The 60,948-nt window shown below is 40.2% G+C and overlaps 1 protein-coding gene across 1 annotated transcript; it reads left to right on the top strand.

Moving 5' to 3' along the window:
- Positions 1–438: 438 nt before the first annotated feature.
- LOC126215265 (inositol polyphosphate 1-phosphatase) lies at positions 439–37,094 on the top strand. Its single transcript, XM_049941944.1, has 6 exons — positions 439–838; positions 933–1,055; positions 8,565–8,715; positions 21,569–21,737; positions 31,871–31,958; positions 34,993–37,094. Exons 1-6 carry the CDS (start codon positions 632–634, stop codon positions 35,398–35,400), a joined length of 1,146 nt encoding a protein of 381 aa, XP_049797901.1. The 5' UTR covers positions 439–631; the 3' UTR covers positions 35,401–37,094.
- Positions 37,095–60,948: the final 23,854 nt, after the last annotated feature.

Below are 60,948 nucleotides of genomic sequence, written 5' to 3'. Positions count from 1 at the left end.
ACGGCCGTAGTTTCCCCTTGCTTTCAGCCGTTCGCAGTACCAGCACAGCAAGGCCGTTTTGGTTATTGTTACAAGGCCAGATCAGTCAATCATCCAGACTGTTGCCCTTGCAGCTACTGAAAAGGCTGCTGCCCCTCTTCAGGAACCACACGTTTGTCTGGCCTCTCAACAGATACCCCTCCGTTATGGTTGTACCTACGGTACGGCTATCTGTATCGATGGGGCACGCAAGCCTCCCCACCAACGGCAAGGTCCATGGTTCATGGGGGGGGATGAATTCAATAGTAAACATGAATTACTATTCTGAATAGTTAACATCTCAATTGATCGATCTATCGATACTCGCATTATGTGTTTGTTGTAGTATCTTTGCAGTAGAGCTTTTAATTGGTTTATTTGGAGTGTATAGTGATATTGTTTGTATTTGAATGAGTAAAGGTGTTTTTTTTTTTTTTTTTAGTTAGAGTAAAATTTGTAGCTGAAAGTAAGGCATTCTACGAAGGACATCAGCAACACTTCATTTTTCCATTTTAAGCATTAAATGCATTATATTTTGACAGCTGCGGTAGAGCGAAGAACGTCGTTGCGGTTTGGAATAGGTAAATAGTAGATCTGTATATAATCTTACGCTATGGAAAGGAATGTGTTAAGTGCATTTATTCAAGCATCGGAAAAAGCAGCTAATATAGCAAGAGCGTGTCGACAGAATGCACATTTATTTGAGCTCCTTGTGCAAGAAAAGGTAGATGACGAGAAAAACCCTAGATTTGTACACGATTTCAAGACTCTGGCTGACGTTCTGATACAAGAAACGATAAAACATGATATCGGCGAACAGGTAAACAATACGTGCAATTTGTAAACACACGAAAACATTTGGTTTAGTGTCTGGAGATGTCAGCAAATGACAAGCCGGCTTGTGTCTCTTGCAGTTTCCGGAATTAGCGCAGCATATAAAGGGAGAAGAGAGTAATAAATTTCAAAACACTCTGGGTGAAAGTATAACGGTTGAAGTAAAAGCTGACAAAGATTCTACAGCAGCGCTGTTGAGTAAGGTAATGTCAGTACTTATTTAAAGTTTGTACCTTTTATTGATAACCAAGCCTTAGGCAAACATTTAAGTGGTTATGAATGAGTTTGTGATGAGTTCTTCAATATAAAGTCTTAAGAAAGTCGTCTGTAATATATGTAAGTTTAATTACTACATTTTACACTCCTCCATGGAATTCATGTAACTTAAATATTTAAATGTAGTTTATTTATAATGTTATTTGTACTGTAAGCTGAAGTTGTTAAAATTTGCAGTGAAGGTGTACGAGGGTCTACCAGTGCATGCTGCTGTTAGGAATTTTTCTGTTTGTCTTAGCAAATTGGGTGATAGCATAGCTAGTCAATGAGAATTGCTGAATCTAATCATATTTCTTTTGCTGCAGTTTGGGGATTGATTTGTTTCTGAGACATGGAAGAAAATTAGATGTGCTGACAGACGAACCTGTGATGAAAGCCAAAGTCTACTTTAGGTTGAAATTTGACAAGTTTGTTGCCAGCAGTGTTGATGAAAGACATCTGTATGTGCTGACAGCCTGACCTGTAACGTGCCTGAGACATAGTTTATGTTGGAACATGACAGTTCGGATGTGAATTGCTGAAGCGCACAAATCTCAGCATGAAAATACATCTGCATACATACTCTGGAAGCCACCACACAGTGTGTGGCAGAGGGTGTGCTGTACAACTACTACTTGATTCCTTTCATGTTCCACTCGAGATAGAACGAGGGAAAAATGACCGTCTATATGCCTCTGTATGATCCCTAATTCCTCGTATTCAATTGTTGTCATAGATTGATGTGTGTCATAGCCCAAGATAGAGATTCATCATTGCAAGAATGTACTGGTATCTCTTACGTATGATTTTACTGAAATCTGAGAGTGTGCCTAAAAATTCTGACCTAACTGGACAAAATACCAGCTAACTTTATTTATGAATCATATGAAATTACAACCAACCATTCTGATTGGCTACCAAAAACTGACTCAAAATGTGTCACGCTTACTTCCCTTCATTTATCTTACTAAGAATTACCATCAGCAGCATGCAACGGAAAGGCCACAGTACACTGTAAATGCATTTACCTACGTTTTCAACTCTTGCACTACAGATCAGTTTGTCATCACCTCCTCAGTTTGTCGTCACCTCCTGGCATTTCTACAACTGTAGAAATTAAATCATGGTCAACGTGTCATCTCCCATTGTGGCGCACAGTCTTGAACTTCATTGTCATATCAATAATTAACAGAAAACAAAACATAAAATGAAATCTCAGCATACAGGCTCCACAGGCAAATGGCGAATGAAAGCCTGCAAACAGCATCTACTGTACCTCCTGCATCGTTATAGGGAATAGAATGGGGAGCAATGTAGAGACTTGTGCAGACGAGGAAACCAATCCTGAAGGAAATGCTTGGAAAAATCTAGGTTGCCTTTGCATTCCATCACATTACAAATAAATTCCTTCAACCTCCAGATGAGTGCAACTTGAATACTGGAAGCTTTTTTATGCACTGAGAATCCTGAGTTGTTTCCCTACGTGGCTGGCACTCAATATGTAAACACACAAACTAATTAATTCCATGGGAAAGCTAAATTTTTTTATACTTTCTTCAAAGCTGTTATGAATTTCACATACAGCTGTAGACCTGTGATATCTACCTGTTCATAGATTGCTAAAGAATGTGCAAGAAACTCTTTGCATAGATTTTACAAGCTGGCTCTGAATGGTGTCTGCCATAATCTGTGTGGGACACACGAATAGTTGGTTGGCTGGCTGATTTGGGGGAGAGGACCAAATAGTGAGGTCATCAGTCCCATCAAGTTAGAGAACGATGGGGAAGGAAGTTGGCCATGCCATTTCAGGAATTTGCCTGAAGTGATTTAAGGAAATCACTGAAAATCTAAATCAAGATGGCCAGACACAGGTTTGAACCATCATCGACCTGAATGCGAGTCCAGTGTGTTAACTACTGAGCCATCACGTTCGGTGACACGTGATTTTCATGTTTGATAACTGCACCGTGTGAAACTGTTCTACCAAAATGTTCAGCTGCATCTACCAAGCATTCATTTATAACCTCATCTGCAGATGATTTCATGCTGTTAGCAAAGTATTCACATTGGTTGGCTGCTGTGGCTACTTCACGGAGTGTTGGTTATCTGTTAGAACTAATAACTCTATGCAAACGCTGCTGCTCTTCGTCAGTGAGTGAGAATTGTCAGCCACTGTGTTTTCCATGGTGAGAGGTAATGCTTGAAATTTGGTATTTTCAGCTCACTCTTGACTCTGTGGATATTGGAATATTGAATTCTCTAATGATTTCCAACAAGAGATGTACCATGCATCTAGCTCCCAACTACCATTCCGTGTTCAAAGTCCATTGATTCCCCTCATGTGGCCATAATCATGTTGGAAACCTTTTCACATGAATCGCCTGAGTATAAATGACAGATCCGCCAATGCACTGCCCTTTTATACCTTCCAGAATGGGAATTTCATTCTGCAGCAGAGTGTGCGTTGATGTGAAACTTCCTGGCAGGTTAAAACTGTGTTCTGGACTGAGGCCTAAACTTGGGACCTTTGCCTTTCACGGGCAAAGTCCATTGATTCCCCTCATGTGGCCATAATCATGTTGGAAACCTTTTCACATGAATCGCCTGAGTATAAATGACAGATCCGCCAATGCACTGCCCTTTTATACCTTCCAGAATGGGAATTTCATTCTGCAGCAGAGTGTGCGCTGATGTGAAACTTCCTGGCAGGTTAAAACTGTGTTCTGGACTGAGGCCTAAACTTGGGACCTTTGCCTTTCACGGGCAAGTGCTCTGCCATCTGAGCTACCCAAGCACAACTCACAACCCGTCCTCACGGCTTCAATTCTGCCAGTACCTCGGCTCCTACCTTCCAAACTTCACAGAAGCTCTTGTTTGAAAAGCACTTGCACTTGCTCGTGAAAGGCAAAGGTCCCGAGTTCGATCCAGCGCACAGTTTTAATCTGCCAGGAATGTTTATACCTTATTTATGGAATACCGCATCCATCCGTATATGTGCGTATTGTTATTCCAAGAGTTTAGTCATCTCAGAGTATGTTGATGTTCTTCTGGTCTTCAGTCCGAAGACTGTTTTGATGCAGCTCTCCATGTTACTCTATCCTGTGCAAGCCTTTTCATCTGTGAATAACTACTACATCCCATATCTATTTGAACCTGCATTCTTTATTCCTCTCTTGGTCTCCTTTCACAATTTTTACCCCCCCCCCCCCTCCTGTATTTCCATCCAGTACTAAATTGACAATTTGTTTTGTAATGTGTCCTATCAACTGATCCCTTCACTCAGTCAAGTTTAGTTTTTTCCCCAATTCCATTCAGTACCACCTCATGAGTTTTGTGATATACTCTCTAATGTTATGCTATTTATATTTTTGTTGTGCTGTTATAACAATGGTGGCTCTCATTTGTCAATAAAAAATTGGACACTAGCATCTCTATACTGAACAGAAGAGAATGAATCTTAAAGAACTGCTGCTTCACACAGTCCAATTTAAATCTGATGATTACCTTCAACAGATCTCCACCCATTCCCACTTTAGTGACCTGGAATCGTTTCACTTTGTTTCTTCTTCTCCTCCTCCTCTACCTCTTTTTCTTCTGACTTCTCCTACTTTACCCTCCTTCTTTGCTTCTTCGTTTTCCCTTCCTCGTGGTTTTCGCTTGTCAGAAAACTGTGCCCCCGTCGAAATGGTGTCCAGGGCACATAACCCACCTATTGTCTGATTAAAGTTACTTGATAGTTGACTCTTCATGCATTGTAGCTGGTTCCACCAAACTGGGTGCTCAGCGTCACATCTGAACCGTTCGCCATTGCCGCAACAATTCGTTACCTTCTAAGCCCTTGTCTGTCTTTCTTTCTTGATGTTTTTGTATCCTGAATCATGGGTCTGACCCTTTTATTTCATATTTCTTCTCTCTCTCTCTCTCTCTCTCTCTCTCTCTCTCTCTCTCTCTCACACACACACACACACACACACACACACACACACACGCACACACAATATTAATAATGTAAACTTTACACAACGTTGCATGAGGCCAAATTTTCGAAAGCTGTCAATTAATTGTTGTGACTGGGACATCACAGTCGTAAACACAACAGCCCTTTGTAGTGTAATGGCATAGTGTAGTGGTTAGCACATAAACCTGATGTGTAGAAGGTTGAAGCTTCGAATCTCATCAAATGCAGCACCATTTTTATTTTTTCTAAATCTAATCAAAAGATTTTATCATTTTTGTTCAATTGACTGGTTCAGATTTAATTTTTTAATTTCTAATATGTTACTGCATCATTTTCATCATCTTATTGACTTTTTTTATTTGCTGTTATTTTTCTTCCTTTCATTCTTTTTTCATTTGGAATCTGCTTGTGTCACCTATAATCTGTAATCAAGTGCCAACCAGGACTGCTCATTGGTTTGTAATGCAGCATCTCGTGTAGCGAGTGCGAGGATAGTTTCAGGTAACCAAAGACAGCGAGAAATAATCTTGCTTTTACCACTAAAGCTGACTTTTGCTGTTGAAGGTGTCTATGCAAACAAATAAATTATGAAATTTTCTTGTCTTGAGTTTGCTGGTAGAAGTTAGCCGTCAATGCCATGAGCAAAGTGATTGTGATTTTAATTCTGATGCAATTGATTGATCACTGTTTTCAAGGATACATTGCACATCACGAGGTTGTAGTTAGGTTAGGACATCAGTTTAAATTCAGACTACAAAACCCATTGTGTGCCACAGTTCAGTCATTCAGTCACTTAAAATCAGTTGTCAAAAGAGCATCTCCCATTTCCGTCCCACCTCTCAGCGGCCGCTTTCGACATTGCTCTGCGCTGCACATTAACAGCATTTGTGAAGTGACCCTTTTGTGTATGTGTTGGCTATAACAGAGCAGCAGCCGGCAGCAATTGTGGCAACACAGTAGCAGCAAGTGACAGACGTCAGCTATAATGTAATTTTAATCGGACTGTAGTAACGCCTCTGCCTTGATGCCTCTGTATGTGTCCTATCAACGTATCATTCCTTTCAGACAAGTTATCTTATGAAGATCTTTTCTTCTTCTTCTTCTTCTTCAGTTCAAGTATTAAGCCTTTGCATCCTAAGGAGCCATATCTTCATTGAGCTTCCCAGATTTCTTCGGCCTGCTGGATTATAATCCCCAACATTGTAAGGTATCCTGCCACTGTTCATTCTGTCGAGATGTTCACTCCCTTTTTTTGTGTTGTCTTCAGTTTTGTTTCTTATTTTAAATAGTTTAATTCCTTCGTAATGCCTTTATTTTTTAATCTGTCTCCTTTGATACATCCTTTTACAGCACCAAGAAATCTCATTTCTCATGCCTGGATATTACTTGTTGTTTTTAAACAACCCACAACTCATTTCCATAGAATAGTGTGGAAACGGCTATTACTTTATTAAACTTCATTTGTGTTATTTTGTGTGTTTAGTTTATAATCATGTGTTTATTGTTCCACGTAAGTTTCCAGACTTAGCTACTTTCTTGTCTATATCTTTATTGTACTTGTATGTGGTGATACCATATCCCAGATAATGAAACTGACTGAGATGTTCTACTACTGGATTGTTCACCACTGTATTTTGTCCTCGTGGGGTCATATCATATAATATGCATTTCTTTTTAGTTTTCTTTGTGGGTATAGTCGTATTACAGTTTTTGGCTTTTTGTTTAGAAGGTAATTTGCTTTTTGCAGGTTGTACTCATTCTCTGCTGAAATTGTTACACCCTCTGCATATAAAACACAATTCAGATCAGTCAGTTTGTCTTTTCTGATACCTGCATAAAACTTAGTTTACCACTTGGGCATAATGCTCTACACCCTTGTCTGACTCCTCCCGCCTAGTACTGATGGATGGTGCTGCCAGCTCTCCATTTATAATTAATGTGATTGTTGTGTTTTTGTATAGACTCCTTATGGTGTGTATTAAATGGAGTGGGCATTCTGTTTTCTTTGTTGTGCTGCATCATTTATCGTAATTAACTTTGTGAAAAGCTTTTCTAGATCAGCAAATGCTAAAAGTCTCTTGATTAAATTCTGTATGTTTTTCAGTAATCTGTTTCATCACCATGCATTTGTTCTTCACTTAATAAAAACTCTGATACAACTTTTAGTCTGTTGTTCCGGTTCCTAGCATAAAGCCTTCCTCACAAGGGACGAGGTAGCTAACATTGACTTGGACTTGAATTTGGATGGAACATCTGACCCCACGAGAGCCAGCCACATCGGCACATGGGTTGAGCTGTTTAATGTGACATTTACTCTGGTGTTGACTGTCGAAGAAGAGCAGAGAAAATTACGAAGAAGGTTATGAACTTTTTGATGGTTTGAAGAGTGTATTGTTTGTAGAGGAGCACTAAATAACGCTGTACAATGATCGGAGATACATACTAGTAGAAATTATTTGTTAGTTCATCTGCATTTTCATCTCAGGTTCACATTCGTCCATTTGAAGATGCATAATACCTATATTCTCTGTGTTACACAGACTACCAACACTCTGAAATAATGTACTTCATCACATACATTTAAAGATCGAGATTAGTTTCATAATTTTATTTGAATGGAAGGGAAAATTTTTCCGAAGCTGCTCACCATCATTGAAGAAGATATTAATACTTATATCAAATGAATAAGAAAGACCTAGAACCTTTTGGAAAGCGAAGGATAGGGGAAAAAAACTGGAAAGAAGAGGATGTGAACCCACTGCTTTATTCTTCACAGCTCAGGAGCTCACAGCGCAACCAACTACGCTACAGCTCCGTTGCAGCAGTCATCTCTACATATGTCTAAAGACTGTATCTTTGGATGTCTTTATTTGATACGTAATATGGAAACTGTACCAAAAAGGTGAACATTTGACAGATGATTATCATGCCATAGCTTTGAAATTGTATACTTTCGTAGCTCACAAGTTATAACATAAAACATCAGCTACAGGAAGCCTTTACCTACTGGTGTGTAGTTCTCTGTCATTTTGTTATAATGAATTTTAGCTAAAAAGGACTCTGGTGCTTTGAAACTGCTTACATTCATACCTCATACCCTATGAGAATGAAAACCCACGAAATATGATCCTTAACACTATATAATATGACAGAGCCCATGTTCTGCTTGTTCTGTAAAAGATGCCATGTTTAATTGGCTATGTTCCTCTCCACGGAGCAAAAATCTGATATGCCAGGTCGTTTCTATGCTGTAGCCTTCCTCTTTTTCAAGAGTGTCATAGTGTCCACTGACACGTCTTTGCAGAAATTATCCAGACCTCATGAGTTTATATATTCCATTTGCCTGTGTTCTGTCTGCCTGTCTGCATATCAAAGGGATATCTTGTGTTTCACTCATTGTCATTAGCTTTTTCCTCCGCAGTTTAGTTTGGTGCCTCTTCACTACTTACATAGACTATATCTTGTCTGCACAGGAAAATAATAATAGTTTGTGTGGTAGGTTCTGAATGGGGATACAGTGGCTGCAGGTTTGCTGGCTGATGAAGTTCATAAGGTGGTGCCACTGGAGGACGTGAACCTCGCCAACTCCACACTGCCTCACAAAGTTGAGCTGCCTGTCGAGCATTTGGGTGTCTGGATAGACCCTATTGGTATGTTGGCTTAGTGTTCCATTTTAATCAGCTACAGTGTGAACATATTTATGAGTGTTTGTTTTAATCATACGTTATACTGATTCTTATCTCTCTTTATCGCATCACCTGATTGAACTACATGATTGAAGTGTGTTGCTTTTTTGCAGTAAAGTCTTTTCTCAAGTGTAATTTTGTTTTATTTGTTTCTAAGAGATTACAAGTAAACCTTTAATGAGAATAAAAAGGTAATTGAATGTAGTTGAATAATGTCAGGAATAGTGGAGGAATTAGATGCTGAAAGTACACTGCTTGACAATTGCTAAGGAACAGCTGACACATGCTAAATAACAACTGCTGATTGCTATGGAACAACCAACAGTTGGAAGGGATACCTGACCAAAGACAGCAAAAGGAAAGGTAGAGGATGCGATGTGTTAACTGGAGTGAAGCCTTTTGACAAACGCTCTGTACGCATTCGACAGTTCGTGCAGTGCGGTGTGTAACGAATGTTGTTGTTGAACCAATTAGTGCAACATTCTGTGTGGTAAGGCAACACATCTGCAAGACATCACTTACTGCTTATGGATTGTGGACGAGCAGTTGGGTGGCTGAAAGCCAGCCAAATTAACACTACTGTGGCCACAGTAATGGTTGTGTCCAAAAGTCTCATAATTAAAAACCGCTACTGGAAATGGAAATGCTATACAAAAGCATGCCAGTGGCTGTAGATGGACCACCACATCCCAAGAGGATCAATATGTAGCCCCAGCGGTGAAAAGGAACAGACATCTCACCCCTAGGCAGATCACTGTTGACCTTGCAGCTACTACCACTACATGTGTCTCTGCTAGAATCATTTTGCAGCTGTTAAATCAGGCTCGTTTGTATGATCGGAAGCCTATTAAATTCATTCTACTTCAACCACACCATCATCGAGAAAGCGTACGTTGGTGTAGTGAGCGTCAGCCACTGTGGCCCAGAGGGGTGCTCTCTGATGAATCTTGCTACACACAGGCAAGTTATTTTGGCCACCAGCTAGTGTGGAGAGAGAGAGGGGAACACATTACACACCACAGAATGTTCAGTATGGCCTAGCCCTTATGGTGTTGGTAGCCATTATGGACAATGGCCAAATACTGCCGCATATCTTTGTGCGAGGTACTGTTACGTCACATCAGTATTGCAGGGAGATTATTCTGGATCACTTTCACCTGTTTAGGGGTGCAGTAGGTCCCAACGTTCTTATGGACAATAATTCCCACCTACACAGGACTGTTGAGATGTAAAATACACTGGAAAGTGAAGATGTTGCATGTATGGAATGGCCTGCATACTCCCCAGACCTGAACTCTAAAGAACATGCCTGGAATGTCTTGGCAGATGTTTCCCCCTCCCAGAACCGTGCAAGAACTGAAAACTGCTTTGAAAGAAGAGTGGACAATATCCCCAAAGGACTCCACAACAGTTTGTTAGACAAAATGAATAACAGGTGCAAAATGTGCATTAGTGCCCAAGAATGGCATATTCCGTACTGAAACGACCTTTATTACATGTGTATTGTTTTTCAAGTCGTCCATCATTGTCTGCGATTTTTCCTGTCCAACAATGACTCTGTCCCTTAGCAATTGTCCAGCAGTAATAGCTGAGTTTTGCTACTTAGTCAGCAAAAGTAAAGGGAATATAAAAAGTGTAAATGTAGTATAAAGAAAAGCGTTTTGAAAAAAAAAAAGGAAAGAAAAGAAAAAATAACAAGTATGTTCACATCAAATACAAATTTAAATTTTAGGAAGTCTTATTTGAAAATTTTCCTTTGTGGTGTAGCCTTATAAATAACTGAACTGTAAATGATAAACATTACGTATAAGAAGAGAATAGAAGTTTTTGGTATGAGCTGTTCCGAAAGGTTAGATGTGTAGATGGGAGAACTAAGGAAGGTACATTGCATCAAATTGGAGAGAAAGGAAATTTATGGCAGAACTTGTCTAAAAGTAGGGATAAACTGAAGAAAACACATCCAGGGTGTTAGGTACCCCTTGTTTGCAGATGAGAGTGCATTTTACAGTGTTTCCAATTTTGATCTTCCACATACCTGAAGAGGCAGATAGGATTTGCGAGAGAGAGAACGAGAATTAGAGAGGAGTTGGATTTACGAGAGAGTTCAGGAACTGTAGAAAGGCTTCCAACCACATACAGTATTCTGCAGAGATAAAGAGGGAAATTTTATAGGAGGAGAAAAATAGTTTCTGGACCGATGGGCCGAATATTTCAGTGAGCTGCTGAATATCACTACAGAAAGAGAAGTTCTGGAAGAAAATGAAACAGAGGGTCACCAACTGTGGCAGAATGTTAGGATGAAAGACCTGTACCTTCACCAACAATAGAGGAAGTTAGGAAAGCAATTAAAAGCTTAAGGAATAATAAGGCTCCAGGTAACAATAACATTTCAGCAGAGATGACCAAGGGTGGAGGTGAACGTCTAACAAGATTGGTACATCAGCTGATAGTGGAAATATGGGGAAAGGAAGAGATGCCAGACCAGTGGACCATGGCCATTATATGTTCGATTCATAAAAAGAAAGACAAAGCAAACTGAAAATTATCGTGGTATTGCTTTAGTCAGCGTGGTGTAAAAAGTATTAGCCAAAGTCATTGCTATAAGACTTATACTCAGAGACTATCAGTGTGTTTTTTGACGGGGAAGATCTTCATTATAAGGCAAATAATGGAAAAGTGTTGTGCATGTGGATGTACACCAACTTTTTGTAGACTTTAAATGGGCAAGTGTTAAAAGGAAAAAGCTATGTGACACCTTAATGGAGATGGAATTCCCAAGCAAACTTATCAGACCGGTACAAATGACCCTCACCAGCACAAAATGCCAGGTAAAAGTAGAAGAAAACTTCCTAAAGAATTTGAGATCAACCAAGGATTAAGACAGGGTGATGTATTATCCATGCTACTCTTCAACATAGTGTTGGAGTGAGTGACGCGAAGGGTGGAGATTGATAACCGAGGTGACACTGTGTTTAACCGTATGCACCAAAATCTAGCTTATGCTGATGATGTGTGTATGCTGTCTAGAAGTTTGAAAGAAATGGAAGGAGGATTTGACAGACTGGAAAAGGAGGCAGAACAGTTGGGACTTAGTAAACAACACAAAAACACAGTATCTGTTTGCTTCCAGGAAAAATGCTGCTGTTAAAGAGAAATGCAGTAAGTTGAAAGCAGTCAATTATGAGAGATATGAGAAGTTTCAATACCTGGCAGTGCTGGTTACGGAGGATAGCAGAATAAGAAAAGAAATAAAATCTAGGATTGCTGCAGGAAATAGAGCTTACTGAGCCCTGATAAATATCTTTCAGTCACGTAGCCTGAGCAGAAAATCGAAGGTGACTGTCTATCGAACAGTCATAAGACCGGTGGTAATGTATGGCTCAGAAACATGGACAATGACTGTAGCAGAAGAAGAGCTCTTGAGAAGACGAGAGAGGAAAATATTAAGAAAGGTTTTTGGAGCTGTGTGTGAGGCGGGGCAATGGAGGATAACGAGAAACAAGGAATTAGAAGAACTGTATAGAAATCCTGATTTGGTGACTGAAATTAAGTGTAACAGATTAAGTTGCTGTGCCATGTAGAGCGAATGTCGGAGGATCGAGCTGTCAAATAAGGTTTACACACGAAATTCAGGTGGCAAAAGGAGCAAAGGGAGACCCCGGAAATGATGGCTGGAGAATGTGGAAAATGATTTGAGAAAGATTGGAGTCAGGAGATGGAGGAAACGAGCAGAAAATTGTCAGGATTGGGCTGTGACCATCAGAGGGGCCAAGGCCCTACATGGGCTGTAGTGCCAAGGAGTAAGTAAGTACATACCTGAAGTGAATGTATCAGCACTGCAGTACATGTGGAGTAAGGAGCGAGTGGCAGGTTCCCATGCTGACTAGCAGAGGTGGTTGGCCACCTGGCACTTTCACATCCAAGATGAGGTGCCGATCCAGAAATTGCTCGTGATGTCATCAAAGACATACATAGGGAAAGTACATTTATTCTGGAGCAAATCAAGTAATTGTTATTAATACACTGAAGTACCAAAGAAACTGGCATAGGCATGCATATTCAAATACAGAGATATGTAAACAGACAGAATACGGTTCTGTTTCATGAGTCTACTGTGAATATCAGGAATCCGCTGAAACATCAAATCTCCTACATTGTTGCAGCCAGAAAAAAATCCGTAAGAAAGGGACCAACGTCGACTGAAGAGAATTGTTCAACGTGTCAGAAGCGCAACCCTTCCACACTTGCTGCAGATTTCAATGCTGGGCCATCAACAAATGTCACCATGTGAACCATTCAACGAAACATCATCGATATGGGCTTTTGGAGTCGAAGGCCCACTCGTGTTCTCTTGATGACTGCTCGACACAATGCTTTACGCTTCACCTGGGCCCGTCAACACTGACATTGGACTGTTGATGACTGCTCAGGCGAGTCTCATTTTAAATTGTATAGAGAGAATGGATGTGTACAGGTATGGAGACGACCTCATGAATCCATGGATCGTACATGTCAGCAGGGGACTGTTCAAGCTGGTGGAGGCTCTTTAATGGTGTGGGGTGTGTGCAGTTGAAGTGATATGGGACCACTGATACATAGATGAGACTCTGTCTGGTGGGCATCCTGTCTGATCACCTGCATCCATTCATGTCCATTGTGCATTCCGACAGACCTGGGCAGTTCAAGCAGGATAATGCAACAACCCACATGTCCAGATAATACAACACCCCACATGTTCAGAATTGCTTCAGAGTGTTTTTAAGCATATCTGGGATGCCTTGCAACGTGCTGTTCAGAAGAGATCTTCACTACCTCATGCTCGTACGGATTTATGGACAGCCCTGCAGGGTTCATAGAGTTCAGTTCGCTTCAGCACTACTTCAGACATTAGTAGAGTCCATGCCACGTCGTGTTGCAGCACTTCTGCATGCTTGTGGGAGCCCTACATGATATTAGGCAGGTGCACCAGTTTCTTTGGCTCTTCAGTGTAAGTATTTGCTAAAAAAACTTGCCTTTTGTCACTCGGACATTAGGAAGGGTCTACAGGCTAATTTTACAATGCCAGGGAATGTTGATATTAATAAATAAATGAATAACTTTGGCATAATCAATAGATCATGCCCTTGTGCCATTGATAGTTAGCTTACAATCTGTGTGAACAAGTTCATTTTATGGTTTTTCTTAAATAAATGCTCCATAATGGCATCCAGTGTAAAAATTATTTGAACAAAGAAAACTTCTTCCCGCTTCAATACGTAAAATTTAGGCAGTAGTATTGTACTTTCAGAATCCTATGGCTCTGCAAGGGACCATAAAACTACAAGAGCTTCTCCACATAACAAGTATGGAGAACTCCTACATCGTGGCTAACTAAGTTCAAGGACAGACTGACGTAATTATCACAAAACTTGGATGGGAAAGCATGGCCATTTGTTCTGTGTGCACCTTATACCACCATCTAGGGACTCACCAGCCACACTGGGATATTTCTGAAAGTTTAGTACGAGTGGGGGGGGGGGGGGGGGGTTTCTTACAAGAGGCATCAAGATTAGTTATTTTGGTAATGGAGGGATAAGTGCCACGTGACAATTTAAGAGGGTGACCAAGGCTTAAATACTCTACAGAATGGATGTAGGCTGCTGGATTTATGCAGAGGTGAAAAGATTTGCACTGGATAGACTGTTGTAGAGAACTGCAACAACCCAGTCTTCAAACTGTCTGGAAGTTAAGAATACCTATTTGCTTAAAAATAAAAACGGCAATATATTTATGAAAAATTTTCAAATTCACAGGTGTACATGAAACACCATTTTTCAATGCAGTTCTACTTCCACATACATAAATCAACCTTTTTTGGTCCTCATCCTGTCCAGTATGTCTTCCTTGACCCAGGTTTCTCTGTGACTTTTCCAAACTCTCCCTATTTTTTAAACCTCACCAGTTCTTATCCTTCACCCCCTCTTCCTTCCCCTTCAACCCTCCTGCTGGAAGAAGGAACCACTGGCTCCAAAAGGTTGCAAATTCAAATGCCTTCATATGTGTCTTCTCCTCCCGCTATTTGATGAGTAGATTTTTTAGCCATCCAGTTACATTACATTTTCAAAAATGATTATTTTCATTGGTACACATATGTACATACATACTTATGTACGTACTTACCCCACAAGCTACCGTACAGTGTGTGGCGGAGGGTACCACTGCTAGTCATTTCCTTTCCTGTTCCACTCCCAAATGGAGTGATGGAGAAATGACTGTTACTGTGCCTCCATATGACACCTAATTTCTCATATCTTATCTTTGTGGTCCTTACCGCGAAAAGTATGTTGGCGGTAGTACGATCGTTCGGCAGCCACCTTCAAATGCTAGGGTACTCTTGACGATAGTTTTGTCTCTGATAAACACTCGACATTGAAGAAAACATGTTGGATTCTATTACTTAAGAAGTCTTCGATCTACTCTCATATCTGGGAACCTATTCCATGTGTATTTACCTTTGTTAACGGTCTGCACTGGGGCACTGTGTCAAATACTTTCTGAAAATCTAAAAACACGGAATCTGCCTGTTGCCCTTCATCCATAGTTCACAATACATCGTGCAAGAAAAGGGCAAGCTGAATTTCACACAAACAATGCATTCTAAAACCATGATTATTCATGGAAATAAATTTGTTGGTCTCATGAAAGTTTATTGTATTTGAACTGAGGATATGTTAAAGGATTCTGGAGCAAACTGATGTTAGGGATATTGGTCCATAATTTTGAGGGTTCATTCTTTTACCCTCATTATTTACAGGATTCACCTGCACTTGGGACTTTGCACTGGGCAAGACATTCATGGTAGATGCTAACTAAATAAGGGGCCAATGATGTAAGCACTCTTTGTAAAATCGAATTGGGAATCAATCCAGACCTGCAGCTTATTTGTTTTAAACTCTTCCAATTCTTCCTGTACACCAGGGATGCTTATTACTATGTCATCCATACTGTAGTCTGTTCGATGGTCAAATGACAGTGTGTTGTACGATTCTGTTGCATGAACGATTTCTTAAATGTAAAATTAAAAACTTCAGCTTTTGTTTTGCTTTCTTCAACTGCCACACCAGACTGATCAATGAGTGATTGAATGTAAGTGTTAGACCCGCTTAGCGAGCAAAATAACTGATGACGGTCGAAGTAGAGAGGATATAAAATGTAGACTGGCAATGGCAAGGAAATCGTTTCTGAAGAAGAGAAATTTGTTAACATCGAGTATAGGTTTAGTGTCAGGAAGTCGTTTCTGAAAGTATTTGTATGGAGTATAGCCATGTATGGAAGTGAAACATGGACGATAAATAGTTTGGACAAGAAGAGAATAGAAGCTTTCGAAATGTGGTCCTACAGAAGAATACTGAAGATTAGATGGGTAGATAACATAACTAATGAGGAAGTATTGAATAGGATTGGGGAGAAGAGAAGTTTGTGGCACAACTTCACTAGAAGAAGGGATCGGTTGGTAGGACATGTTCTGAGGCATCAAGGGATCACCAGTTTAGTATTGGAGGGCAGCGTGGAGGGTAAAAATCGTAGAGGGAGACCAAGAGATGAATACACTAAGCAGATTCAGAAGGATGTAGGTTGCAGTAGGTACTGGGAGATGAAGAAGCTTGCACAGGATAGAATAGCATGGAGAGCTGCATCAAACCAGTCTCAAGACTGAAGACCACAACAACAACAACAGCGATTTTACGTAAGACCATAATTTTCTCAGGTCTCGGGCAGATATTTGCTAAGTTACAATGGTTCTCATTGTACTTTTCAAGCCGAAGGATGAGCTTCATCAAAAACATCTCCTGTCACCTCTTTGGCCCATTAACAGCCGTGTACCGCAAGTCTCTAGAGGAACGGAAGGTTCCAAATGATTGGAAAAGAGCACAGGTAGTCCCAGTTTTCAAGAAGGGTTGTCGAGCAGATGCGCAAAACTGTAGGCCTATATCTCTGACATCGATCTGTTGTAGAATTTTTGAACATGTTTTTTGCTCACGTATCATGTCATTTCTGGAAACCCAGAATCTACTCTGTAGGAATCAACATGGATTCCGGAAACAGTGATCGTGTGAGACCCAACTCGCTTTATTTGTTCATGAGACCCAGAAAATATTAGATACAGGCTCCCAGGTAGATGCTATTTTCCTTGACTTCCGGAAGGCGTTCGATACAATTCCGCACTGTCACCTGATAAAGAAAGTAAGAGCCTACGGAATATCAGACCAGCTGTATGGCTGGATTGAAGAGTTTTTAGCAAACAGAACACAGCATGTTGTTCTCAACGGAGAGACGTCTACAGACGTTAAAGTAACCTCAGACATACCACGGAGTAGTGTTATGGGACCATTGCTTTTCACAGTATATATAAATGACCTAGTATATATATCTATATACTCCCGCGTGGAGTGTTTCCCTCTATTATATTCAATCATTAATTTGACCTAGTATATAGTGTCGGAAGTTCCATGTGGCTTTTTGCGGATGATGCTATAGTATACAGAGAAGTTACAGCATTAGAAAATTGCAGCGAAATGCAGGAAGATCTGCAGCGGATAGGCACTTGGTGCAGGGAGTGGCAATTGACCCTTAACATAGAAAAATGCAATGTATTGTGAATACATAGAAAGAAGGATCCTTTATTGTATGATTATATGATAGCGGAACAAACACTGGTAGCAGTTACTTCTGTAAAATATCTGGGAGTATGCGTATGGAACGATTTGAAGTGGAATGATCATATAAAATTAATTGTTGGTAAGGCGGATGCCAGGTTGAGATTCATTGGGAGAGTCCTTAGAAAATGTAGTCCATCAACAAAGGAGGTGGCTTACAAAACACTCGTTCGGCCTATACTTGAGTATTGCTCATCAGTGTGGGATCCGTACCAGGTCGGGTTGACAGAGGAGATAGAGAAGATCCAAAGAAGAGCGGCGCGTTCCGTCACATGGTTATTTGGTAAGCGTGATAGCGTTACAGAGATGTTTAGCAAACTCACATGGCAGACTCTGCAAGAGAGGCGCTCTGCATCACGGTGTAGCTTGCTGTCCAGGTTTCGAGAGGGTGCATTTCTGGATGAGGTATTGAATATATTGCGTCCCCCTACTTATACCTCCCGAGGAGATCACAAATCTAAAATTAGAGAGATTCGAGGGCGCGCAGAGGCTTTCCAGCAGTCGTTCTTCCCGCGAACCATACGCGAGTGGAACAGGAAAGGGAGGTAATGATAGTGGCACATATGGTGCCCTCCGCCACACACCATTGGGTGGCTTGTGGAGTATAAATGTAAATGTAATCATTGGTGTAGAACCTTTTTCCACCCGTAAACAACTTCAAATAGATGAAAAGATGAAAACCAGGGCAGCCATTACCAAAATAACTATTCTTGATGCCTCTTGCAAGAACCCCCCACTCGTGCTAGACCTTCAGAATTATCCCAGTGTGGCTGGTGAGTCCCTAGATGGTGGTATAAGGTACATACAGAATAACTGACCATGCTTTCCCATACAGGTTTTGTGATAATTAAGTCAGTCTGTCCTTGAACTGACTTAGTTAGCCGACATGTAAGAGTTCTCCCTACTTGTTACGTGGAGATGCTCTTGTAGTTTTATGGTCCCTTGCAGAGCCACAGCAGTGCCACCGGATTCTGAAAGTGCAATACTACTGCCAAAATTTTACGTATTGAAGCGGGAAGAAGTTTTCTTTGTGCAAATAATTTTTACACGGGATGCCATTATGGAGCATTTATTTAAGAAAAACCATAAAATGAACTTGTTCACACAGATTGTAAGCTAACTGTCAACGGTATGAGAGCGTGATCTACCACATGATTAGATCGAAAGGTAGCTTGCAGACTACGGCGCCCAGTCTGTAACTTGAGTGAGGGCAGTAGGTTAATGTCCCAACCGAATAAATCCAAGAGTTGGAGTATGGGGATATGCATTGCCATGCAGAATGCACTTCCCTTTGTTAGCAGTCCCCTTCTTTTCTTTTGTATTACCCTTCATAGCTTTTTGGGGTTCCATAGTACCATTCAGTATGAACTGTTTCTCCCAGGAGCAAATTTTCTGCGAGGAGACTCCTTTTACAGCCTCAAAAGAATGAATGCATGATTCTTTGAGCCAAAACAATGGTTCGAATTGTTTACGGATTGTGAGAAAGGATGTTGTTGATCATGAAAATTTGTTCTGCCAGCTTTGAACTCATGAAACCACTTGCACACATTAGTATGATTCATCACACCATCCCCATAGACAGCTTTTATTTTATTAAAAATCTGGAATGGCACTTTTCCCTTTGCTAGAAGAAGCTGGATTATGCCCCTTGCATTGCATTTCAATATGGCAATACAACAAGTGTTTTCTGCTGACTGACACAACTTGGCATTTGTTCTGTTGTCAACACCTTGTCCTCAAATGCAGCGCTGTCACCTCTGTAAAGAAAAAAAGAAAAGAAAAATATTGCTACGAGCTTCATAGGCTCAGTACTCTTACTTTCTGGACATGCCTCATATATAAAATGAAACATCACTAGATTGCTGTAAAGAACTTCTGTGGAGAGCAAAAGGAGAGCACCACTAAAAAGTCTTCTCACTTTATTTGAAAATGTAGGGTTTCTTATTCACAGGTTTCTAAAGGAACCTGCAGGACAGTTCACACCGTTGTATACAATGACTTGAATACGCTTTGCAGATGGACAGAGATTTACCAGTTTCTAAATGAAAAGTTCTACAACATTGTCGGCTGCGAGACCTGAGGGGTTCTTTGTGCACATTGGTACCTTTCCTTAGGACGTTGTGAGAGCTGTGTATGAAGTTCATGTGTTGTGTTCTGGTCACTGTAATGGATGTCTGTATTGTGAAATGAAATGAAGTGAGATACTATGGAATTAGTATTGTGGTACAAACATCAGGTATATTTGGCAGCATAATTAAATATTTCATCGAAATAAAGATGTCGGTCAACCTAGTAAACCCAGATGAAAGTTTCAATATAAATATGGCACTAGGTCTGTAATTTGATTTCTTAGGGTCTTATGGGCAGTATTCTCCACCAGAGCTGGGAAATTCTGAGAGAATGTGTGTGATGGTGAGAGCTCTGAAAAACGAATGAGCAAGGGCTTAGCAGGTGCCAGGAGTTGAGCTTGGCTACAAATAGTGGCAATCTGGCTTGAGTCCAGGCAGCGAGTGCACCAGTAGTTGAAGATGACGATTGGATCAGTGGTTGAAATATTGTGCAGGGAAAGGCAATCTACAATTGTGGGCCACTGGGGGCAGGTGTGTCAGAATATGTGTGAATTAATTCACGTCTTTTATTAAGGGGCATTCAAATGAAAGCTGAACACATGCCACAATGGGACCCTTTAATGGTTCTATTCAAAAGTAATCACCACAAGTGTTGAGACATTTAACCCACTGGAAGATAAGACCACTAATTCCTATTTCATAGAATACACTTGGCTACTGACAGATCCACAACTGCATTCACTCTCGGACTTCCTCGTCTGACTGAAACTGACGTCCACGCACATCTTTCTTCAGGTCACCAAAGGTGTGAAAACTACACAGTGAAAGATCCGCACTGTACGGAGGATGCTGCAGGGTTTCCCAAACAAATCGCTGAAGCGTAGCATTTATCCTACAGGCAGTGTGGGGGTGAGCATTAGTGTGGAACAGGATATTCTGTCTGACAGCATTCCTGGGTGTTTTGACTTTATGACGTATCACAGTCTCTGCAAAGTGTCTTCATAGTGCTATGCATTGATTGTGTTTCCATGCACGAGGAACTTGATGCGCAGAGGGCCCCTGGAGTCGAAGTAGAAGGTGGTCATGAGCTTACCGGACCTTGTGTGAACAACTTTGAATTTCTTTGACAGGAGAGATGCAGGATGTTTCCACTGTTGCTTTGCCGTTGGCCTTCAGGCTGTTGTAATGGTGTCGAATGGAATCATCCTTTTGCACCATAACTCTCACCCCCACACTGCCAATCAGACAAAGACTACATTTCAGCAGTTTGGTTGGCAAATACTGCAACATCCTCCGTACACTTCTGATCTTTTATCATGTCTTTTTCCTATCTTTGGCGACCTGCAGAAAAACGTGCATTGACGTTGGTTTCATTCGGGACAAGAAAGTGCAAGAGTGGGAGTGGTTGTGGATATGTCTGCAGCTAATCGTGTTCTACAAAACAGAAATTGAGTGTGTCTTCTCCCAGTGGAAAAAATGTCTTAATGCTTGTGGTGATTACTTTTAAATGAAACCATTTCATAGCCCTATTGTGGCAAGTGTTCATTGTTCGTTCGACTACCCTTGATAGCGTTCACACGGTCATCTTCTGAAACCACAGAAGTACTTATTCATAAGTTTTAATATTCCCTTTGCTTTCTGGTTTGTGGTATCTATCCATACATATTCGCATTCTGATGTATTTGAAATAGTATGATTCACGTTTTTATTTTTGCAGTCATAAGTTTCATGTTGCGTAGCCTTCAGTATTTGGTATTGTCATCCTTTATAATGTGTCTTTCACACTTCGTACTGGAGATAGTCGAAAATGGATACTCTCTTTACATGTTCCCATACTTTGAAATAAAAGTAAATAATCTGCAGCGCAGGCACAAGAATAATGACGATCTATAAATACGTGTTTTGCGCAATGCCTGAGATATACAAGACTGATTTATTCTACCCCACCACTTTTACAGCAATGAAACTACAAAGTAGTAGTAGGATTATATTTACTATGCTGTGAAATAACTGCAATTGAGAAATATTTGTCTCCGTTCTCTTTTTATGTAGATGCGACTTCTGAATACATCAGGGGCAAGGAGACCCCATCGACCATTAATGGTTTGTACTGTGGTGGCTTGCAGTGCGTCACCGTTCTCTTGGGAGTGTTCGACAGGTCGACCGGTTGTCCAGTGATGGGTGTTGTAAACCAGCCTTTCTTCATTCACGATGATGACAGGTACCATTGCTATGTACCATTTTGTGTGTGTGTGTGTGTGTGTGTGTGTGTGTGTGTGTGTGTGATGGGGAGACCTTACAGACTGCTGCTGTTCCGCAAAAGTGCTAAAAAAGGTAACTTGGATGATCAAATAATTTCTGAATTGATGTTGTAAAGTACAGAAAGTGAGCTTTCATAGAAAGCCTCTTGCAACAGTTCAGTTCTCACTACCCACAGCTTTGTTCTTTTATTTCACGTATTAGATGTTGATTACAAAATATTGGACCATAATTTTAGACTTTGGCTGAAGCAATAGCAAGGGACATGTTGCATGTTCTGAGAAATTGCTCAGTAAAGTTTTAATAAATGCTCATAAATAAAATATTTCAAGGACGTCCATTGTTTTATTCAGATAAGCCATTGTTGTCAAATATTTCTAGAGTAGTGACATACAGTGTACTCCCGATTGTTTGTGTGCATGTTATCCAGTTTGCAAGTAATTCTTGCAGAGAAACGGATGTGCAATATTTTTATCTAGCAGACTGCAATAAACAACTTGCTGCTTGACAATAAGTGCCATTCCCATTGTTTAAATGACTGCTGCGTGACAACAGAGTACTGTTTCCGTTGTTATCGGCCAGCCTGTTCCGCGTAAACTGGAAACAAATCCAGTTTTCTGATGTCGGTTGGTAAGTAAGTGTCAGTGAAGCAAGTTAAAAGAAATTTGTATGAGAGATGATGGAGAAATGAAAGAAACTTGTTGACATTAAAACAAAAATTAGAATTAATTGAAAGATTTGAGAAGGGGGAATCTGCTGAAAAACTGCATGCTGATTATGGTACTGGAATGCAGACTGTTTGGGACATTAAAAAGAACATGCAGAAAATGCTGGATTTTGTCAGGAAATGCAATTTCAACTCTGGACCATTTGTACAAAAAAAAAAAAAAAAAAAAAAAAAAACATGAAAAGATCTACACTGCTCTTTTGCAGTGGTTTAACTAAAAACGAGCAGAAGACATCATTGTTTCAGGTGTGATGTTTGTTGGAAAAGCTAAATTTTTTTGTGAAGCTCTGTATGGTTAGAGAGTGAATTTAATGCCTTATCTGGACAGCTAACTGGATTCAAACATCATCACAGTATTCACAAACTTACTATGTGAGGAGAGCGGCTTAGTTCAAATGTTGTGGCTGCTGAGCCCTTCCAGGAAGAGTTCCAGATATTTGTGGAAGAAAAGAATTTCACACCAAGCCAAATTTATAATGGAGATGAAAGTGATCTTTATTGAAAATGTCAACTAACCAGGAACCTTGCTTTTAAAAGCAAAGCTCGTGCTTTCCGGTGTAAGCTGTTAAAAGAATGCATTACAGTTTTGTGCACCACTAATGCTTCTGTGAACAACAAAGTGAAACTACTAGTAATTGGAAAATCGACAAAGCCCAGAGCATTCGAGGATATTGTAGCTAAGGAGCTCCCTGTGCATTATTACAACCAAAAAGGAGCATGGATGGATAGTGAAACTTTCAAAAACTGTTTCCACACACTTGTGCCACATGTTTGGCAATGTATAGAAGGGAAAGGGTTGCACCAAAAGGCTGTTCTACTGCTCGAAAATGCCCCTTCACATACCAGTGAGAGGATTCTCGTATCTGATGATGGTCATAACTAAGTTCTTACCTCATAAAGTGACTGCTGTTGCATAGCCACCGGAACAAGGTATAATTGCATTGGTAAAGTGGTGTTACTGAGCCGGTGTACTGAGAATGCTAATTGATAAGAACGATTTCCTGGCATTCTGGGATTTATGATACTTCGTAGGAAGTCAAGCCAAATACACTAATTTGATCATGGAGGGAAATACTCCCATGTACAGAAGAAAGAGATTTTCAAGGTTTCAGTGATGAAGAAATAGCAATTGCACAAATGATGAATCTAGAACCCTGTTTAAATGATTTTGAAGATGTCGATGAAGGAAACTTGAATGAATGGCAGAAGACTGTTGCATGTGGACCTGCTTTCCAGTACATGAATGTCACTGAAGTTGTGGCCGTTGCTTCACAAGAAGAGGACAGTGAATGTGAAAGTGCGGATGAAGATGGTGATCTTGTTAGTCATTGTACAGCATTGCAATATGTTGATGCTCTTTTAGATTATATCAGTCAGAGGGGGCTTTCAGTACAATGACATTATTGATGCAAGAAAAATTGAAAATGCGGTGCAATAAATGTGAACTCCGCTCAGAAGCAGATCACATCCACACTATTTTACAGGCCTACAGTACCTAAGCACAGAACTTGGATAAACTTTTGAAAAAGAGTATGTATTTCAAAATGTCTTGATTATTCAATTTTTCAATTATTTGTGCATCATCTCCCCCACATTACCTTGAATAATCAGGAATATACTATATTTTTAAAATTGCAGATTCAATCCAAAATTGTGTTCTTAAAAATATGTGGTGGATACTTAACATTATTTACCTGCAAACTGAGTGGATTTTACACGGGTTAGCATTGGCTTACCACTGTTTACTTGCTGCATAAGCTTACAAAATATTACTGTGAAACCTATCATGAATACAGATTTAAACGGTCTGAATTTTCTCAGTTTATGATACTATGATTTGCATTACCAGTTGTTGCAGTAATTACAGTAAAGTATAACAGCCTCAAAAACTAATATGTGATTCAGCGCAATACAAAATCAATTCTATCATCACATTACAGCACATAAACAGTATTAAGTATGGTCCTTAACATTTTCATAACATCTGAGTCTTAGTTACCCAAATTGGACTTGTACTAGTTGTCCCTGAAAGGCATTTTTGTGGCATGGCCACCACTGACATTAATGCTACTGACGCCTATGTTTTTGGCACTTTCACTGTTTATGTGCACACGTCCTAACAAAGTTGCAGTTAGTGAGAATCTCAAATTAGAGACAGAGCTGCAATTTCTTGGTTTATAGTGGAAGTATCAACTAATGTTAATAAGCATGTCATGTACCATATTATACATGCAATAACTCTGTTTATCATGTGCTGTGCCTTACCATTGCTTACAGCCAGGATCTTCAGTTTATTTTTAACTACTAAGCACATAAAAGTGTGAATGTTCATAATAAATTAAATTCGGTTTACAATAGAAAATAACGTCCCTTTTTTATTTCTAGAGATAATGAATAAATATGCACATGATATTGGAAACAGCATTTTTATATATATATATATATATATATATATATATATATATATATATATATATATATATATATATATATATATATATAATCTGATTCAGTACTTGTTAGTTAACATTTAAATTTCATGGTAAATATAGATTACAGATGTGTGTTTATAAAGAATGGTAACACATAGTGAAAATTGAGCCGGCAACCTCGCAATTACAAGATGAGAAATATACCACTGGACAGTTTCAGTGAGACTTGGTAGAGACATACCTTACTGTCAGTAACAATCGTTGTAGGGTTAAGAAGCCCCTACCCATCAAAGGGGTGGGGAAAGAAGCATAGCCTGTGACGTGTGAATTCTCGGACTTACTTCATTCAGTATTTGAGAATGAGAGCAATTGAGAGACTGAGAGATTTATACCAAATAAATTAACAAATTACAGAGCCGATCCCCACTGGTACACTAAACAGGTCAGAACATTGTTGCAGAAACAACAAAAAAACCATACCAAATTTAAACAAATTTCAAAATCTCCATGGTAGGCGATCTTTTATGGAAGTTTGAAATTTAGTACGGACTTTAATCCAAGATGCTTATAATAGTTTCCACAACAAAGCTTTGTCTCAAAACCTGGCAAAAAATGCAGTGTGAGTTTCGTTGTATGTAAAGTATGCTAGTGGCAAAACACAATCAATGCATTCTCTGAACAATGGCAATGGAAATACTATCAACGACAGTGCTGCTAAGGCAGAGTTACTAAACACAGTCTCTGACATTCCTTCACCAAAGAAGACAAAGTAAATATTCCAGAATTTGAATCAAGGACAGCTGCCACTAAATGTAAATGTCGTGTGACTATGGCCTCCCATCGGGTAGACCGTTCACCGAGTGCAAGTCTTTCGATCTGACGCCACTTTGGTGACTTGTGTGCCAATGGGGATGAAAGGATGATGATTAGGACAACACAATATCCAGTCCTAGAGCGGAGAAAATCTCCAACTCAGCCAGGAATTGAAACCGGGCCCTTAGGATTGACATTGTCGTGCTGACCACTCAACTACTGGACACGGACAGCTGTCACTATGAGTAAATTAGAAGTAGATATCCTCGGAGTAGTGAAGCAACTTAAATCACTTAATAAAAGCAAGTTTTCTGTATACCAATTAGATCCTTTTCAGAGTACGCTGATGCAATAGCTCCATATTTAACAATCATACACAGCCACTCGCTAGACGAAACATCTGTACCCAAAAACTGGAAAGTTCCACATGTCACACCAATATTCAAGAGCGGTAGTAGGATAACCCGCTAAATTACATGCACATTTCATTAATGTCAATATGCAGCAGGATTTTGGAACGTATATTGTGTTCAAGCAATATGAATTACCTCTAAGAGAATGGTCTATTGACACACGGCCAACATGGATTTAGAAAACATCATTCTTGTGGAACACAACTAGCTCTTTACTCATATGAAGTGTTGAGTGCTATTGACAAGGGATTTCAAATTGATTCTGTATTTCTAGATTTCCAGATGGCTTTTGACACTTCACCACACAAGCGGCTCATAGTGAAATTGCAAGCTTATGGAATATCATCTCAGTTATGTGGCTGGATTTGTGAATTCCTGTCAGAGTTCGCAGTAACTGACAGAAAGTCATGGAGTGATACCTGTCATTCCACAATATAGTGTTATGGGCCCTCTGTTGTTCCTTATCTATATAAACAATTTAGGAGACAATCTCGGCAGCGGCCTTAGGTTGTTTGCAGATGATGCTGTCGTTTACCACCTATTAAAGTCATCAGAAGATTAAAAAAAATTGCAAACCAATTTAGAAAAGATAACTGAATGGTACAGAAATTGGCAGTTGATTATAAATAATGAAAAGTGTGAGGTCATCCATGTGAGTGCTGAAAGGAATCCATTAAACTTTGGTTGCATGATAAATAAGACAAATATGAAGGCCATAAATTCAACTAAATACCCAGGAATTACAATTATGAATTAAATTGGAAAGAACACACAGAAAATCGTCTGGGGAAGGAAAACCAAAGATGGCATTTTATTGACAGAACACTTAGAAAATGTAACATCTAACTGCCTACACTACACTAGTCTTCCCTCTTTTGGAGTACTGCTATGTTGTCTGGGTTCCTTACCAGAAAGGTAACAGAGTACATCGAGAAAGTTAAAAAAAAAGAGCAGCACATTTCCTATTATCTTAAAATACAGGAGAGTGTGTCATGGACATGATACAGGATTGGGGGTGGACATAATTACAGTAAAACAACGGCATTTGTCACTGTGGCGCAGAATCTTCTCACGAAATTTCAATCACCAACTTTCTCCTCCGAATGTGAAAATATTTACTTTATGTCAACCTACATAGTGAGGAACAACCATCGTAATTAAATAAGGGAAATCAGAGCTTGCATGGAAATATATATGTGTTCATTTACTCCGTATGCTGTTTGAGGTTGAAACAGTAGAGAATTATTGCAAAGGTGGTTTGATGAACCCTCTGCCAGGCACTTAAATGTGATTTGCAGTATCCTTGTAGATGTAGATTTTTGGCTAGTTCATAGGCTGTGCTGGAGAGTATCTAGGACATAGCTTTAGTACAATCATAATCATGGAACTGAGTGCTATTACTATGTATGCCGCAGTCCCAATGATCAATTCATGACAAGAGCTGGTGAGTTGGAGTATTTAAAGGGCACTAGCATGAGGCTGTGTCAAGAAGCTCAGTTCATAATGACTGAATGTGTCCTTATTCTAAGTCTGGTCCCTTTAACCCCCACAAACCAACCAACCTTATTCTACTACATTCACTTAACAGATCATTAACTGCTCTGTTGGTCCCTTGCTGGGTGCCCTTACGAAATAGAAACAATGCCTTACAAGCTAACGAATATGCTGTCCTCACTTCCTGTGGTTTTCCATCCTCTTTTCTATAGAATGCTTATTCCTTACTCACAGACAGTATCATTGATCTCACCCACTTGCGACATAATGGCTCACTTTCTTCTTCCGTCTCTGTCTCTGGCACGACTTAGATTTGCCTGGGGCAATGTGAGTGAGTTTTAATATATATATTTTTTCTAATTTCCATTGCTTACTAATATGTGTTGTAACATTATGCAAAAACATTTGTCCCTCTTCTGGTGACATTTTATACTAGGCTATTGGAGCAATAAAACATTTTAGACAGTTGGAAAAAGCCACAGGTCATTATTTTCCAAGAAGGGTGAACCCTGGTACTACTCAATTCTTTAGAAAATCAAAAAATACAATCTCACCACAGTTATTTAAAGGAAGTAGGAAGCCCAGGATCACTGGTGATGGACAAGCTTTTGATTGTTTACAATTTTAATTTGACTCAAAACAGACTTTATTACAAACTTCAATTTGGACATTTGCCCTCTTACTGATGCAAAATACAAATCTTCACTTTATTTGAATTACATAAACACGAATAAGAATCATATTTTGTGTCCACAACCAAAATCTTAGATAGTATGATGCAAAATACAAATCTTCACTTTATTTGAATTACATAAACACGAATAAGAATCATATTTTGTGTCCGCAACCAAAATCTTAGATAGTATGCACGGTGAATAATCAATCATAAACAATTGTTCTTATTTAACCATATCTCAAAAGACTAGTAACACTATACACTTCCAACCCAAAGTTACACAGCCACATAGTACCACAACTTCATTAAAAAAACAAAGATCTTAAAGCTTAATGAAACTGAACTGCCCACATAAAGGTCCACAGTGAAACATGCTTATACTAAAAATGCAAAGTGGGCTAACCAGGGCCGCAAAACTGACACACAGGAAAAATAACAAGTTGCACATTCATTAAAGATACACGAATGATTAAAATAAGTATTAAATAAGAATGGCTAGTAATAACTCAACCAGTAAAATAACTTACAGAAACACTAATATTAACAAAGTGGCCTCACTTAACTTTAGAGAACAGCGTTAAGGCCCACAGCAGTATTTGGAATCAATGACGCTACGGCCGCCAGGCAATACGAGTGTTCAGTCCCCACGGCTCGTGCACAGGCTCACTAACAGGTGGTATATATTTATATATAGTCCGACTGGTCTCACAATCAGTAGTCCAGACAAGAATCCATAACTGCACTGACACCAGGAAATGAGCAGACTTAACAAATGGCTTGCAGCACAAATAGATTGCAATGAAAACAAGGTCAACTCACAGCTACACTGGAATATATAATAAGCATGCCCCCAAATTCATAAGTAGCAATACTCTAACATTACCCGTCTCCCAGTAAATTAGCAGGAAACTTAGAGATCACTTCCAGTTGCCTTTGGCACTTCCAACATTAAATAAACATACCAAATCCTGCCGTGGCAAAAGATTAAACCATTAACTCTATGGCTGCCGGGCAAGTACACAATGGCAACCAGTCCCCAAGGGTCATTATGTCCTAAAACAAGTTAAAACTTGCATGAAAACCACTTAAAACACACACTCCACTAATGATGAGAAACGAAATGAGGAACATCAGCTTCCTTAAAATAGCCACTGTTGAACCAAGTTCAGAACCATCTCCGGCAGCTACCCACACCACAATAAGTTTCAACAACCTTCTTAGTTAAACACAGAATACAAGTCATACGTAACTTGGAGCTTGCAAATTATGAGCTGGGAAGCTGTTCAGCATGAGATGACAAACCAACCTCAATTTTGCTCATCAAGGCGCCCAACTATTGGCACCGTACATCCTGCACAACAAAAGACAAGGCCCATGCACCATGCTTAGGGACACCGGATTGTTTTCAACATATTGCCTATATTGCCAACATAAGAATTACAGAACACGTTTTATGCTCACATCCTATTACCTATTTCAAGAACAAAATCTTCCACCATAGGTTTGTGAACTCAGTTTACCCTGTTAGTCCATGAGATCCACAGCCCCATAGACAAAGTTATCTTGATTGACATGGTTTTTGACTTGTGGTTGACATTTGTTGCAGTTCTAAACTGTCCCACAGTGAACAAAATATGTGGTTTCACAATATGTGGTCAGCAATTTGATCGAATTCAGGCCTTTGTAGCAGATACAATTCAACCTATCATTCTGAGCAGGACAAAATTATTACTTAGAGAGCACCTGAGGGAGAAGTAGAGGGCCATTACTCATCACAGTGTATAGAAAAATCTTCTGGATTGTGCCAGAAGCTTAGTGAAGCTGTTCATTTTTTATGCTGTTGTATGGCAGTCACAAGAGCAACAAATCATATGTCAATTTTCCATCAAATTTGACATTGTAGGGGTGACTCAGTTTAAGTTGTTTGAAGAAATTATATTGCAAGAAATTTAGAGTTTTTTGCATGATGTTATATTGCAACCCAGAATAACATAATTTTAATTGTCAGTGTGTTCAAAATACTAATATCTGATACTGAATCAACTGTCTATTGATACATGCATTGAGATGACAAAAGTCATGGAGCACTTCCTAATATCATGACAGATCTCCTTTTGCCCAGAGTAGTGCAGCATCTTGATGTGGCATGGACTCAACAAATCATTGGAAGGCCCCTGCAAAAATATTGAGCCATGTGCTGCCTCTGTAGCCATCTGTAATTGTGAAAATATTGCCGGTGTGGGATTTTCTGCATGAAATGATCTCTCCAAGTATGTCCCGTAAATGTTTGATGGAGTTCATGTCGGGCGATCTGGGTGGCCAAATCATTTGCTCGAAATGTCCAGAATGTTCTTCAAACCAGTTGTGAAAAAAATTGTGGCCTGGTGATGTGGTGCATTTTCAGCTATGAAAATTCCATCATCATTTGCTAACATGAAGTCCATTAATGGCTGTAAATGGTCTCCAAGTAGACAAACATAACCATTTCCAATCAATGGTAAGTTCAGTCGGACCAGAGGACACCGTATCTTGTTGACAACTTGAGGCTATGATTTGTGGGGTCTGCACCACACTTGAATCCTACCTTTAACTCATCTAACCGGGCCATAGTGTTCCAGTCATCTAGGGTCTAACCAGTAGGGTCACGAGCCCACGAGAGGCACTGTCTACATCTACATCTACATACATACTCCGCAATCCACCATACGGTGCATGGCGGAGGGCACCTTGTACCACTACTAGCATCTTCTCTCCCTGTTCCACTCCCAAACAGAACGAGGGAAAAATGACTGCCTATATGCCACTGTAGGCAATGTTGTGCTGTTAGAAAAGGCACTCGCATTGGTCCTCTCCTTCTGTAGGCCATCAACACCAGATTTCACCACACTTTCCCAATGGATATGTTGGTCCTACATCGCACATTGATTTCTCTGGTTATTTCACGCAGTATCGCTTGTCTGTTAGCACTGACAACTGTGCAAATGCCGCTGCTGTCACTCATTAAGTGAAGGCCATCAGCCACTGCATTGTCCGTGGTGAGAGGTAATGTGAAAATTTGGTATTATTTACACCCTCTTGATGCTGTGGATCTGGGAAATAGACTTCCCTAACGATTTCCAAAATAGAATGTCCCGTGTTTCTTGCTCCAACTACCATTCCGCATTCAAAGTCTGTTAATTCCCATCATGTTGCCATCGTCACATTGACAATCTTTTCACTTGAATCACCTGTACAAGTGACAGCTCCGCCAATGCAATGTCGTTTTATACCTTGTGTTCATGATACTACCACCATCTGTATATGTGCAGATCACTATCCCATGGCCTTTGTCACCTCGGTGTGTAACTACGAAAAATATTTTAAAATTTAGTTGCCGCCTCAGTTCCTTGCTATAGTTTGGCCACTTTGTTTATTAAACGTGGTGCTGTTTTTATAGTCCAGGAAGCGTGTCCTAGCATGGCGTAAGTTTGCTAATTTTGTTTTGTATTTGAGTTGCATCTTCTCACTGTTATTGTAAATGAACCTTGTTTTCTGTTGCAGGTGGATCGGAAGATGTATGTGGGGGATAAGTCACAATGATACAAATGTCAACTGCATTCCCAAACCAGATTTATCACCTAAAGAAAAGGTAACATATCATCTCGATTTCTTACAAAGATTAAAGTGGTTTGAATTTAATCAGCAAGCTCTTTTAATTTTTAAAAGAATATAATGTGTTGAAAATATTTGTGACAATCAGAGATTCTGGGGTTTTATTGATTCTATAGTAATTATTAGCAGACTGTGCAAAATGCATTGCAATGAAAGTTCACCAGAGATGCTTTTTTTTTCATATATTTTTGTATCTATTGCTACAGGTTTTGAGTATGTCTCATAAGTGGTACATAAATACAGTCAAGCTGTTATCAGTGATATATATAAGGCCTTCGTCAAAAGTAGATGACACACACACACACACACACACACACACGTGCATGCAAACGCAACTTACACACAAATAACTGCAGTCTCAGGCAACTGTAGCCACACCGCGAGCAGCAGCACAAGTGCACGATGGGAGTGGCATCTGGGTGGGGTAAGAAGGAGGTTGGGACGGGGAGGGGGAGGGACAGTAGGGTAGGGGTGGCGGACAGTGCAGAGCTTTTGGGGAGCACGCAGGGGCAAGGTGGAGAAAGGATAGGGCAGCTATGTGCAGTCGGGAGGTTAGATGGAGGACTGGGGAGGGGGGTAGCGGAAAGGTGGAGAAGTAAAAGGACTGGATGTGATGGGGGAATGAGGGCTGTATAGTGCTGGAATGGGAGCAGGGAGGCCGGATGGATGAGGACAATGACTAACTAAGGTTGAGACCAGGAGGGTTATGGGGAACGTAAGATACAAAGGGCGTTCAAAAAGTTCTGCACAGTCACCTCTTTTTTTGCAGGAGGAGAATGAAATTTTTTGTGAACATACTTGGAAAATTTAGCTGTACATTGAGTCTGCTCAGTGTAGCCTCCATCAACTGTGATGCATCAGGCCCAACACTCTTTCCTGGATGTAAATGCACTTCAGTAAAATTCTGGGGATTGACTTTTACACCATCACTTCTTCCTCACTATCAAATGTTTTACTGCACATGTGCGCCTTCAGACGACCAAAGAGGTAAAAAATCAGACGGAGCTAAGTCCGGACTGTAGGGAGGTTGAGGAACAATTTTCCAACCCATTTTCCCGATTTTCTCCTGCGTCATAAGGGCTGCATGGGGTTTGGCATTGTCATGGTGTAGTCTGATGAGCTGACCCTGAAGCTGTGTTCTGTGGGTCTTGATGGCACGTCGCAGTGTGTCTGATGACAAACTGTAATGGTCCATGTTAATTGTGGAGCTGAGTTTAAAAAGTCAATGATGATAATACCACACTGATCCCAGAAGGAGGAGGCCATCACCTTATGGCTTGCTGTTCATGAAAGTCTTGGTTTCTTATTCTGAGGGCAACCTGGATGACACCACCCCAAGGATTGGGTTTTGCTCTCAGGTTCAAACAAAAACAACCATGAAACTTCCTGGCAGATTAAAACTGTGTGCCCGACTGAGACTCGAACTCGGGACCTTTGACTTTCGCGGGCAAGTGCTCTACCATCTGAGCTACCGAAGCACGACTCACGCTCGGCACTCACAGCTTTACTTCTGCCAGTATCCTGTCTCCTAGCTCAGATGGTAGAGCACTTGCCCGCGAAAGGCAAAGGTCCCGAGTTCGAGTCTCGGTCGGGCACACAGTTTTAATCTGCCAGGAAGTTTCATATCAGCGCACACTCCGCTGCAGAGTGAAAATCTCATTCTAAAAACAACCATGTTTCATCCTGGATAGTGACGCCATCAAAAAACTGTTTCCAGTGGTCCCTAGTGACTGTACAAGTGATACCACACTACCCATTGACAAACGAGCCATTTCAGCAAGCTGTCGTGTCATCGCACATCTGTCATCATGGATGATTGGATCAGTGGTCTCATTATTCACATCACTCACTACCGTCAATGGTGTGCCGCATTGTGGATTGTCCAGTAGAGAGAAATCACCTTCTTTAAACCTGTGCAACCACCGCTGGATACTGCTGCGATCCACTGTGTCCTTCCCATAAATAGGGAGCAACTTCCTGTGAATCGATGTGGCAGAGTCATCACCGGTCTTGAAGAGTAACTCCATCACCGACCGTTGTTGCAACCTGACATCTACGTCATGGTCCATTATGTCTCATCTGTAAATAAAAGAAAATACTTTTATAAACCAACTTATAGCTAAATGTTCCAAGTATGTTCACAAAAAATTTAATCCTCCTCCTGCAAAAACTAAAAAAAATTAGAGACGACTGAGCAAAACTTTTTGAATGCCCTTTGTATACCACAGGGAAAGTTCCCACTTGTGCAATTCAGAAAAGTTGGTGTTGGTGGGAAGAATCTATATGGCACAGACTGTGAAGCAGTTATTGAAATGAGGGATGTCATGTTTAGCAGCGTGCTCAGCAACCACGTGATCCATTTGTTTCTTGGCCACAGTTTGTCGGTGGCCATTCATGTGGACAGACATCTTGTTGGTTGTCATGCCCCCGTAGAATGCAGCATAGTATTTGCAGCTTAACTTGTAGATCACTTGATGGGTTTCAGAGGTAGCCCTGCTTTTGATGGGATAGGTGATGTTTGTGGCCGGACTGGAGTAGGTGATGGTGGGAGGTTGTATGGGACAGGTCTTTGCATCTAGGTCTGTTACAGGGGTATGAGCCATGAGGTGAGGGGTTGGGTGCATTGGTCGTGTAGGGATGGACGAGTGTATTGTGTAGGTCCGGTGGGCAGCAGAATACTGCTGTGGGAGGGGTGGGAAGGATAGTGGACAGGGCACTTCTCATTCCAGGACATGACGAGAGGTAGTTGAAACCTAAGGCAAAGACAAAGAAACAAACTTTCACACTTAAAAATGTGTAATAAATGTGTCGTGTTCAAGTTCCTTAGAGCAGGTACCTATCATTTTCTGGGTTCTGTTTCTCTTTTTGTAGCCTGACATATATCCCCCCTCTCAACTTGAATAAATACCTATAGACCCCCAAGGCTATGTCACATTCGTAGAAACGGATAATAATATTCAATTCCATTCACTTTTTTAATGAATAAAATAAAATAAATGTCCCTCATTCAGGTGGTGCTGGTAGGCTCCGGCGAGTCGGAGGAGCTGCGAGAGAAGCTGCGAGCGTCGGGGGCAGTAGTGGTACGCGGTGTGGCAGGGGCGGGCCACAAACTGGTGGGTGTGGCGTTGGGGCTGGCGGACGCGTACGTGCTGACGCGGCCCACCACCTTCCTGTGGGACACTTGTGGGCCGCACGCACTGCTGCTCTCGCAGGGCGGCGGTGTCGCCAGCTGTGCCAATCCGGGCACGCAGCTCACCTACACTGGGAGTGTTGGCACCTGCAACGAGGGTGGCATCGTCGCGTACCGTGACCGCACCTTCCTGGAGGCTCTGCTTGACCGTGAGCTGCAGGAGTCGGTCCTGCCGCTCGACCCGCAGGCATCTGGCGACCCACAGGCATCTGGCGATCCACCCCAGTGAGAGGCTATGACGCCTCGGAAAGTACCGTCTGTCGACTGTGGACAATTATATTTTTCCCGCCATTTTAATGTCATTATCCCGTAAGTGAGTGAAGTTGTCTCACAGACTGCAGTGGAGTCTGCTGTGACAGCAGATGAAAATTATATGCCTTACTACAATTTTAACTGTTGTCTACTCCCGAATGCATTACGATCCCTGGTGATCCGGTCTGCCCCTTTGGCCCGATCTCATATGCCTCACTGCTGAGTGAAAAGTGTTTTAGAGGTAGTGAACTGGAGGTGATGCATTTTGCAAACGTACCTGTATGTATAAAGATTCGAATTGGTGATCTCATATGCCTTTTTTTTAGTGATTTTTTTGCAAATTGAATATAGCAATTACAAATGACCATAACTATTTAATGAGTACTGATACATTGATAAACATTCCAAGAATGTAAAATAAAACAAATTCGAGAATATTTTGCATAATTTATAGGAGTTACCTTTAGTCATACAGACAACATTTAAGCAGTAATCCGTTCTGAAGAATTAGAATTATACATTTGAGTTCTGGAATGGTTTTTGGCAAAGGCACATGTATAATATCTTCAACATAACCCAATAAAAGGAAATCCGTGGGTATCACGTCTGGAGATCTAGGTAGCCGAAAACGAAACACAGTGTCTTCGTGTCCAATACAACTTATCGGCAATGGTTTGGAAGATGTCAATTTAAAAATGTGTGAACTTCAACAACCATTGGGACGCTTCATCTTGCTGAAATGTGGTATCGATATAAGCTATGGAATCAGCCATTGCTAAACCACGTCTAGGTAAAGATATCTCAAAATGCATAGTTCAGCACACAAAAATGGACTTCACAATGACATCACACAGAACACATTAGCCTCCAGTCAATTGCACAGATGTTCTGTTGTACATGAAGGCTTTTCTGTACCTATATTCGAATGTTGTCCCAGTTAACCCTTCCACTTATGTGGAGGGTTGCCTCATTGCTAAAAATGAGATCTACAGCAAATGTTCCTCCCTCTATAGCTTCCAACATTACTATTGCATAATTCTGATGGTTATAATCATTTGTAATTACTGTATTATTTCTAACTGTTATGTACATGTTTATAGTAATGTCACATCTACATTGAGAAGGTAGTGTTACCTTGCCAGATAATTAATCAGTCAGTTGTAATGCTGAATCCTCGTTTCTGTCCTGTCAGTTTTTTCTCTGCAAGTGGAAGATCCTTAAGGCAGCCAAGGAAGTGCAATAAAAAAGCGGTATGTTTAGTACTGCAAATAGACTCGTGTAAAAGCACATGGCACTATTCTAGCTTTGGAGCTCTCCTGTGTCTTGAGTGACCTTTCCTTCCTTTTTAACCTTTCCCAACCTTATCCCTGTTTTCTCCTTGAGAAAGAAACCAATATTTCCAAAAGATAGCAACAAGTATGTTCCTTTATGTGCATCTGTTGGCAGTACTGCGTGTTTTGCTGCCTGAACATTAAGTACTAGCAACGCTTCTGTCATTAATCTAATTTTTAGCTTTCTCAAGTGAATTTTATTTTGATACAACAAATGAGTGATATTGTTTTGATGTAATTCAAATGCTAGTCTTATTTTACTGTGAAATTTTACAAGTTATGATCAGATATTTGTCACACACATGTATCTGTTCTATTGTTCGTATATTCATTAAACATGTCAGAGGTTTACGTTGATGCACAGTTTCTCTTGAATCAAACTTTTACTGATTTCATTAGGCAGTATCATATGAGACAGGAGATGTGATTTTTATAACTGAAGTTCTCAGTTATTACGTACACTTTATGGTGACAGATTTTGGCCAATTTACAAGTACATGAGTGTAGAATTTTATTGTTCAGCAAAGTAAATTGAATACCTAACCAGGGTGGCAGCACTGTCATGTTTATGGCCAAGGAACAAGGGGGGGGGGGGGGGAGGCAGAACAGCGTACGTTGGGTAATTTTACAAGTGGAACACTGCCACATGCTACACATCTCTGCGTCAGTGCCCTGCGTAGCACAACGGTCAACCATTGAGTGGCATGTGAATAAACTACTGGCCACTTCAGTTCTGATACTACATATTTTCATAAAAAATTAATGTAGTGTGTCTTTTTTGAAAAATTGGAAATGTCATCTAGTTGTGACATAATAACTTATTTATTCGGGCTCCTTTCAGAAACAAATTTCGTACACAGAACAATTTTTCTCACAGGTGGAGAACATTGGATGTGGATGGCGATTAGAGAATGACTGAATGGTGATGCAGCTTAGGGTACTAGCTGTTTCACACTGAAGCCATCCACACAGGTGGACCTTCATACGAGAGAGGTCATCTTCAGAAAAAGGACAAAATCAATTTCTGTATAACCTATTCAAATAGAAACAATGCTGGTAGTGGTTGAGTAGCCAAGTACCTATCAGCTTGAGCATACTTGAGGGCTTGAGTTCTGTGCTAGTCATGTGAATTTTTAAAAATATATACAAATATATAACTGAAAATAAGGGAGAAGACTGCTGAATTTATTAGACAGTGCAAAATTAACATACAACTAACCAATAGTGCCAAATGTTAATGACTTAAGTTTCGCCTGAAATTTATTGAAAATTGAAATTTGCTTTGGAAAGGTTTGCATACAGTGTCCATTTTGCAGAAACACTTAATGTTACCAGTTCTGTTTTCAAGACCATACTCTTTCTGAAAATTATTGATCATTACTTAGTAAGTAAATTTGTATCTGCCTGCAGCATGATAATATGAAAGCAGTTGCATTTTTTCTCTTTCTAACTGACGTAATGAAGGTGGTTGTGATAAGTGAAAATAGAACAAGTAAAAAGAGAAAGAGGGAAGAAAATCAAAACTTACTTCTGACTAGGATAGAACATGTATCCCCACATTGTGTGAGCTTGCAACATTGCACAATATGCTATTGTGCCCTTCCTCATACTGTGGTCAAAATTTTCATGGATGGTCCACTTTTTGAGAACAATATGTTGTCAATAAAGGCACACCAGGGTGAACAACTATATATCTGACACTTCAGACCACATCACCGTACAATCCACTATCCGATCTTCACCTTACATCCCACACCCTCCCCTTCAGCTCAACATAAACTGCAAAGGCCTCCAAAAGTTGGTATTTCCATCTGTTATTCATAACACCACAGAAATTGCTACCAAATAACACAGTTAACCATGTTGTTAAACACATACTTATTGATTATTGTTTGGGGTAAATACTTAACCTCCACACATTTCAGCATTGTGTCCCTACTGCTGAAATTTTTACTTGTGCTTCCTCAGCTTTAACCCTTGCTTGGTGTCTAGGGTCTTATTACAGCCCGAGGCTCTTTTAACTACAAAGAAACAGTCTTATCATGAACATAGGGTGCTCATCCTCCAGATATGCTTTTTATGAATTTTTCATTATAACTGGGCAAAGTATTTATGGTTATGCCACAGTTTGCTGTACAATAATTTGAATTTTTTCCAGTGGCATCAGAAAATACCCCATGTATCTATATAATATGTGATTTTCAAGGTTATATTTTAGCTTCCTTGTGAAAATAGAAATTTAGCAACAATGCACTTTCTCAACCAACATTCATATGTCCATTGTTGTGATTAGTTCATAGAAAACATATACGTGCATGGTCGGAATAAAATCACAGTTAGAAATTGCATTTTGTTGAAGTTAGACATGGTATTATATTTTATTCATAATGGATGATGATATACGCTTTGAAATGAGCTACTGGCTCGAGCAGGTGATAGTGATAATGAATCAGTTTTTGCAAATGGGAATGAAAGTGGTACTGATGTAGATGTGACAGGAAGATATACAGGTCAGAGATGAGGTGGATGTTAATGACTGTGAAGATTATGATAATGGTATTCAGGAAACTAGTGCACCTTCTCTTGTACCTAGAAGGGGACAGATAACACACAACATAGTATCACCTGATATTTGCAAGCAGGCTTCCTGGAATACAATATGTGAAACTGCACATATTCCACGTCACCTTAGGCCACAAATAAAGACAAGGGCAGACCTTTTATCACCAATCACATGCATAGTGTAAAAGTAACACATACTATTAATCATGCAGAAGAAAGTAAAATTCTACAGTTGTAACTTGAATACTGAATTGAACTTGACTCTACAGAACTAAAGACTGTCTGGTTTACTAATAATAGCTGGTTTACACAAAGCGTGTCTGAAATCTCTGAATGAATTTTGATCAGATGAGTATGGAGTACTCATTTTTCAAATCACAATGAGTTTTTCAAGATTTCCTTATATTCTGATTCCCCTTTGGTTGATAATAAACATACAAGTGAAGAAAGAAAAACTGTTTCTGAATCAAAAGCTGAACCTGTTTAGGTTGTGTTTAAAATGTTTGTTGATGCATGCATTTCATCTTATATCCCTGGGCCTTGTACGAGGTGCTTTCCAAAATATCTGTTGAAAACCTTACCTTTGGACTAATGGTCACCATCACCCTCGAAGTAGTTCCCATCCACACATACACACCAGTCCCAGAGCTAATGCCACTGGTCAAACGAAAGTCGTGTTCTTTTAGAGTGTTTATCACCGCCAGCGATGCTTCTTGAATCCTCTCTAGAGTGTTGAACCGACGGTGTTTCAACTTGAGTTTCAGTTTTGGGAATAGCGCAAAGTCGCAGGGTGCCAAATCTGGCGAATACGCCGTTTTATTTTTTGCAAAAAGGTCATAGTGAGCAAGGACGTATAACAGGGCGCGTTGTTGTGATGCAGCAGCAGCCAGTTCCCTTGACGCCGAAGTTTGAGCCATCGTTGCCACACGTTTTCATGGAGACCTCGCAAAACATCACAGTAGTACGCAAAATTCACTGTTTGGTTGGGTGGAACGAATTCTTTGTGCACAATTCCCTTGGTATCAAAGAAAATGGTGTTCATGCTGTTCACTTTGCTTTTCACCTTGTGGCAGAGCAGTGTTGGAATGTTCGCTAACACAGAGTGAAGCAAGCCGCAAAATTCATGTCCACCTACCTCAGTATAGCGGATTAAAACTGTGTGTCCGATCGAGACTCGAACTTGGGACCTTTGCCTTTCACGGGCAAGTGCTCTGAAAGGCAAAGGTCCCGAGTTCGAGTCGCGGTCAAGCACACAGTTTTAATCTGCCAGGAAGTTTCATATCAGCACACACTCTGCTGCAGAGTGAAAATCTCATTCTCTCTACCTTAGTATAGCGTTCGTTCACCATCCGTTGCTCTGCATTCGTAGATACTATGCAGACGATGTTAAAAGCAGTGTTGAAGGAAACCGTTGTCCATACGTACGACTGCACAGTCTGCGTAACTCAGGTAACAAAATAAACCTGCAAATCTCTAGTAATAACGGGCATAAGAGGATGCTTCCTTCCTTTATTGAAAATGTCCGCTTATCGATGCTAATTTTTTTATTGTCTTTTAGCTATGGTGTCAACAAGCCCACATTTACGTCGATAGCACAGCCACTACTAGTTCGTGCAGCTTATGTCACGTGCAAGACAGCCAGAAATGTGCTAAGTCCAACCCAAAATATTAAGAGATTAATACAGTCAATGCTCTGCTATGAAATGAGTTTCACACTTGGTCCTTTTCAATGGATTCTTCAAATGAAGATGCTCGCCAAAAAATTTCTGTAAATGTATACTGAACACGCCATGCAGAATTCCAAACTTCACAGAACTGTCCGTAAATGCATCTGCTTGCACAGCGATATAAACCAAATGCGAAATAACAGTCACTTCTTCATTTTACAAATAACTTTTTCGGACACGTCTAACACGACCTCCTCGTCTGGCAGCTACTCCACAACTGACTGAATGCTGTTGCTTTCAGGGCATATAACTCATTCCAATGTGTGGGAAAGACTTTACTCTCATTGGTTGATCAAAACGAACAGCCAATCAGATTAATCTTTCATGATCATATTCGTGCTCAAATTGCTTTACTCCAATCCACATTCGCAGATGCATCTACGTCATTTCATGCTGCAAGTATTAACGAAATGTTCCATCAAACCAAACCAAACAAAAACTAAGAGAAAACTACGCTTGAAATATACTTTAGACCTGATTATCCTCGTACTATCTTTCTGGCTGCCTTATTACAAAAGCAAATGCTCATAGACATTCGTCATCCGCCAGTTAGGGGGATTCACAGTTTTTACATGACATCCTGGTCGCGTAATACTTGCTAGTTACGTAAGGTGTAATACAATATAGAATCGAAATTTGATGTATGTCCCACATACACACTCACATTCACTTTCATTTACACTCACCCTAATACAAAATATAAATATTAACTTTTAAACTGTTATTTCTATTACAAATGAAAAATTATTGAAAGTTTAGAATTTAAAATCTTTATAAAATGAATCAGCACACTAAGAGTGCTATTACTGTTTTCAAATAACAAAAGACGTATAATCCGTTATTATTACTATCTGAATTTATTTTCTTAAGTGTTGGTTAAGTACTTTTTAATTGGTTTTTTATGTGACTGAAACTATAGGTAGCGGTATCAAATTTCGACACAAAGCTCATCAGAATAACAAAAGGTCATGTACCAAATTTGGAATAAAACAGCTAATATTTAACGTAGTTATTTAGTTTCTTAGGTGAGGTGAATATGTGATTTTAGTACGTGCCACACTGAGCAATCCCATGGTCCGCTTTAGCGACAGGTGGGGCTATGATGTATACGGCAGGCCACATACCAGCCTCCACCAAACACTACTATACTGCAGGCACCCAAAACAGCTTGCCATAACGTAACAAACTTACTGCAAATCTGCAGTTGTGTAATAGCTGTGATGCTACAACCTGTCTCACTTTTTTGGGTCTTGGAGAGCCCGGGCTCTTCCACTGGGATGACTGTTGCTTTGTCTCTGGATCATAACCATAAATCCAGCTCTTGTCACCGGTGATAACCCGTGACAAGAAGGTTGGATCATCAGATGCGGTCTGATGAAGGTCCGTGCCCACTTCAACACACTGTGCCTTCTGATCAGCAGTCAAGATCCTTGGCACAAATTTTGTGGTGACACAATGCATGCCCAATTCATCAGTCAGCATTCGTTGACATGTCCCATAACCAATACCCACTTCATTCGCAAGGTCTTGAATGGTTCAATGTCGATTCGCAAGAACCAATTGTTGAAGTTTGGCAACAATGTCTGACATTGTGCGGCTAATGGGCCTTCCAGTGTGAGCATTGTGGTGTCACCGCTAGACACCACACTTGCTAGGTGGTAGCTTAAATCGGCCGCGGTCCATTAGTACATGTCGGACCCGCGTGTCGCCACTGTGTGATCGCAGACCGAGCGCCACCACAAGGCAGGTCTCGAGAGACGGACTAGCACTCGCCCCAGTTGTACGGACGACATTGCTAGCGACTACACGTACGAAGCCTTTCTCTCATTTGCCGAGAGACAGTTAGAATAGCCTTCAGCTAAGTTAATGGCTACGACCTAGCAAGGCGCCATTTGTACCATTGCATGTATCTCAAGATAGTCTCACTTGTATCATCAAGATTGCTGTATACCAAAGGACGATATAAAAGTTAAGTGTTCTAGTAGCTACGTTCTTTTCTTTATCACATTCATTACGAATCCTGTTCCAGACTTAACGCAAGACGGCGTGAGTTTACGCGTGCCCTTTCGGCTACTTCACTGTGAACTGGCTGCCTTAACAGTCCACTACAAGCATCATCTTCGATGTCTATAGGGCCAGCCCTGAACCGAGCATGCCACTCAAACACACGTGTACGGCTCATGATCTGTCCCCTAAACACTTGTTGAATCATTGCAAGGGTCTCTGTAGCACTTTTCCCGAGATTCGCACAGAATTTGATACACATGCACTGTTCTGTTCGCGAATCCATCATAAAATTGCTGCACACTAAACACAGAGTATTACGAAAATTACTGTGGACACGCAACACGCCCTCCCAGCTGAATGCCACTCCGCACACTGACTCATCAGATATGGTGCTCTTGACACCTATGGTGCAAAGATCTACTACTCGTACTTTCCAGATGGCAGCACCAGTCCCAAAAATTTTGGATTCCACCTCATATAATGCTGTTCATGAGCAACTTAGAACTTCCAGGGGACGATGTCCATTAAAGGAGAACATTTCTTCAAAACATGGGCAGTACAGGGTAAAAAAGTGCACTGTTCAAGACTGAGAGACCAATTATCTCATAAATGCACAACTGTATACAGGGAAACCAGCTGAATGAAGAAACATAAATCAAGGGAAATAAGTGGTACATGATTTAGGTGACCACCTGTGGGGAAGTAGTAGGAATTTTTGTACAAGTTTGCAACTTAATTATAGCATGCAACAGTGGAAGTCATTATTTTCTTTGTGGAAATATTCCATTAGTTTCTAGAATCACTTTGGTGTTAAGAGTTCCCATATTCATATAGTATATTTTTCCAGAGATGATATAATTTGAGGGTTAATATTTTGCTGCACATTCCATAACTTTTTTCATCTGCACTGTCACTGCTTTCTCCTTCTCATAGTTTATAAATTTGATTTTGTTAATAGCAGGTGATCACACGCATTACTTCAACTGTGACATGACTGTACCTAAGTCATGTGACCCAGTAAGTTGCCACTATGACTGAGTCTGCAGTTTACTTTTTCGAGCAATGTGTAGAGCATACAAAATAAATTGTGTATCAGATACATAGTGCTTCTGTGTTATTTTTAGCATGATAATTGCAACTTGATGAGTGTTTTTGTAGCAACTCAGTTGGAAGAGCATATTTTGGTATTTTGCAAAAAATAATTCTCGAGCAAGAGGAATAGAAACAAATCCACAGATAACAGGCACTGCAGTCTCAAAGCAAGTAATGTAGGCTGTAACACTTAAACTGTCTGTATGTCTTATGTCAAAGAGGAGTCTGGGGCATAGAAGGGGAGGGGTAGCAGGGCAGGGGTGGGGTACAGTAAACCGCTGCTCATGGGAACATACAGGGGAGAAGTGGGGAGATGATAGGGAAGCTGGTTGCAGTCGGGAAGTTAGATCGAAGGTGGTGGAAGTATGGGGGCAGTGGAAAAACAGAGAAGTAAAAAGACTGTGTGTGTTTGCGCGCACGCGCACGCATGTGTGTATTGGTGAAATAGAAGGCTTGTGTAGTGCTGGAGTGGGAACAGGGAAGCAGATAGGTGGGTGAAGTACAGTGATTAGCGAAGGTTGAGGCCAAGAGGGTTACAGGAACGTAGGATATATTGCAGGGTGAATTCCCACCTGCGCAGTTCAGAAAAGGTGGTGTTGGTAGGAAGGGTCCAGATGGCACAGGCTTTGTGGCAGTCATTTCCTCATGGCTCATATCCCTGCATTAGGCCTAGATGTGAGACCTGTTCCATATATCCTCCCACCGCCACCTACTCCAGTCCAGTCACAAGGATCACCTATCCCATCAAAGGTAAGGCTACCTGTGAAACCACCCACATTATCTACAAGCCATTTTGAAGGCTACGTTCAGCCTCTTATCAGAACCTTTTAAAGCTATAGGGGCTGAAGTGGGTCCATGATGTCCCACAACAAATTCCAAATTTTTTCAACGGAAATTTTCTGATGAAAGAATGTGTTGCATTACTTATTGAATGCCCCTCGTATTAGTAAATATAGTATCTCTGGGCTCTGTTTCTGAGGTATTTGTTTGCAGAAGTGTGACTGGAGGGGTAAGCACCAGCCTGTATAACTAAAGATGCAAGTGTTAATCCTCAGTTGGTCGTAGGTTTTTTCCTGTCACATATTGCTTCTTTCACCTCTAGTAATAATTTCCACATGTGCAAATGTCAAATTGCTCTGTTTTGTGTAACACTTCCTCAAATTTTCTTGAGTATTAAATGTATTCAGTGTTCAGTTTTTAATTGCATCATTCACCAAAATAATGGGTTCATTACCTTTAGAATTTCAAAGGCCATATTGTAGTCAACATCATCAAAAGCTTTCTCTAAATCTTTAAATTCTGTAAATATAGCTTTGCCTTTCTTTGACCTGTCCTCTAAGGTAAGGGGTAGGGTCAGTATTGCCTCATGTGTTCCTACACCCTAACTTATTTTCTGACATCTGCTTCTACCAGTTTATCCATTCATCAGTTAGTAATTCACGTCATTGTTTTGCAACCGTGACTTCTTTACTGATGGTGCGATAACATTCATACCTGTCTGCATCTGCCTTCCTTAGTACCGAAATTATTACAGTCTCCTTGTAGTGAACAGGTATTTTCAGTCTCTTACATTTTTCACACCAGATGGAAGAAGTTGGTCATGGCTAGCCCTTTCCAAGACTCAGAAATTCTGAGGGAATGTCATCTACTACAGGAACCTTGTTTTGAACTGAATTATTCAATACTCTGGCAAATTTGTTTTTCAATATCATGTCCCATATCATCTTCACCTACTTCCTCTTCACTTTCTAAAATACACTGATGGAAAAAAAAGTCACAACACGAAGAAGATGTGTGTGACTTAAACGAAAGTTGGCAAGTGTGTTTTTACATCATCGTCATCTTGGACAGTTTCCAGTCTCTGGCTAGGCTTGTTTGGAACATAAGCATTTTCATCGTCTTCTGTCTTGCCACCATCTCTCTGTCTTCGCCTTGGTCCAGTCTTCTCCTTTCTTCTGGACGCATTCCTCCACTCCTTTCAGCCATCTGTCTCTCAGTCTTCCTCTTGGTCTCTATCCTTCCAGTTTCATCTCGTGTGTCCTCCTGGGTACCCTCTTCTCTTCCATTTGCTTAACATGCCCATACCATCTCAGCTTGATTTCTCTATCTCCTCATGTAATGGTTCCACCTTCACTAACTCTTTGATCCTCTCATTTCTTAACCTGTCTATCTTTGTCACTCCAATACTGTTTCTTAAGAATTTCATCTCACTAGCGTGTACTTTGCTTTCTCTCTTCCTTTCATAACCCAGATTTCAGATGAATGTCAGGATTGCGACATTGCGTGGCCGGTATATAAACATTTTACTGGTTTGGGGTACATCTTGCTGTATTTTCCTGTATTGTGCTTCCTATGTACTTGAAACTCTCCACTCTCTAAATCATTCCCCATCAATTGTTATTTCAGTTGTTCCTCTCTCCTTCGTTCTGTTGAGATAATTATCTCACTCTTACTTCTATTACATTTCATCACATATTCTTGTACTGTTTGTTCCCATACATCCCACTGCTCTTGTACTTCCTCCTCCTTATTCCCACAAATCATCAGATCATCTGCAAACACCATAGCTTTCATCTTTCCTTCACCAGTTACTTGTGCTACTGTACTCATTATATCATCCATCACTACAGTGAAGAGTAATGGTGAATGTGCACTTCCCTGCCTCAAGCCATTCTTCTGTTCAATTCAAGCTGATCTCTCTCCTCCCACTTTCACACAGCTTACATTACCACGGTACATTTCACTTATCCTCCAAATAGTCTGTTTTGCTACTTCTCTGTCCTCCAGGGCTTTCCACACTTTGCTTCTACGTTCACTGTCATACGCTTTTTTAATGTCCGGGAAGGTCATTGTTAGATCTATTCCATATTCATAGTGCTGTTCCTGCAGTTGTCTTATAGCAAAAATTAGATCCACCATGGACCTTCCTGTTCTGAAGCCACGTTGCTCTTGTCTCATCCCTCCTCATAATTTTGGCCAAATTCGTGCTTCCGAAATTTTCTCAAAAACCTTTGCACAATGGCTCATCAGTGTTATCCCTTGATAGTTCTTGCATTCTTTTCTATGTCTCTTCTTGTAGATCAAGACAATTATTCCCTTCTTCCAATCGTCTGTCTCCCTCAAGCCCAACCCCTCGTTCGTGGGAGATGGGCAACGGCATGAAGTAGCGGATTGCCTGTAGGAGTGAGGTACAGTGGGAACTGTGTGTGCCCCGGGACTGCTACGGTTGCAGTGAAGGTCCTACAGGAACCGTGAAAAGTGGTGGCTAACGAGGCCCTGATGAAGCTACGATAGGTCCAGCAAGCCAGTAGTGGATAGGCATAGGACAGGCATTGGAAAGAACGGATTTAATCGATGACGAACTGGCTCTAAATGAGGACTAAGATTTTGAACACTAAATATACAAATATTGACTGGAAAGGTGGAGGAGATAGTAGACATGATGGAAAGAAGGAAATTAGACCTATTGGGGTTAGCTGAAACGAGATGGAAAGGAGAAGAAGGAGAGAACTGAGGGAAGGCTACTGATTGTACTGGAGTGGAAATGAGGAGGGAAGGAGAAATGGAATGGGAATAGTAGTAAGAGATGGATTAAAATAGGAAGTGAAGAGATTAAGTGATAGGATGATGAAGATCAAAATATCACTCAAGGGGGCGACCATAGAGGCAATACAAGTGTATGTGCTCCAGGTGGGTTGCACATCTGAGGAGAAGCAAGAGTTTGAAGAGGAAATGCAGAAGTAGATGGGAAGGAAGAATGTGATAGTAATGGGGGATTTAAATGCACTTGTCGGAAGAGAAAGACGGGGCTACGAAAGTGTGCCTGGACCAGAGAGTTGGGGCTGCTGAAATGAGGAAGGTGAAAGATTATCGGAGTTCTGTCAAAGAAATGGCTTGCTGGTTGGGAACTCGAGGTTCAGGAAAAGAGAGAGCCACAAGATTACCTGGTACAGTCAAGACTTAAAGAGAATGTTGATAGTTGAATACATCCTGTACAATAGTGAGATGAATGGGAACATCATTAACATTAAGGGAATACCATCAGAGGCCTCGGATAGTGACCTTCATTTGCTGGTAATGAACCTGAGAAGGACTGTGGATAATAAAGGGACAGAAAACCAAGAAAGATGTATAAGGGTATGGAAGTTGAAGGAGGAGTAAAGGAAAGCATGCCAAAGGTGTTTTTACATCTGAAAGTAATGTCTAGTTAACTTTCATGCCAGTCGCATAAGAGTGGCACTACTACAGCCACTATGTGGATGCTGATCAGGCTTGTTTTAAATACACACTGTGACAGCCTTAAACATCAGTTATGTTTGAGATTGGACAAGGTGAGTTGATGTTAGTCAAGAATGCCTTTAAGGCAACAAAGATGTTATTTCTTATCAACATCTCACTGAGTTTGAATTAGGTTGTGTAATAAGGCTATGAGAAACTGGATGTTCCTAATGTGATATTGCAGAAAGACGTGGCAGGAGTGTATCCACTGTACATTATTCCCGGCAGTGGTGGTCACGATAATGTACGGTCGTAAGACGACCGGGCTCCAGATGGCCACGTGGCGCTACCGAGAGGGAAGACCGTCGTATTCGGCGTACGACTGTCGCATTGTACTGCATCTGCAGTGGCAATCTGAGCAGCAGTTGGCACCGTAGTGACACAACAAACTGTTACAAATTGGTTACTTCAAGAATAGCTCTGAGCCAGATGCCCTGTAACATGCATTCCTCTGACTCCAAAGCACTGCCATTTGCAACTTCGGTGGTGTCAAGTGAGAGCTCATTTGAGGTCAGGATGGTGGTGTGTTGTGTTCTCTGACGACAGCTGGTTCTGCCTCGGTGTCAGTAATGGCTATCTGTTGGTTAGGAGGTTACCAGTCGAGAGCCTGCAACCGACCTGTCTGCCTGCTAAACACACTGGACGTACACCTGGAGTTATGGTCTGGGGTGGAATTTTGTACGACAGCAGGAGCAATCTTATGGTTATCCCACACACCCTGCCTAAAAAACTGAATGTCGATCTGGTGATTCGATCTGTTGTGCCACCATTCATTGATAACATTCCAGGGGTGTTTTCCTACAGGATAGTGCTCATCCACATACCGCTGTTGTACCCCAATATGCTCTACAGTGTGTCGAAACGTTGCCTTGGCCTGTTCGATTGCCAGCTCTGTCTCCAATCGAGCACATATGTGACATCATCAGACGACAACTCCAGCATCGTCCACAAACAGCATTAACTGTCTCTGTACTGACAGACCGAGTACAACAGGCCAGGAACTCCATCCCACAAACTGACATCCATTCCATGCACATTTGCATGCTTGCATTCAACATTCTGGCAGTTATATTGGTTATTAATGTACAAGCATTTCACATTTGCAGTGGTTTATCTTACTCTTCCATTAACCTGTGGTCTTGCAATGTCAATCACTTAAATATGTTATTTAGACAAATTAATTCCCCAAATTTCAATACTCTACATTAATTATTTTTTGGTGTTGTGGATTTTTTTCTGTCACTGGGATTTCTCATGCAGAAACAAACTGAAAATAATAGTAAGACTTCTGCCACATATACCTAGCAAGCCAATCTTCAAAGACATTCATTCACATCTTTGAGACCATTTCATTTGCAACAAAAGATTCTGCATTTCTTTGGAAGAAATCATGATATTCGTGACCACCACACCCATACTGATGGCAATGTTCTCTGACAAGTCAGAGACTGAGTTACACCATGACTGTGAAGCACATAAACAATGTGCTCTATCATGAATTACCTTACGCAGTAACAAATAATGACTCATTCAGGAAAAATGTCATCAGCATAATACCCCATCATGGTTCTTGTTCTGTTGCTGAATTTATGGAGATCCATTTACGTTTCTACCATTGGTAAACTCAAAGAAAAATTTTGACAATATTGGCTGGAATATGCTCCTCCAAATTCTGAAGGTGGCAGGGGTCAAATACAGGGAGTGTGAGGCTATTTACAATTTGTATAGAAACCAGATGGCAGTTATAAGAGTCAAGGGGCACAAATGGGAAGCAGTGATTGGGAAAGGGGTGAGACAGGGTTGTAGCATATCCTCAAGGTTATTCAATCTATATATTGAGCAAGCAGTAAAGGAAACAAAAGAAAAATTTGGAATAGGAATTAAAATCCAGGGAGAAAAAATAAAAACTTTGAGGTTTGCCAATGGCATTATAATTCTGTCAGACAGCAAAGGACATGGAAGAGCAGTTGAACGTAATGGACAGTATCTTGAAAGGATGGACATCAACAAAAGCAAAATAAGGATAATGGAATGTAGTCGAATTAAATCAGGTGATGCAGAGGGAATTAGGTTAGGAAATGAGACACTTAACTTAGTAAATGAGTTTTGCTATTTGGGAAGAAAAATAACTGATGATGGTCAAACAGAGAGGATATAAAATGTAGACTGGCAATGGCAAGAACAGCGTTTCTCAAGAAGAGAAATTTGTTAACATCAAGTATAGATTTAAGTGTCAGGAAGTGTTTTCTGACAGTATTTGTATGGAAGTGAAACATGGACGATAAATAGTTTAGACAAGAAGAGAATAGAAGGTGTCTAAATGTGGTGCTACAGAAGATTGCTGAAGATCAGGTGGGTAAATCGCACAACTAATACGCAGGTAGTGAATAGAATTGGGGAGAAGACGAATTTGTAGCACAACTTGACTAGAAGAAGGGATCAGTTAGTAGGACATGTTCTGAGGCATCAAGGGATCACCAATTTAGTATTGGAGGGTAGCGTGGAGGGTAAAAATCATAGGAGGAGACCAAGAGACGAATAAACTAAGCAGATTCAAAATGATGTAGGTTGCATTAGTTACTCAGAGATGACGAGGCTTGCACAGGATAACGTAGCATGGAGAGCTGCATCAAACCAGTCTCTGGACTGAAGACCACCACAACAACAACTCTTAATTTTGTCCACCATGCAATAATCTTAAATGGAAGTTATGATAATTCACTTAAAATTATTTTTAAGTTGACATGTTTACTCTGTCATTCAAGTGCATGCACATTTTAAAAATATTGTTTTGCAAGACTACTGCTTCTTCAACAATTGCTATAACTTGTGTCCCATATGAACAAGATTTCGTGGGGAAAAAAAATAGTCACGTGGCCCTTGTGGATGAATCATTAGATGTCATTTGATTCTTCTGCCAGTTCTCTTGCTTTTGAATGAAATACTGTTGTCGAAATGTGTGTGCTTGTTACCATAAAAATAGGTGTTTATTTTTAAAATGGCTAATTGAAGGGAAGGGAGAAAAAAAACTACACAAATAACTGATGAGAAACTTCCCACAGAAATTTGGAGGAACATTCCTCAGTGTTATATTGGTGTCTAGTTGACAACTACACTTCACAAGAGTGCATCACTTCGCCCAGTGTGTATCCATTTGCATATGTATCCATACAAATTAACCTCAACTGCAATTCACTTTTTGAGAAGGCCACCCACAGAGGTTAGGATAGGAGTTAACAATTTCGATGGAATGAAAAGGACTACACAGTCAGCAGTGCATGGGACTGGGTGCTTGATCCAAAGGCATATGCTGAACAGCTTATGATATACAAATAATGTTGATACAGGCAACACATTTTTAGCAACAGTGTTAGTTCTGTTCACAAGAGGCATTGCTACAGCTTTCATCTCTTTGACAGTCATTCACTTTCTAGATGAAAAAAAAAGATGGTATTTTCACAAAGTAGGAACAGTATTAAAATTTAACACCGATTTACCATGAACACTTTAAACAAGAAATCTGTGCCAAAAGACTTTGCAGATGGAAGTCAACATATGGATAAAGTAACAGTATTCGCCTTTGTTTGGTAACATTAATTCTATATTTCAAGTGAAAAGTAATAATACATAATAGGCTAAAACATAACAATCAAGAGAAATACCCTTTCAGCCACAGCCTTCATCAGTAAAAGAGAAACACACACTATTCTTACATACAAGCAAGCACACCTCATGCGCACATGACTGCCGACTTCAGCATCAAATTCTGGAGCTGGCGGTCATGCTTGCACGAGTTGTGCTTACTTACTTTCGTGTATGAATGGTGTGCGATTCTGTTTTGCTGAAGGCTGTGGCAGAAAGCTTCAAGTAAGTGTCTTTTAATTGTGCCTATCTACAACTTAAAGGATCTTTTTTTACGGTAAGTAGCAATCTGTCTTTCCTACATTGTTGACATTCCTACCTGGAGTTTCCACTGTTTGACAATCAAGAGAAATACATACTTCTTAACCAGTGCCGGTCCTAAGTGCAGATCCAAAAGAAGGGTGAGAAATGTGTACCTTATTTCGTTGCATCCAACCTCTTGTTGTACATTGCTTCACTAACGTATTATTTCTGTGTTTAGTAGAACTTGCTCACACATAAACATTTTCGTACCATGTCAAGCCACAGCGTGCAGCTATTGTTGGTGTTAAAGGGTTAAGAAATCACTGTCAGAGATAAAATAGTGATGAGTGACAAGAGGGAAAAATCCTACAACCAAATGAGCTCCTAACTGCAAGCCTTTAGATTTGTCATCTGAAACCCCGCAAGCCACACTAATACAAAGGCAAAGTACAGGAATTAGATCATGTTTGTTTGCATGAACCAACAATGTATGAGAGAGGGATGGGGGAGGGGGAGGTAGGTGGGGAGAGAGAGAGAGAGAGAGAGAGAGAGAGAGAGAGAGAGAGCGAGCGAGAATGTGTGTGTGTGTGTGTGTGTGTGTGTGTGTTGAGAAGTAGTTTATGTAGTTAACAACATAATTAGCGTTAGCAAAATTGGTTGTTTGTATGCTTGAGAGAAGTTGCCAATAGTGACTACTTCTGCCAACTAATATTTTTTCTCTTGTTTTCTTCTTCCCTGTCTCTTTCCTTTCTATTTTCATCTTTCCCCTTCTTCCCTGCCCCCTCCCCCCACCTCGCTCTGTCTCTTTCCACCATTATCTTTCCTCTCAATTCTTAATTTAAGTATTCATTCCATTTCTCATTTCTCTTCCTCTCCACTGTTCTTTACGTTTCACTCAGTGTTTGCTTATATCTGTAGCTGAGTGCCCTTGCCTTCCTTCAGGAACCTACCCCCTACTCGTCCATAGTGAAGGAACTAACAGTTCTGAAAGCCAGAAATAGCTCATCTCTCCTTCTTGCTGGCCAAACTGTCTCCCAATAATTCTGCAACATGCAACTTGATTCTATACACATCCTTTTAATGTTCTTCTAAACAGTGGGATTCACAGAACTTATAAGGAGACCTGTGTTTCAACATGAACTCTAAATGTAATGTTTCTTGGTGGTATGGGAGTTAATTTTGTTGGGTATTGGTCTCTTTCCCTTCTGAAGTAAAAGTTAAGAAAATAATGCCACATGTGTTTCTGTCACATCCCAATCAGCAATGGAATAAGTTCAAATATCTTTCTTTGAACTACATTAGGGAAATGTAATATTGTAAAATATGGGTTGGACTTACAAAATTCATTTGCATAAATTCAAGTTACCGTAGAAGGACACTAAAAATGTAAGCTGAAAATTGATGCCTGGTGAGAGTTAACATATACCCCTACATTGAAAATGTTAGAATACCTTCGAAGAGAATTGTGTCAAAGAGTTTTTGCAGTTGTAGCACGGAGTATCAGGACAAGATAGCGAACCAGTGGATAAGAAGGGAGCGAGATAGGCTGCAACCTATCCCTGATGTTATTTTTGTATAATATTAGAATAAATAGGAACTATGCATGCTAAGACAGACAGAAAATGTCATGTTTATGTAAACTGTGACACTTCCTAATGCAGACATTTTTATTTTTATAGAAATTGGCAATTTTTTACAAAGCAAGCTCTCCATATATCTCAGATTATTGTGACCTTTGCTAAGCTAAGGCTTCTTAGGTGGGTGTTGTTTTGGGTTTGAGTGTGTTGTATTATTTTCCCCAGTAGTGACTGTCTGAAGAATATAAATGTGTGGAACAGATAGAATGGGTATTTAATGCCTTGAATATTGGTCTCCTAGTAGTGTGAAGCAATATTTTCCCCATTACTTTTAAGATTCTTTCCTGCATACCGCAAGATATAATTGAATGCACCAGATCAAAATAAACTGACTACAGGTAATTGAATCACAGCTTTTACATAGTACTCTTAAGGCATAACAAAAGCAGCTCACTCTTTTAAGTAACATATCTTGGTGCACATTCCTCTGTGGAGAACTGTCTATCCATATCCCAAGAAACTTCATTTTATTTACCTGCGTGTTACTTCGTTATGAAGAGGTATCGGCTATATGTTGATTCCACTATTCTGTGAAGAATAGCAACAGTTTATAGTTACGTAGCCAGTATGAAAATCTTCTACTGGTGTCTGGTGTGTCAGCTCTAATAGGCTCCAATTGTGTTCTGGAAGGGCGGATTCATATTGTTAGCAGACAGAATAGGAACTGTGGATAGTTAATTTTTGTGTACAGCAGGAAGAGGAGAGGCACTAAGATGGAGCTTTGTGGAATACAATAGGTTGCTAATGCTTCCTCAACTTTCCTACCTTGTTGAATTGTGAGTACTGCCAATTCCTTCCTGTTGGAAGGACAGGAGCAGAACCAGTCATTGCAGACACCTGTAATTCTGTAAGACTCCAGCTTGTGTAACAGGAGAGACCTATAAAGACCCCAGAAGTGAGATTCTCATCAAGTGCACTTATAAACTGAGGTGACAGAAGTTACCGGATACCTCCTAACATCATATCGGACCTCCTTTTGCCCAGAATATTGCAGCAACTCAGTGTGGAATGGACTCAACAAGTCATTAGAAGTCCCTTGCTGTAATGTTGAGCCTCTATAGCTGTTCATAATGTGCTGCCTTGCAAGATTTTGTACATGAACTGACCTCTCAATTACGTCCCAAAAAATGTTTGATTGGATTCCTGTCAGGTGATCTGGATAGCCAAACCATTCACTCAAATTGTCCAGAATGTTCTTCAAACCAATTGTGAACAATTGTGGCCCAGTGATAAGATGCATTGTCATCCATAAAAAATCTGTTGCTGTTTTGGCTGCAGATGATCTCCAAATACCCGAACATAACCGTTTCGTCAATGATCAGTTCACTTGGACCAGAGGGGGCTGTTCCATTCAATGTAAACACTTTCATGGGGTCTGTGACACACTCGAACCATACTATCAACTATTACCAACTGAAATTGAGTCTCATGTGACTAGGCCATGGTTTTCCAGTCATCCAGGGTCCAACTGATATGGTCACAAGACCAGGAGAGGCCCTGTGAGGGTGATGTGCTGTTAGCAAAGGAACTAGTGTTGGTTGTTTGCTGCCTTAGCCCATTAACACTAGAGTTTGTCATGCTGTCCTGCCGGATATATCTGTCATATGCCCCACATTGATTTCTACAGTTATTTCACACAGTGTTGCTTTTTTGGTAGCACTGGCAACTCTACACAAATACCACTGCTCTTGTGACATGGTGGATCACAGAATATGGAATTCTAAGGATTTCCAAACTGGAATGTCCCATGCGCCAAGCTGTGACTGTTAGACCGTATTCAGAGTCTGTTAATTCCTATCATGTGGCCGTAATCATGCAGGAGACTTTTTCAATTAATCACGTGAGTGCAAATGACAACTCTGCCAATGCATTGCATATCGCTATCCCACGACTTCTGTCACATGTGTAATATAATCTGTGAGGGAGCAAATTGATCCACTGATTGACTTGTTTTTCCAAAAGCAACTTGTGTTCAAATAATAAATTGTGGCTTTCAAGAGAAGTGGTTAAACATGGGTACATGGCCTTTCCAAGCATTTTAGAGAAACTTGATAGGATGGAGATAGCCCAGTAGGTGTTGAGCTCATGTTGTCTTTCTCAATGACTGAAGACTGAAGACTGAAACTGTCTTAGCCACCTTGTAAGCTTCAGGGAAACTGCCAGTAAACAGTCAATAAAGTAACATAGTGGCGTACCAAGTTATAGATCAACCTTTCTCACAATTAATTCTGAGTTTACTAAAAATACGCTCATTGCTCATTTCTCCTATAGAAACAGGTTTCTTTTTATTTTAAGACACAGTAAGAGAATGAAATTTTTCTCAGTATTCATGAAGACACGTTTTATTAGTGCTCTTTAAGAGACGAATGATAAGTATATTCTGAAAGTTAAGTTCCAGTGTGGGCATTGAAGGAATTAAACAAGCACTAGGCTATACATTTACTAATCAGTTTACAGTGTGAAGTCTTCACACACAATGCTGTCATGTAGCTATTAATACTCTCTCTCTCTCTCTCTCTCTCTCTCTCTCTCTCTCTCTCTCTCTCTCTCTCTTTCTCTCTTCCACATGAACTGAATCAAAGATAGCAAGAAAATCAAATGACCACTTGTGAAATGCTGCTCGCCAGATAGAAAAGAAAGTCGTTTCTCCATCACTCCATCAAACAGTGACAGGTGATGAAAAATGGATATATTTTGAGAATCCTAAGCACCATAAATCATGGGTGAATCCATTTAAACTATCGGCATCCGCTGCAAGATCTAATCGCTTTGGAAAGAAGACAGTCCTCCGTGTTTGGTGGGATCCGAAGGCTATCATCTATTATGAGCTGCTAAAACCTGGTGAAACCGTTGGCACTGATCACAGCCAACAGCAAATGATCAATTTAAATCAAGCATTACATGAAAAATGACTGGAATATGGAAAAAGACAACACAGTCATATTGCTCCATGATAGCACACCATCATACACAGCAAAACGGGCCAGGGAAATGATTGAGGCATTCAGTTGGGAAATACTAGGGCTTGGGGCTTATTCTGCAGACTTGGCTCTGTCCGATTATCATCTATTTGCTACACTGGAACACACTCTTGATGAACAATGCTTCAGTTCACATGAAAATGTATGAAATAGCTCACTGTCTGGTTCACTTCAAAAGAACTGTTTTTTTGGCGTGGCATTCATAGTCTGCCGGAGAGGTGGGAGAAATGTGTAAGTAGCAATAGAGATTATTTTGAATAAAATATTGTTTACCAGTTTCAAACAACAGATGTGCAATTATTCCAGCCAAATTCCAGTTTCATACTTCTACACCTGGTATATCATGATGGGATGTACAATTCATTGCTCCATGTCTTCAGTTGTATATCAGTGAGGGCACTGTACACTTCACTTCCACAATGGCTCTAGCACAAAAATCTGGATGATTAAGATTAGGTCATCTTGGTTTCCAAGGCCCTGATCAACATGTCTGTATTGTTGCATTAAATGTCTTCTTACGTCAGCAGCAATATGTGCCAGTGACCCATTTTGTATCTCCCACATTCCCCATCTGTGGCCCACAAGTGAAATATGAGCCCAGTTAGATGGGGACTTCTGAATAGTTTACATTTTGAATAGATTTGTACTAACTAGGACAACATTTCATACTAAATTTAGTGGTTTTTGCATCATATCCTCATGTGGTTGTTGCGTGGCACCGACGTTCATCCAGCCACTTTCTTTCTTTTCAAATGATCCCCCACCACTCTCCTTATCAGAACTGTTATGCTCATTTCTTTCCTTCTTTACATTTGGTTCTTCACATTCTGTCCATTTATAATATCCTGGTAGAACTTTAGTCTTATCTCTGAATCTCTTCATTTCTGAGATCACATTTTCTCTTTGCAATCATTGGCCCTCATGGTGTCCCAGAATTTTTTGTTAAACTCTAACTTATTCATATAGTAGGTAGAGTGGCTGTACTGTCCCCATTTATTATTATTAAACAGCCCTCTTTTATTGCAGTTTGAATTGAAGGTCCCATAATTACTTGACAAAACTGTGGACCCACGCCAAGGCAATATAAAGCTTTCCTATTTCCCCAGTTACCCTGTCTCCAGTTTGGATGCATTTGATCTCCCACATCCGACCTTCTATTGCTGTAACCAACATTTCTTTTCCATTGTCTGTCTCTGATATTTCTATTTTAATCTATTGCCCTATTGTTTTGATGTTCAAACCCATGATTCCCATAATTTCTTCTCCCAAAATTTGCCATATTGAAACCAGAATTCCATCCACCATGCCAGTTATTTTCTCGGTTAATGTTCTGCCCATTGTTTCTGTCCAAAGCACTGTCTAATGTAACAGCAAATTTCAAGAATATATCTAGAGTGTCATCTGGCCCATGAACAAGATCTCGTGAGGCAACCTTCTCTTACATGCATCAGTTTGGGTCATTTCATCAAAAGTTTTGTCTAACTGTACTAATTTCTTTAGTCAGTTTCTACAGAAATCCTTCGTACAACCATACTTCTCTCTATAAATAGGACCATTCAAAAATTCACTCTTGATTCTGACCAAAATTTATCCAAATTTTTTTTGTTTTTTTTTTTTTTGTTTTTCAAAATCCTAGAATGACCGGAGTTAAGATTTGCTAATGACAAAGCTTCTTCTTCAGGAGACTTTTAAATTGTTTGTCATACCAGTAATTGTTAAATAACCTTTCACTGCATTGCAGTTCCTCTAATAAATTCATTTATTCTATTTTCAGTGGCGTCTTCTCTTGCATCAACACCCATAAAGCCAGCCTTCACCCTGTTCTTCAATTCTAAAGTCTGTTCATTGTTAGCCTTTATAGCAGATTCTGTTCCTTCCATTCTAGTTTCCACATTTTCCAGTTAATGGTCATTGTTGGATTTGATTTGGGATTTTAGATGGTCACTATTGGATTTATTTGGAATTCCAGATGATTACTGTTAGATTTCATTGTAGCCTCTATGTTTCCTAACTTAGTGCCTAATCCTCCCACTTGTCCTAACACACATATCAGTAACTCCTTTAAGTCTGGTTTCTTGTCCACTTCCACCTCAGCATAAGTCAAAATATTTTGACTTATTTTCATTCATTTTAACGTGACTATATAGTACTCTACCCCAAAGAAGCTAAGCCTAGCTTTCTAAACCCCATTAGTAACATTTCCTAGTTAGCTGTTAATTTTGTTTGTAATTGATTTTAATAATCATTAGGTGCAAAGCTGTTACTTAATTGCACTTTAGCTCTTTTACTATATGAAAAAATATGTGAGGAATTATTATCACCTATCATATCTTAATGAATATGGATTGGGGCTAAGAAATGAAAGAGGAAGCCGCCTGGTAGAATTTTGCGCAGAGCATAACTTAATCATAGCTAACACTTGGTTTAAGAATCATGAAAGAAGGTTTTATACATGGAAGAACCCTGGAGATACTGAAAGGTATCAGATAGATTATATAATGGTAAGACAGAGGTTTAAGAACCAGGTTTTAAATTGTAAGACATTTCCAGGGGCAGATGTGGACTCTGACCACAATCTATTGGTTATGAACTGTAGACTAAAACTGAAGAAACTGCAAAAAGGTGGGAAATTAAGGAGATGGGACCTGGATAAACTGAAAGAACCAGAGGTTGTACAGAGTTTCAGGGAGAGCATAAGGGAACAATTGACAGGAATGGGGGAAAGAAATACAGTAGAAGAAGAATGGGTAGCTCTGAGGGATGAAGTGGTGAAGGTAGCAGAGAATCAAGTAGGTAAAAAGATGAGGGCTAGTAGAAACCCTTGAGTAACAGAAGAAATATTGAATTTAATCAATGAAAGGAGAAAATATAAAAATGCAGTAAATGAAGCAGGCAAAAAGGAATACAAACATCTCAAAAATGAGATCGACAGGAAGTGCAAAATGGCTAAGCAGGGATGGCTGGAGGACAAATGTAAGGATGTAGGGACTTATCTCACTAGGGGTGAGATAGGTACTGCCTACAGTAAAATTAAAGAGACCTTTGGAGAAAAGAGAACCACTTGTATGAATATCAAGAGCTCATATGGAAACCCAGTTCTAAGCAAAGAAGGGAAAGCAGGAAGGTGGAAGGAGTATATAGAGGGTCTATACGAGGGCAATATACTTGAGGACAATATTACGGAAATGGAAGAGGATGTAGATGAAGATGAAATGGGAGATACGATACTGTGTGAAGAGTCTGACAGAGCACTGAAAGACCTGAGTCGAAACAAGGCCCCAGGAGTAGACAAAATTCCATTAGAACTACTGATGGCCTTGGGAGAGCCAGTCCTGACAAAACTCTACCATCTGGTAAGCAAGATGTACGAGACAGGTGAAATACCCTCAGACTTCAAGAAGAATATAATAATTCCAATCCCAAAGAAAGCAGGTGTTGACAGATGTGAAAATTACCGAACTATCAGTTTAATAAGTCACGGCTGCAAAATACTAACACGAATTCTTTACAGACGAATGGAAAAACTGGCAGAAGCTGACCTCGGGGAAGATCAGTTTGGATTCCATAGAAATGTGGGAACACATGAGGCAATACTGACTCTACGACTTATCTTAGAAGAAAGATTAAGGAAAGGAAACCTACGTTTCTAGCATTTGTAGACTTAGAGAAATCTTTTGACAATGTTGACTGGAATACTCTCTTTCAAATTCTGAAGGTGGCTGGGGTAAAATACAGGGAGCGAAAGGCTATTTACAATTTGTACAGAAATCAGATGGCAGTTATAAGAGTCAAGGGGTATGAAAGGGAAGCAGTGGTTGGGAAGGGAGTGAGACAGGGTTGTAGCCTATCCCCGATGTTATTCAATCTGTATATTGAGCAAGCAATAAAGGAAACAAAAGAAAAATTCAGAGTAGGTATTAAAATCCATGGAGAAGAAATAAAAACTTTGAGGTTCGCCGATGACATTGTAATTCTGTCAGAGACACCAAAGGACTTGGAAGAGCAGTTGAACGGAATGGACAGTG

This window comes from Schistocerca nitens, chromosome 12 (genome assembly GCF_023898315.1).
Source record: "Schistocerca nitens isolate TAMUIC-IGC-003100 chromosome 12, iqSchNite1.1, whole genome shotgun sequence".
Classification (NCBI taxonomy): Eukaryota; Metazoa; Arthropoda; class Insecta; order Orthoptera; family Acrididae; genus Schistocerca; species Schistocerca nitens.
Note: the sequence above shows the minus strand (reverse complement) of the source record. Positions and strands in the feature narration are given on the sequence as shown.

Bases quoted from the DNA above. Each gene is read 5' to 3' on its own strand.
- LOC126215265 (XM_049941944.1), top strand. From the start codon at position 632: ATGGAAAGGAATGTGTTAAGTGCATTTATTCAAGCATCGGAAAAAGCA. The intron at 8,716-21,568 runs GTATGTTGGCTT...CTTTTTATGTAG, and splicing joins TGTCTGGATAGACCCTATTG to ATGCGACTTCTGAATACATC. The intron at 31,959-34,992 runs GTAACATATCAT...TCCCTCATTCAG, and splicing joins ATTTATCACCTAAAGAAAAG to GTGGTGCTGGTAGGCTCCGG.